We start from the raw sequence: 72089 nt of genomic DNA, 5'->3' as shown, positions 1-72089 counted from the left end.
GAAATGGGACGAATGTAGTGCATTTTTGGTGGTACCAATTGGATGGGCTGAACAGCCTAAACTGTACCACATGACTCTTAGATTCGACGATTCTATAAATGCTCCCCTCCAAGACACATCCCACCCTGATGTGGAACGATATTGCCGTTCCTGCAGTGTCGCTGTTTCAAAATCCCTGGAGCTCAATTCCTGGCTGCAGTGTGGGTGCACTTGTATCTCAGGGACCAGTGGCTTCAAAAATGGAGCTCATCACCAGAGGCTTAGAGACATTTAGGGATGGGCAATACATTCTGTTTAGCCAACAATGCTAAAATGCTGTGATTTTTAAAAAGAAAATGTTGGGTGGATGTGTTTTGCTGGTAGAAGCTGATTGCGAGAGGACCTTAGTTTCCATTTGTTTGGAAGAAGGTCCATTTTCTCTTATGGCTCAGAGGAGGAGTTGACATTGACCTTGAGCTCAGTTTCTGACCAAGGACATACATAAACATCATTTCCATACTGAAAATCTGAGAGTAAAATTGGAGACATTTTGCTTTTGGATTGAAGGAGGCCTGGTTGTCTCCGGCTAAGTCAGCATTCATTGCCTATCAGTAATTGCCTAGAAGGTAGTTAATAGTCAACCCCATTGCTGTGGGTCTGGAGTCACGTGTAGGCCCAGACCAGATAAGGATGGCAGTTTCCTTCCCCAAAGGGCATTAGTGAATTAGATGAGTTTTTCCAACAGTGGATTCATGGTCATCATTAGACTCTTAATTCCAGACTTTTATTGAATTCAAATTCCACCATCTGCCTCAAGAGGATTCGAACACAGGACCCCAGAATATTACCTGGGTGTCTAGATTGACCATTCCTGATGAAGGGTTTTTGCCTGAAATGTTGATTCTCCTGCTCCTCAGATGCTGCCTGACCTGCTGTGCTTTTCCAGCACCACACTCTCAACTCTAGATTGACAGTCTAGTGATAAGGTAAAAACAAGGGCTGCAGATGCTGGAAACCTGAGTCTAGATTAGAGTGGTGCTGGAAAAGCACAGCAGGTCAGGCAGCATCCGAGGAGCAGGAGAATCGACTATTCCTGATGAATGACTTTTGCCCGAAACATTGATTCTCCTGCTCCTCGGATGCTGCCTGACCTGCTGTGCTTTTCCAGCACCACTCTAATCTAGTTTAGTGATACTCCTACTCGGCCATCACCACTGAGGGATAGCCAAGTGCAACCATAATCAAGGTATATTGAATGTGATGCATTTGCTTATAATATAGTTGTAATGTGCCATATGGGATACTTACATGGGATATGGTTGTTTGATGAGACTGAGATATGTTGGCATGTGATAAAATGGACTCACATTTGTACGGAAAGCATTTGCATGTGTATGTACAATTGAATCTCTGAATCCAATTGCATGACACACATCTGGGATAAAATTATTTGGGATACATTCAAACTTTGGTCATAGTTTCTTCCCTGGGGTGGGGAGTCCAGAACTAGAGGGCATAGGTTTAGGGTGAGAGGGGAAAGATATAAAAGAGACCTAAGGTGCAACTTTTTCACGCAGAGGGTGGTGTGTGAATGGAATGAACTGCCAGAGGAAGTGGTGGAGGCTGGTACAATTGCAACACTTAAGAGGCATTTGGATGGGTATATGAATAGGAAGGGTTTGGAGGGATATGGGCCGGGTGCTGGAAGGTGGGACTAGATTGGGATATCCGTTTGGCATGGGCGGGTTGGACCGAAGGGTATGTTTTACATGCTGTACATCTCTATGACTCTATATGACATAGAGCTCATAGCTTATTGACAAAAGAAAATTAAAACTCAGTAAGTAAAACTCTATTCAATGAATCACGTTAAAATAATAGTGACATACAAATAAATGTACAGAAAAGAAGAGGAGAAGTAATAAAGAGAAAGGAAAGAAGTTGTGGAAGGGAGAGAAAGGAGAAAATAAGAGGCAGAAGGAGACATGAAGCAAAGGAAATAAATAAGTCGCTTGAATTAAGTGAAAAAACTTTAATACTTTAGAGCTCAGGGTGTGAATTGCTTGTAAAGTTGTGTACTTTTATGAGATGCTCTGCTTTGATACCTGTTTAGTAGAATATTGTTGAATCTCTCATAATAACCGACCTCATTAGTTAAAAGCTGAATTTCAGTACACCATGTCCTCCTACCCACTGAGTGATTAAAGAAACTTCAAACAGCAGCCAGTTTTCACACCTTTAATCTGAGGCTTGAGAAATGTGATAATTTTGTTGTAATGAGAATAGGTTGTATCTGAATGTGTCATTGACTCACACAGAGACACTACTGCAATGTTCCCAATTGGAGCTCTGCTGTAATTTCACCTCCCATTAACATTTAAAGCTAATCTGGAAAAGGAAGCAGTTTGGTTTTTTATTACTGGTGCAATCAATCTAAATGAAACTGCAATTTAAGTAACTTGTTAGAGTCAACTACAAGAAATGTGTTGTAGCAGTTTGACATTAATAATGGGTTAATTTATTGACAAGACAATTTTTTGACTTCCCCATAAAACCTTGCCCTGTCATATCGGTGTTTTGAAAAGGATGTGGAAACTGTGAGTCATAGCTATTGAGTTATGGGTATGACAATAAGAAGGTTTAATCATCTCTTGCATATTTGTTAATTCGCTCACCAAAGTCCAGAAACTTAACTGGATCAGCCAAATTCATTTCATTTCATCACTTCATCCACATGAGATTTCATAGGAAGTAACTCACCTTCTGTCTCCTGTGACAACGCGGTCACTTTAAAAAAAGGTGATTTTGTCCTTGGTTTATTTGAAGCGAGGTTGTAAAGGCAGAGGTCCTGAAGAGTCTGGGATTTAAGGGGCCTTTGAGTTTTTTAAAAACAGTTGAACAATGGATGGGAAGTGGCCAATTCTGGTTTGTTTTTAACTGTAGCAGTGGCACGAGGTGTGAGTCCAGAAGAGTTGCAAGCTTCAGTAGAGGACTCCTGACAGACTTTCTCTGAAATCTCTTTCTGGATGCTGTTCCCTCTTGCCTGTAAGAATTTGTGTTTGAATTTTTGCCAAGGGGTGTGTCCATGCAATATCACTGTATTGGAACAGTTAATTAGTAATTGTTACTGTATTGGGTTGGTTAAGTTTTCCAATTGTTAAGGTATTCTAAATTTCATTCTCTTTTGTTCAACTGTAGTGTTCAAATAAATGTTGTTTTGCTTAAAGCTGAGTGGTTTGACCAGCTGCATCACTCCTGGACTATCTACTTCACGTATATCTTTAAAATAAGGAAAGGTTAAGGTCTAGGTTACTGTCTTGAAAATTTTGAAGTAGGGTCTGGCTGGTCCATAACACTCCTCAGTACCTGTTCAGCATCGATAGGTCTAAGCTAAGACTGTGTCTGAATACCCTCACATTGCATTTTGTGCAAATCCAAGACCACAGAAGAAGCTTGACATATTCAAGACAGAGTAACCCATTTCACCATAATTTTTAACATTCATAATGTCCATCATCAGTGCACAGCAACAGCACAGCATGCCATCTACAAGATGCACCATGGTAACTCACTCCAGGTTGTTTTGACAGCACCTTCTAAACCCGTGACCTCTGCCATTTCAAGAAACAAGGATACAGGTACACGGTAACACCTGCACATTTCCCTCCATGTCACAGAGCATCCTTACTTGCAACTATTTGCTGTTACTTCACTGTCACTGGGTCAAAGTCCCAGAACTCTCTCAACAGCAGTTGTGTGGGGTGACCTACACTGGTTTAAAAAGGTACCTACTGTCACCTTCTCAGGACAATTAGAAATGGGCTTTAAATGCTGGGCTTGCCAACAAATATTTCATGAACAATTTTTTAAAAAAATTGCTTTGATACGCGGAAACCAAACTAATTGGCAATATTGCTGGGAAATAGGGGAAGATTGTTGGCTCTGAGGATTTTGTACTGAAGCTGCTAAAGCAGGAAATGTGGGATAGGAGGACTATTCAACTATAGTATACCGCTTCTGAAGTGCACTTAGATCAGAGAACCATAGAGTTCACGCAGTATGGAAGCAGACCATTCAGCCCATCACATTCACACAAACTCTCGAAAGAGTATCCCACCCAGACCCAGATCCTCACCCTCCCATACCCTATCCCCTGGAACCCTGCATTTCCCATGGCTAACCCACCTGGCCTCTATATCCCTGGATGAAAGTGGGAGCTGCAAATTCAAAGTTTGGGTGAAGATTTGTAGCTCGGGTGCTCGTTGTTGTGGTTCTGTTCGCCGAGCTGTGAGTTTTTGTTGCAGATGCTGGTGAAGGGCTTTTGCCTGTAACATTGATTTTCCTGCTCCTCGGATGCCACCTGACCTGCTGAGATTTTCCAGCACAGCTCTAATTTTGACTCTACATCCCTGGTCACTAGTTAACATGGTCAATCCACCTAATCAATAACCACTGTGCTTGTCTAGACATAAATAGCAACTCCCACCAAGTGTGGACCCTCACAAGTAGAAACACCAGTAACACCCTTGGCTTGAATCTGTCACATGATTTGGTTTCCTGGACTTGGCTCAGTGGAATGTAGCTTTACCAGGGCAGTGTACATGCTCCTGGTTAAATAGCACAGTGTTTAATACCCGGCTTTGGAAAGTGTTAAACAAGAACTGGAGTTGTGTCTGTTAGGGACCTACTGACAGTTTACAATCTAGAGACAGGCAAGCAAGAAAGTGACTCGATTCAAAAAAGCCTCAGTACTGTACCAAGCTTATGTGTCTGACATAAGCATTACCAATAATTTTAACTGATTAACGCCGTCAGAAACAACATATTCACAGCAGAAGTGACAAACTGAAAAAAACAGTACATCGAACATCCTCTAACTAAACATGAAACATAAAACGTTTATTCCATATACAAGGGATATTAATTGTGTGACCGCGTGATTTCTTCTGGTCGGTAGACTGTAGGTAACTTCCTGATTATTTTCTCTGCGAGAGAGAGCAGGTTTGCGGTCCAGGGGGTCAGTTTCTGAGGCAGTCTCTGGGACTGAAGGTAGACAGCATTGTGAATGTGTCACAGTCCGTGTGGGTCCTGATCACTGACCGCTGGGAAATTCTCCCAACCCCAGGCAGCCGAATAATTATCCAGAAGGCGGGATCAGTGTCCCACCTGATCTCAACCAGATCGAATTGATCCTTATGATCAATCGTGGTTTTCCGGAACCAATGATGGATTAGTAAATGTACATCTTGCCGATTGCCTGTTTGTTGCTGGTACAGTTTGAAATGTTACCATTCTGGGATTTATTCCAGATACAGCAGTTGTGTTGTCAGTGATGTAGTTAATTTCTTTCACACTTCCGTCCTCTCTGTTTCTGTTCTAAATCCCATATTATTTGCATTCCGCCTGTCTCTGTATTTTGTTATTTTCTGTTCTCCCATCTGTACCGTTTTTCCTTTTCATTACTTTTTTGATGTCGTCCCATTATATTTCACGTTTAATTTCACACTTTATTTCTCACCTTCCCTCTTTCTCGCTGTCTTAATTTTTCAGCCATTTGTTTCGGGTTCTCTCGGCTCTTTCTTTGATTATCCTTGCTTTGTGCATTTGCTTTTTTTTGCGAATGTTCTGTGGTTTTTCTTCAACAACTCGCGTTCTCAGCCGTTTTACCTCCCTCTCCTCCCGTCAGACTCTCCTCCAGGGACATGACAATCCAGCCTGTTTTTGGCGAAAGGACCTTGACCTGAAATGTTAATGCTGTTTCTCTCTCCACAGATATTCCCAGACCTGCTGAGTTTCTCCAGCATTATCCGCCCTCCCCTGCTACCTAACAGGTCTTTCTTTCAGCAGAAAGTGAGGACTGCAGATGCTGGAGATCAGAGTCAAAAAGTGTGGTGCAGACCTTCCCCTCACTGAGGAAGAACATGAGTCCTCAGCAAAGGACTCACCTTCATCCCCCTCAGTCCACGCATCAATGAATTTAATACACGCTGACGTCCAACACTTCTTCCCTGCCTCCCAGCTGACTTCCTTCCTCCACCTCCAACGCACTGCATCCACCTGGACACCCCGCGCTGGCCTATTACCTGCCCTCCACCTCTTCATTCCCAACTGCGGCTGGGACATTAACCGCCTCAATCTGTCTACTCCCCTCCCCCACTCCAACCTCTCACCCTCACAGCGCAGCCCTCCAATCCCTCTGCTCCAATCCCAACCTCACCATCAAGCCAGCAGATAAAGGGGGCGCAGTGGTAGTCTGGCGCACTGACCTCTACACCGCTGAAGCCAAACACCAACTCGAGGACACCTCCTCCTACTGCCCCCTCGACCATGACCCCACCCCCCTATCACCAAACCACCATCTCCCAGACCATACAGAACCTCATCACCTCAGCAGATCTCCCACCCACAGCTTCCAACCTCATAGTCCGGGAACCCCGCACTGCCCGGTTCTACCTCCTTCCCAAGATCCACAAGCCTGACCACCCTGGCCGACCCATTGTCTCAGCATGCTCCTGCCCCACTGAACTCATCTCTACCTACCTCGACACTGTCCTATCCCCCCAGTCCAGGAAGTCCCCACATACGTTCGAGACACCACCCACGCCCTCCACCTCCTCCAAGACTTCCGTTTCCCCGACCCCCAACGCCTCATCTTCACCATGGATATCCAATCCCTCTACACCTCCATCCGCAAAGACCAGGGCCTCCAAGCCCTCCATTTTTTCCTCTCCCGATGTCCCCAACAGTACCCACTCCCCACCTCTTCCTCCGCTACATTGATGACTGCATCGGCGCCTCCTCGTGCTCCCGCGAGGAGGTTGAGCAATTCATCAACTTCACTAACACATTCCATCCTGAACTTAAATTTACCTGGACCATCTCTGACACCTCCCTCCCCTTCCTGGACCTCTCCATCTCCATTAATGATGACCGGCTTGACACTGACATTTTTTACAAACCCACCGCCTCCCTCAGCTACCTGGATTACACCTCTTCCCACCTTATCTCTTGCAAAAATGCCATCCCGTATTCCCAATTCCTGCGCCTCTGCCGTATCTGCTCCCAGGAGGACCATTTCCACCACAGAACATACCAGATGGCCTCCTTCTTTAGAGACCGCAATTTCCCTTCTCACATGGTTAAAGATGCCCTCCAACGCATCTTTTCCACATCCCGCACCTCCGCCCTCAGACCTCACACCTCCAATCGTAACAAGGACAGAACGCCCTGGTGTTCACCTTTCACCCTATCAAACTTCGCATAAATCAAATTATCCGGCGACATTTCCGCCACCTCCAAAAAGACCCCACCCCCAGGGATATATTTCCTTCCCCACCCCTTTCCATCTTCCGCAAAGACCGCTCCCTCCGTGACTACCTGGTCAGGTCCACACCCCCTACAACCCACCCTCCCATCCTGGCACCTTCCCCTGCCACCACAGGAATTGCAAAATCTGTGCCCACACCTCCTCCCTCACCTCTATCCAAGGCCCAAAAGGAGCCTTCCACATCCATCAAAGTTTTACCTGCACATCTACCAATATCATTTATTGTATCCGTTGCTCCCGATGCGGTCTCCTCTATATTGAGGAGACTGGATGCCTCCTAGCAGAGTGCTTTAGAGAACATCTCCGGGACACCCGCACCAATCAACCGCACCGCCCCGTGGCCCAACATTTCAACTCCCCCTCCCACTCTGCCGGGGACATGGAGGTCCTGGGCCTCCTTCACCACCGTTCCCTCACCACCAGATGCCTGGAGGAAGAACGCCTCATCTTCCACCTCGGAACACTTCAACCCCAGGGCATCAATGTGGACTTCAATAGTTTCCTCATTTCCCTTTCCCCCACCTCACCCTAGTTCCAAACTTCCAGCTCAGCACTGTCCCCATGACTTGTCCTACCTGCCTATCTTCCTTTCCACCTATCCACTCCACCCTCCTCCCTGACCTATCACTTTCATCCCCTCCCCCACTCACCTATTGGACTCTATGCTATTTTCTCCCTACCCCCACCCTCCTCTAGCTTATCTCTCCACACTTCAGGCTCTCTGCCTTTATTCCTGATGAAGGGCTTTTGCCCAAAATGTCGATTTCACTGCTCCTCGGATGCTGCCTGAACTGCTGTGCTCTTCCAGCACCTTCCCCTGCCTCTGCAGGAATTGCAAAACCTGCCCCCACACCGCCCCCTGACCTCCATCCAAGGCCCCAAAGGATCTTTCCACATATGACAGAAATTTGCCTGTACTTCCACGTACATCGTCTACTGTATCTGTTGCACCCAATGTGGTCTCCTCTACATTGGGGAGATAGGACACCAACTTGCGAATCATTTCAGAGAACATCTCTGAGATATCCGCACCAACCAACCCTACTGCCCCATGGCTGAACACTTCAACTCCGCCTCCCACTCCACCAAGGGCATGCAGGTCCTGGGCCTCCTCCATCACCAGACAATAGTAGTTGGGACCAAATACTGGGGTTGTCCAGGATGTTGGTGAGGACTCTTCTGGATTACTCTCTCCAGTTCTGGCTGCCCAGTCATAGGAAGGATATTATTAAACTAGAAAGAGTTCAGAAGAGATTTACCAGTATGTTTGAGTTATCAGGAGAGGATGGATAAACTGAAACTTTTTTCACTGGACTTTAGGAGGTTGAGGAGTGCCCTTATAGAGGTTTATAAAATCATGAGGGGTATATATAAGATGCATGACAAGTGTCTTTTCCCTTGGAGGGCAGAGTTTAAAACTAGGCGGCATATTTTTAAGCTGAGAGGCGAAAGATTTGAAAAGTACATTTTTACACAGACAGTGTTTGGAATGAACTTCCAGAGTAAGATGTGGATGTGGGTGTAGTTACAACTTTTAAAAGGCATTTGGATAAGCATCTAAATAGGAAAGATTTGGAAGGATATGGACCATACACAGGCAGGTGGGATTAGTTTAGCCTGGGAACATGGTCAGCATGGACTGGTTGGACCAAAGACTCTGTTTCCGTGCTGTATGACTCTATGACTTCATGTTGTAACTGTACCTGCATCTATTCCTTCCTCTGGCATTTCATTCCACGCATGCACCACTATCTGTGTTCAGAAAGCTGCCCCTCAGGTCCTTCCCAAGTCTTTCTCCTCTCACCTTAAACCGTGCCCTCTAGGTTTGAACTCCCCTACCCTGGAGAACACAGCTCAGCTCCTCATGAATATAAACCTTGATAAGGTCACCCTTCAGCCTCTGACCCTCCATTGAAAAGAAGGCCCAGCCTACCAATCCTCTGCTTATAACTCAAAGCCTCCAATCCCGGTAGCAACTTTGTATATAATGTATTTTGGAAGCGTCATTGCTGTAATTTGAAAAAAACAAACAGGGAACCGCTTGCTCACAACATACAGAAAGTAATGTGCTAGCACCAGAGAATCTATTTTTGTGACTGTGGGATGAAATACAGGATACTGGTGAAAACTGCCCAGCTTCTCTTCCTGCTCTCGCTTTGGCATCGATCCGATCTGGCAATAAGGGGCCCTGCTTCCAGTCCCATTGGAAAGGCAGCACCCCTGCCACTGCAGCACCCCCTCAGTTCTGCACTGGCTGGTCAGCGGGGGATCTTGCAAAGGTTCAAGTCCTGGTCGGGTCATTGACCGAGCTTGGTTGGGAATGTCTGGTTTAGCTATTGGCCGACTGGAAGAGCAAGAACCCATGGTACTTTGGACGCTGCTTCGTGTCCCAGTGACTGACCACATTCCAGTTTGGATTCCACTCAGGAGTCTGTCCTTTTGGCTAAAACTCAACTTCTCGCCTGAACAGAATTCTCCAGTATTTCCAAAGTTTTTTTTGTGTGTGTGAGGTGTGTTTGAGGGAATCATCAGCCTGCTGTGTTACAATTCACCATGGGGATGGATTGGGACCGGGGAGGGCGCGGTCTAGCGGGATAGTCGCCCCAGGTAACGTTCTGGGGACCTGGGTTCGAATCCTGACAGGGTAGGTGGGAGTATTTGAATTCAATGAATGTCTGAGATTAAGGGTTTGTTGATGACCATGTTGGGGGCAAAACCCATCTGGTTCACTCATGCCCTTTAGGGAGGGAAACAGCGGGTCTGGCCTATATGTGACTCCAGACCCACAGCAATGGGGTTGATTCTGAACCTGCCTCTGGGTAATTAGCGAGCGAGGCCCTCATCCCGTGAATGTTTTTTTTAAAGAAACCCGGTGTTGGCTTGACGGTAGAATGAAAAGCTGGAATGATGTCAATCCGAATCAGATTGAGGGAGCTGTGGTCTCAGGCTCCCGATACTCAACAGAACCCACTTTGCAGCATTTCCCAACGCTGTCTGCGCCCTCCCGCCACTCCCACAAATTCCGAATGACTTTACCCGGTCAACGGGACCAATTGCATTGGTGTCCGGAGGGCTCCAATAGTCTCTGTGCACAGTGAACCCACACGCTGGTGTTCAGAGGATTAACAATAGAGAACCTGGCGAGGCGAAAGTGAGGGCTGCAGATGCTGGAGATTAGAGTCAAGATTAGTGTGGTGCTGGAAAAGCGCAGCACAACATCCGAGGAGCAGGAAAATCAACGTTTCAGGAATGATAAAGGGCTCATGCCTAAAACGTCGATTCTCCTGCTCCTAGGATGCTGCCTGACCTGCTGTGTTTTTCCAGCACCACTCTAATCTTGACTCAATTTGGCGGGGGCGATCAAATCCAGTTCCACAAACCTTTATAACTATTAGCATTGGCTGCATTAACTTTCGATAATGAGGAAACTGATATCGTGCAATAAGCAAATCTTGGACAAATCCTGTCTTCGGAGAAGACTCACAAATCTAGGCATTTTGCTCCTTTTACGCTAATCTTACATGATAGTAGTAAAAAAATTAATTTTATCTATGACTTCATCAGCCCTTTCACAATCGTTTCAAAACTCTGTCTCCACAATTTGCTCTGTGGAAGATCCTAATTATTGTATCCTGTCACCAAACTTATAGTATCACCAATAATCAGAGCTCTCGTGGTTAGAAACAAGTAATTAAAGCTAATCAGAATTCAATGCAACAACTGCGTTTTAAAAAGTACTGTCCTTTAAAGTTTAGTATAACATTTAAAAGGCATCAGGATGGGAATATGAATAGCAAGGGTTTAGAGGGATATGGGCCAGGTGCTGGCAAATGGGACTGGATTAGTTTAGGATGATTGGGCTGAACGGTCTGTTTCCGTGCTGTACATCTTTATGACTCTAAGCCTGGCGTGTCCTTTTGTTTGTGTAATCTAAAGAAAATTTTAGATGTTCATGTCTGTCAAGCCGGAGAACAAGAAATTGCAAAGCGAACACCGGAGAATCGAATTTGGTACCAAGCGGAGCTGGTGCTGTGGGGGTTAGAGCTGGTGCTGTGGGGGTTAGAGCTGGTGCTGTGGGGGTTTTTGTGAGGAATTCGATTAGACCGACTCGATAGGAAATAAGTCTATGATGAAACACTAGCTGTGACATGCTTTTATTTTGATTCTAGCAGTTATTTTAACCAACACCTTTCACATGACGGTAAAAACTCGCAAGTTGTGCCAACAACAATATTTATAACAATGTAATTAGATTGAAAGGGTGTTGCTTGAATTCATATAGTGCCTTCTGACCTCTGAACTCTTCAAAGGGTACGATAAACAACCAATTACCTTCAATTACCAACTCACAATTTGTACGTAGCAAGCAGGTAATTCGATTTTTGTGAATGTCAGTTCATTAATAAATATAAATATTTGTACCTTGAGTGATTCTAGAATTAATTTCCTGAAGTGTGATTTTTGTTTATTAATTTACTGACACAGAGTTGCAGAGAAAGCTTGCCATGAAGCAGTTCTGTGTCAAGTCAGATTAATTCTTAGACTGTGAGCCGACTTGAAGTGAAGCCGAACTAAACACGTTCCTACATAATCCACTTGCTATACCTAAACCTGAAGCGAAATAGTGACTTGCACGTTTCACATTGTCGGGTAGCCTGAATTAGTAATATTTTTTCAGGCTGTCAAGGCTGGAATACTCTGGCCGAGTGATAGCAGTGAAAAGTCCATCAGTGTACGGTAGGTAGAGCTGGGTGAGCAGACTTTCTCCTCTGATGTCCTCTCAGAATCTAACAGCTCGTTGAAAATCCCTAATTAGTTGCCGTTTGCCCAGAGACTGTACATTCGTTCTACATTGAAGAGTGGGTTTTTTTTGTTTCTGTGTGTAACCACTGCCCGCTGTTGAGAAAGCGCTGGATATTCACCCTGTCCGCCCCGCGTTAAAGCCCGCATTCTGATGGCCAGATTCCATTGATGAATCTCACTTTCCTGTTCCCTTCGACGGACGCCGCAAAATGTTCAATGGAACTTCACCGCCTCCATTATTAATTTGCATTTTTGTCAATCTATACGTTTTTAGAGACGGCTTTCTGACGAGAGAATAACAGATAACCGACTAAACTGAAACAACACACAGATAGGTCGGGTGGCGATGTGTCACAGATATTATTGCATCCACATTAATAGCCTGAACTCTGGGTGTCAGTGAAATGTGGATCGGTTAAAGATTTAACACTGTAACCACCGGATATTGAACATTACAGGTGAACACACATCGCAATCGGTTTCCAGTCGAGGTCTGACTGATGTGCTCTTTATGCGGGGATTTTCAGATGGGATTTGAATTATACAGACAGCAGTCTGCTTTTCTACAAATTCAGACGCGAAATATTGCTTTACCTTTCCCATTTTATTCCTCCGTGCAGTGAACGTGGCTATGTATTCACATAGCAATATCTACAACTAAAATCGACTGATTCTTATAGTACTTTGCTGATCAAACAGAAGGCGGTTCGAACCCCAGATAGATAGAGAGAGACGGGAGAGATCAGGATCACTGAGTCGTAGGGTGTGTAAGGTGAACGAAAATGGATTCGCTGTTAGACGAAAAGAAAGACAAGCCCCTGAGGAAACGTTTCGCTCAGGACAATACTTGCAGCTATGTTTGATTGATTAGGAAGTGTAGTCAGTTGTAGTAACATTGTAACGCTAAGTATTAATCTGTGGAGAGCCCCTGACATTTACCTGGAGTAACGTTATACTGAGAAATGAAATGCAGTTACCTGTCCAAATATTTGTGGCGAAAGTGCAGTTCCCTGCAGCAGCATTCCATTGAGAAAAGAAAACAATTCTAAGAATATATCCAGTAAATAAATGTTCTGCTTCTATTCACACACTGTACTTTTATGTGAGAATCTGAAATATTTGATGCCCCCTGAGTTCTTCGTTATTTAACATCCACATTCTCCATTAGAGTTAACTCCCCACACCTCACTCTTGTGAAAATGTCTGGAAAGAAATATGGTTTTATCCCGTGAGGTGAGCGGGCAGGAATCCAACGATGTCTCCGATGCTTTTTCGTTTTCTGTACAACCATGAACAAATCTAGTCCCACCTGGAATATTGCAGGGCAAACAGCAGAAGTTAGTTAGAAATTGCAGGCGGTTGGAGGGAGCCGACGTTCCCAGGCAGTGAGTGCGGTCTCACATTCCACATCAAAGGAGTTTGGTCATTATCACGAGAGCCGATTAAAATCATTAATAGACCATTAATAAGTCAGTCAAATTGCACAGAAAAATTAAGAAAGGCCTTTCTGAATAGACAGACGGTGAAACCCGCATGTTGAACTAATCCTGCAGTTTAACGCTGGGGGACTTTATATCTACACTTCTTATAAGTGGAGAAAGAATTCTTTATTTTCGTCATCTTTGAATTTCTTTTGGATCCTGGTAACTGAAAAGTGCAGCACACCTGTCTTTCTCCAGTAGGAGGAGGCAAAGGGTTAATTTTGTGTCTGTCTCTGTGAGTACAATGACCCCGGGGAGTTGTTGGGATGAGAGCCACTGTTTCTCCAAGACCTTGTTGTTGCTATTGTTGGGTTTACCTGTTTCTTACACCCGCGGGTGCTGATAGTGTTCTATTTTGGCTCCTTCCCACCTCGGTCCCGAAACCAACTTTTGTCTGAGTGAGATTCTGCAGCACCGCCTTCATAAGCCCAGCTCTGGTGTCACAGTCCCGGGGAAGGGAGCGAATGCAGAGGCGGGATAGGGAATGCGAGGGATCGGACACCAGGGTACGGGTCAACTCATCCACTATATGGATAGTCATGATATGGAGTTGCCGGTGTTGGACTGGGGTGTACAAAGTTAAGGAGCGCTCTGAGAGCTAGTGCTTCCAATTAAACCTGTTGGACTATAACCTGGTGTTGTGTGATTTTGAACTTTGTCCACCCCAGTCCAACACTGACATCTCCAAATCATAAAGGGATGTTTGCATGTTGTGGATTATATAAACAGGAGTTGGCAGGGTTTAATCGAGAAAAATTAGACAGATCAATAAATATAGCAAGACGGCAAATCCCTCTCCAGGTTGCTGTAAAGATGTTGTCCTGTGCAGACAGTTTCTCAAGTCGACAAGAATGTTGAACTTATTTCAAAAGGTGGAGGTTTTTAATCCTCAGAGTGCTGCAGAATGTGATAAGTTGCAGAATGTGATTGTAGCTGCAGAATGTGATGGTTCCATCAGGGCTTTTCTCCTCAATGATTACAGCCAGTTATTGTTGTTGGTTTGTATGTGTGCGTGTGGGTGAGAGAGAGAGTGTGTATGAGTGAGAGAGTGCGTGTGAGGGTGCGTATGTGTGAGAGTGAATGTGTGTGGCAGTGTGTGTAAGAGAGAGATATGGGTGAGAGAGAGTGCGTGTGTGTGAGAGAGTGAGATTGTGTGTAAGAGTGTGTATGTATGCGAGAGTGTGTGTGTATGAGAGAGTGAGCATATGTGACATGTGTGAGAGAATGTGGGTGAGAGGGTATATGTGAGAGCGTGTATGTGTGTGAGTGTATGTGTGAGAGAGTGTGTGTGAGATGTGTATGTGTATGTTTGTGTGAGTATGGGGGTGTGCGTGAGTGGGAGTGTGTGTGGGTGTGTATGGATGTATGTGTTTGAGGGAGGTGTGTAATGGGGGTGAGTGAGAGTTTGAGTGTGTGGGAGTGTGTGTTTGGGAGAGGTGTAGTGGGATGGTGTAATGGGGGTAGGGGATGAGTGAGAGTGTGTGGGAGTATGTGTGTGTGAGTGTGGGAGTATGTGTGTGTGGGAGTGTGTGTTTTGGAGAGGTGTAGTGGGGTGGTGTAATGGGGGTGAGTGTGAGTGTGTCGGAGTGTGTGTGAGTGTGGGAGTGTGTGCTTTGGAGAGGTGCAGTGGGGTGGTGTAATGGGGATGAATGAGAGTGTGTCAGAGTGTGTCGGAGTGTGTGTGAGTGTGGGAGTGTGTGTTTTGGAGAGGTGTAGTGGGGTGGTGTAATGGAGGTGAGTGAGAGTGTGTGTGTCAGAGTGTGTGTGGGAGTGGTTGTGTGTGTGGGAGTGTGTATTTGGGACAGTGTGAGTGTGTGAGTGTGGGAGTGTGTATGTCAGAGTGTGTGTGAGTGCGTGTGAGTGTGGGAGTATGTGTGAGTGTGTGTGTGGGAGTATGTATATGTGACAGTGTGAGTGTGTGTGTGAGTGTGTGTGTGTGTGAGTGTGGGAGTGTGTGAGTGTGTGTCAATTTTTGTGAATGTGTGTTTGGGAGAGGTGTAGTGGGGCGGTGTAATGGAGGTGAGTGAGAGTGTGAGTGTGTCAGAGAGCGTGTGTGTGTATGTCAGAGTGTGTGTAGTTGGGTGGTGTAATGGGGTGAGAGAGTCTGAGAGGGTGTGAGTGTGTGTAGTAGGGTGGTGTAATAGGGGTGAGAGAGTGTGAGTGTGTGTAGTGGGGTGGTGTAATGGGGGTGAGTGTGGGTGTGTGTGTGGGTGTGTGTGTGTGTGGGGGTGGGGGGGGGGGGGGTGGGGGAGGAGGGAGTGTTGAGGCACCCGGTCACTCTTCCCTGGGAAGAGGTTGGCCGCTTTGTGCGCATGTCCACCACGCCTGTGCCCGAGCCCAGTTACAGGACAGGTAATGGAGCCAATCGGGGAGAAACTGCTGGCAGTCACGGAGCTATGTTAGTGTTAGTGTCAACCCCCTTTTAATTAGATCATCCCGCTCGAAATCGTTAGCACAAGGGGTTTTTTTTAGACCGAATCAGACATTGCCCGGAACGCATATGGATTGTTGTGTGTCCTGCAGACCAACCCTGGATCTAGGGGATTGAGTTTCCTGGGGCGGGGGAGAGACCGAGACCTGCTGCCGGACTTTCTCAAGCGCTCCTTGATCTCTCGCACCAGTGTCCGGCGGGAGCCATGTTCCAGCCCACGGCCAAGAGATGCTTCACCATCGAGGCTCTGGTGGGTAAAGACAACACCTCGGCCCTAGGGGATGAGCCCCTGCGCCCCACCGCTCTCAGATACGCCGACTCGGTGCACGCCGCCCCCTTTGCAAGTGGTTTCCCGAACGCCGGCAGGACTCTCTACAGCAGCCCCGAGCTCCTGTTCCCTGAGCCGGTGACACATGCGGCCAGCCCCGCTCTGTCGATGCACCCGGGGAATCCGCACCATCTCCCTGCACAGTCTTTCTTTGCGCCGCAACAGAGAGAGGCGCTGAGCTTCTACCCCTGGGTGCTGAGGAACAGATACCTGGGTCACAGATTTCAAGGTAAATTTCAACATCTTACAGGTTAAGCCAACAAAGTTTCGGGCCAGCGACGTTGCAAAGAGGCGTAAAATGTTAAACTGCTTTCCAGAATCTTAGTCAAATCTCCGTCCCTCACTCCCTGTGTCTCGGAGTTTCAGTTTTAAATATCCGGTGTCAAAGTTTGAAAAAATCCAGCCAGTTTTGCAAGGTGGAACCTTCAACAATACATGCGCGTGCTTTTTTTGGGGGGAGGGAAGATTTCCTGATTTTAAAATATATATATTCAAAATGACAAATAATTAAAATACGAGGCAGGCTAAAATAGTGTTTAATATCTGTTTGACACAAGCAGAAATAGTATTTAATTTCTGCTCAATAGGATTGGACTAAAGGAAAGTGGGTGAAATCCCTGGTCCAGTTCAAACTGAAGCTGAGTTCAAAACGTAACGTTGCATCAAAGATTAAATGTTCTGGGGCTGGTTGAAAAAGCCCAGGTGGAGATGGTTTTGCAGGATTCAGGGACACGGCGGATGAAGCGGGAGAACTGCGGCGCCTCCCAGTTGTAGGTGCCCTCATTCCCAGCTGCCGCTGCTGCAGTGTCTCGGGAGCGGTTTGATGGTTTGAATCTGAGGGGATCAGGTCGGCAGGGCGCCTCTGATCCATCTCCCTCTCGGTAGGAAGGTGCCGGTCGGATGTAAAACGCCACAGAGCAACAAGCCAGCAGTGAAAACATAGAGAGTATAAAATGTTTCTAATATGGTTCTGTGGACAAAGTCAGAAATCACGGGACACCAGATTCCAGTCCCATCTGTTTATGTGAAATCCTTTGAAAGCAGGCTCCGAAAGCTTGTGATTTCAACTAAACCTGCTTGGTTTAGGCGATAACTTGTGACTTCTGAATTTGTCCACCCCAATCCAATACCGGCCCTTCCACATTCCGGGAAGGAATTCATCCTTTTTTTTATATATACAAAGTGACTACATTACAGCCTCGAATGATAAAGAGGCCCGTATTAATTATTAAAAGCAACGTCGACGGGTAAGTTTTTTGTTTTAGAAGTTTAGTTCTGTGCTGTTAATTGTAACCTGGATCACGGTTGGGCTACGATAAAAATGCTGTTTTAATATACATTCTTATTCCAGGGCTTGTTAGTGGCTTGGAATCTCCAGGTTCTGTAAGTCTGCCTTTTAGCCGATGCACATCAGATGGAGGTTAAATTCGAACCCTTTTTCTGTTGCATTGTCAAAGACTAGAACAGGGCAGAAGGGGGTTGTTAAACCGCCAACCCACTGAGATTATTTACCCAGTAGGCATGGTCTCAGTATCTTCACAATCAGTAACACGTTTATTTATATAAAAAAAACAAATCACATCAGCAATTACTGTGTAAGTGATCATAGCATAATGTTTTTCAACTGCAACCTTTTTAAACAGTTCCCGTCTAGAATTTATACACAAAAAATCTACTTAGCCTGGAAACAGTTTACACAGATGTACCCCTCTTAACAAAATACGCTGCTAATGCTTTGCTGTGAAAACAGTGATCTGCGGGACTTTAAACAACAAACTCTCTCTTAGTTCGATCAGGTTAAAACCACAATTTACTGAACTCCCCAAGTAACGCACACATCCACTCACCAAGTTGTATAAAGCCACTGCTGACATTTCACACCGAAAGATTGAATTCCTAGCTAACAGCTTGAATCCGCGGATATTTAAAATTGGCCTCTGTTTGTGTACTATAGCATTTGATTTCTATGAGAAGTAATACAGCAAGGTTTATATAATGCGGCGGTGCTGCCGTTTAACACTCTGATAGGGACAGGAATCAGAGAGATACGGGCCAAACGGGGCAAGTGGGACTTGTTTAATTTGGGATGGATGAGTTGGGCCGAAGGGTCTGTTTCCAGCTGTAGGACTCTATAATGTTAACATGTGGGACCTTTGTTGCTCCAAGTTTTTCCTTTATGGAATTTTGCATTTATATTTTGTGAATATACAGACATTAAAAAGGAATGGAAGGTGTAAAGCCTCCTTCCCCAATATGATAGTAACCGGTTCCTTAAGAGGTGTGAGTTCAAACTGAAGAAACCGTGCATTTGCAGGAGCGACGGTTGAAACGTGTAAACTTAGTCCGAAATTCTGGCTACTCTTTGGGCCATTAGGTTAGGTGTCAGGGCAAAATGGGGGGATAGAATGAGACGTGGTGGCTGGGTTCGAACGGGAACTGCGTGTAGGTGGGTCGTGGACAACGGAACCGGTTTTAAAAAATAGACAGTAAAAACCGAAAACAAAACCAGCGGATGCTGTAAATCAGAAGCAAAACAAAAACCCCAAATTGCTGGAAAAGTCCTGTAGGTGTGGCGGCATCTGTGGGGAGAAGTCAGATTTTTTGTTAAAGATTCGTTGACCCTGTTAATCTGTGTGGGAAGGTTTGAGATTATTGCAGTTCAAAACAAGATAAATCTTCGGTCACCCACTGGATTACTTTAATTGTACCGTAATAAATTAAAATGTTGACTCCGATTAAAATAGTAAATTCATCTCAAGCGTTACACAGAATAAAACAAAAACACGATCCTTTGTAGGGCCCTTGCTCATCGCAGACTGGGGACTGTATGGGGACTGAGTGTCCAGAAAGTGTATATTACAGGCCGTGTGTGCATGTTACAGTGTGCACTGCAGTCAATTGCATCTTAGACCATACATAATAGACTGATCGTGCCGAGTATATTTACACGTTGTATAGACCATGTTACCAAGAATACGACATATACATGCAAAGTTAGAAAGCGTGTCGCAAACATATCAGCCTCACTGATAGGAAGCTAGATTCATGGCGAACGTGACTATGACTTGAAAAAAAACTGCATTCCGCGTGTGGAAGGAATATTACAGATTATGTAAACACTTCCCTTGAAGCCTATACAGAGTGTCCTACAGACCTGTCAATGATTTTAAAATGGTGAGCGCGGCGGTGCGTGTACCTCGCTGACTATATCGTCTTCCAAAACTAAGCGCAATTACTGCATTCAAATCTATTGAAATATAACCTTATAGCTTCCGACATAAGACCAGCAGACATAGCAACAGGACTAGACCATTATCGAGCCTCCTCCACCATCCAGTAAGATTGTGATTGACCTGATAATCCTCAACTCCACTTTTCTGTGTTTTTTTACTCATTAAACTCGAGTCCCTTACTGATTAAAAATCTCTCTCTCTCAGCCTTGAATATACTTAATGTTCTTGAACGTACTCTGAGTTCTGTGGTCACGATCCAACTGGGCAGCTCTCTGCGGTAAAGAAATTGCACAGACTCACTCTCATCTCCGAGAATAAATGCTTCATCATCTCTTTCTTAAGTGTGAGACCCTTTGGTCTGACATAACTACAACATACATTTAGAGTGTTTGATAGATTTGTTGTAGTGCTTATATGAAGAAATAATTGTCCAATATTCATCTACATTTCCTGAAATTGCATTTACTGAACGCAGTCTATTAAACCAGTTAACAGTGCCAATTTAATCGGAGAAAATTCATCGCAAGTTACAGCATAGAGATCATTCTAACAACTCTTTAAAAAGGGCGCTGGAAGCTTGCTTTACATCATTAACCCCATGATTTGCACAAATATTTCACATTTGCAACATATGCAAATTGCTGATGTCTTATCGAAGGAAAAGCATCCTTATAAAAAAGATGACCTCATTGTTTTTGTAGGGCAGTTGATTAACCCAGACCGAGAGTACTTGGAGAACTACAGTTGGTGCATGTGTGATAGTTTATGTGATTTGCACAGGTCATGTATTTAAACACACACATGACACTGTAGGTAACTGTAGCAAACCATTGGTCATTAGTAGGCCATAAAACCGACCTTCTGTTACCGAGCACGCAGTGTGCCATCACATACCGTAAACTCTGCGAACTTCTTGTTATGAATAAGATGCAAACGACAGTCATGAAAGAACTTCCGCAATATAAATACTATGCAAAGATGGCTTTAAAAATATAACTGTAAAGTCATTTCTAAGAAATTATATTCCTACAATTTCATTTGATATTTATTTTTAACCCTTCTTGATTTTTTTCCCCTCCGTTATAAGATCTGAAAGTCTTTGTCTGAAATGTTTTGCAGATGATAATAACATTCGGGGAACATTTTCACTAAAACGATTATTGAAAGTTTCTTACACTTGTTCCTTTTAGTAACTCGATGGTTTCAAAATGTCTACGCTCTAAAAGTGAATCTGTATAATATGCTGATTAGTTGAGATGCAACAGGATAAGTTACATTATATAACTTCCAGTAGGGCTCTTGTGGTGCTGTGGTAGTATCCATATCTCTGGGCCAGAAGGTTTGGATTCAGTTTTGAAAGTGTGTCATAACTGGTTAATTGGAATTGTTTTTTCCAATGTTACTGCGTAAATATTTCTAATGGAAACAATAAATGTAGCGTTATTGATAACAATGTAGATGAGTAACCGCAATATCTTTTTTGTTACATTTTATCAGGATCGAGAACACAAAAAAGCTATTAATTTATAGAAGGCAATTGAGCTTATTTACAGGAATGTGTGCAATGACATATCTAGAAACTATAATCAAGACCAGTTGTTCAACATATCAAGAGTCTATCTATGAAGGGTATGGGGGTAATAATTTAATATGGCCAATCAGAGGCTGAGATAAAAAACTAGGAAAACGTATTCGTACAGACGTTTATTAGAGCATTGAGATACAAAGTCATTATTAATGGCTTATAGGAAAAGGAGAGAAATTTTTAAAAAAACCAAAAAGAGAGATCAGGACTGTGAGCTTGTTTTAGTAAAAGGTCAGTCACGACAGAGATTGCTGAATGGGCTCCTTCAGAAGTATATCCTTCAGTGTTTCTAAAAGCGCCGGGATGTTTTATCGTGGAATATGGTTTTGATGACTGCTTTGAGTTTCTTCCTTGATAATTTTCCTGAAGCTGTCGCTGTTTATAGAATGCATGTCTTGAGGCACTGCCCTGAGAATTTGGAACCTCTTTGTTTGAATTGGTGCCCCAATTGAGGAAAATGTTCATACTCCTGGGAGTAATGGTTCAAGCATGTGTTCACTTAAGAAATAACCATTTAGCCACACTTCCTCGGATTGTGAGGACATTAAAGAAATAATCCTAAACTACGAATTAAGAAAAAAAAAGCAGTTTCCACCATGAGGAATTTTTAAGCATGAATTTGAATGGAACGTAATGAGCACTGTTTAGTTAACTGTGGCACAGGTATGCATTTTGTTTATAAACAGGAATCAAGGTGTCAATTATGGCAGAACAAATTCACCTGTCTGCCTTCATTGAATAGTAATCTCTTATAAACAACTCTGTAATCCAGAGCAAAACAATTCTAGGTAGAGCAATAGTCACTTTATATAAAACTAGCAGCAGTACTGGATCATCATAGTTAATGAGCCCAGCATTTGGAGTCAGTCCTAACTTGTCCTAAAACCCCTGTCACAAAATATCTTAGCAAAACCATCAAAACCTAAAATGCCCATACAAACTGAAAATACAATCAAGGGAGAAATTAAAAATTTATGTCTTCTATTCGACCAAGTATTTCCAAGAAAACTATTATGGACCATTTACAGAATTAGACAACATATACCTTAAATCAGATAAATTGAAAACACACCACCTTTCCCAATCCTTTAATTGATGCAAAGCAAAGGTTCACACTGGATAAGAGTCAGATTTTTTTTCCAAAGTACTGTCAATGTGGAAACTTGATTTAACAACCGCACATTCTTTTTAATTCTCCTCTTCAACACATAACATACTGTTCATGCCTTCTACATCAAATCAAAAAAAGATTCCAAGTTGGTCTGGTCATTGCCTGACCTGCATCAGGTGTTTGGAGGTGAATAAGCTTCAGTTGCAATATTTAGATTAACAGCTGGGAAATTAGCTAGAGTTCACCTTCCTGAAGTTCGTGTGATTGGCTATCAGGTGGCATCAGAATTGGGCTTCACTGTTACGGTCTTCTGTAGTTGGAAAATGTGCAGATTCACTTCAAGGATCACACCGGATTAATGACTGCATGGGTGAGGCAGTGTACAGCATGATGTCCTAACAGAATGTTAACACTCAGGAGAGAACAGAAAAGAGAGTGGAACACTTATGAGAAAAAGAATGTTCAGCAAATAATTTTGGAAGCATGGCAAGATGATTGTTGATTTATGGTTCGTGTTCATTCGCTATTTGATTAAGTGGTATTGCTCAGTTTTATGGTTAACAACACAAATAAACTATATTTCAATTTTTATTCAAAGAATGATATCCTGTCACTACCTATACATGACTACATGGACACTAAAAGCAATATGCTGCACTCTTTTTTAATCACAGCAAAAAAATTAGTTAAGCAATATATAAAGTAAACAAATATGCTGTGGTTACTTGTCTGTTCAGTATTGCTCTTATGCTTGTATTTCCCCTGAGCCGTGTTAAGCAAAATACATTAGGATGGATACATCGGGGCCAGGAGCAGACAGGTGGGACTAGTTTAGTTTGTGATTATGGTTAGCATGGATTGGTTGGATTGAAGGGCCTGTTTTCATGCTGTATGACTTTATGACTCTGTAACAATTGAAAAGAATTGAAACCAAAATGCTGACTTTTGCATGTCAGCATTCTGTCAGTTTCATTAGCAATAAGTGCACGCAGAACTCTATAAAGTTTCTATACTCAAATTGAGAGGTGAATATTTTACTGCAACTCAGATCTGTGGTTACTGAACTTACTTAAGGAAAAATAATCAAATAATAGTGGCAGAAGTGAAAGGTAATCAGTGTGTTCTTTTGAATCAGAATCCCTACAGTGTGGAAACAAGCCCTTTGGCCCAACAATCCACACTGACCTTCCAAAGAGTAACCCACCCAGAGCCATTCCCATACCCTATATCTACCCTTGACTAATATAGCTAGCCTACACATCCATGAACACTATGGGCAATTTAGCATGGCCAATTCACCCAACTTGCACATCTTTAGACTATGGGAGGAAACCAGTACAAACGCAGGGAGAATGTGCAAACTCCACAGACAGTTGCCTGAGGCTGGAATCAACCTGGATCCCAGACACTGTGAGGCAGCAGTGCTCACCACTGAGCCACCATGCTTGACAGAAGAGCTGCATTTACCCAGAAGCAAATGACACCACGATGTTATAAAATAGAGAAGAGAAGTACATTTAGTATAAGAGCCTTAGAATTCACAAATTCACACAAAACTAGCCCAAGAAGTGTGTTGACAGCAAGTAGGGCAACCGTATAGTGAAGCTTAGAATATTCTGAGAAAGGATCAGCTGTCTGGAATGTCGGCCAACACCAATGGAGGTCTGCATTCCACCTGAAGAAATCTTCAGCAGCCAATAATTTACCTTTCAGCCCTCTAATGTTTTCTTTACAACACAGTTGAAGAATGTATAAACTGCTTAAAACTTAAGAATTTTATTCATGTATGGATGATTATGGTTGATATGTGTCTGTCTTTTATGTTCTCTGACATTTCCATGCTGGTTGTATAAATGTCGTAATTTTAAATAGTTGAAGGAGAGGCTTACCATGTGGAACATAGCCACTGTTGAAAATTAAAGGATGCAGAAAGTGTTCCACTTGTCCCTACAACCTGTTCTGAAACATCTGAACCAGAAATGATGCTTTTTATTTGTTAGAGTTGCTGCAATTTCAGTATCTTTAGAAGTTGTAGCTATGGTTATTTGAGCAGGACTATATTATACTTGTTTTTATTTCAAAAATAAACTTTATTCATAAAGAAAAGAGTCACATACACAGCTTGGTTCTGTACAGTAGCCTATCAAGGATACAAACAAACATTCAACCTGGCCGATCAAACAAGTCAAAGGCTTCCCTTACTTGAAGCAGACGATATATAGTTGTTGTTAATACCAACAGAACAGATAACTTTAAATTACTGGGCACAAGTATTGATATTGCTCTTCAATTGTTATCTGAAACCATTCTTCAAAGAAGTCATGACTGTATTTTGGTCTTCAATGAAAGCCTGCAAATAAATAAGCATGACAAATGTATCTCATGAGCTTTTGCCTTGTATAATTGAAGTCTCTACAGATATCACATGGCCAATGGCCGTTTACACTTCAGGCAATTATTATTCTTTATCATTATTCAGGGCAAGAAGTCTGTCTGCACATTGCACCCTCCCGCACTATCCAGACAACTTTCAGTGCAATATGGAAGGTGATACATGACTTCTCCATCGTAGATGCTGCATCAGTCTATGCTGGTTAAAACAATCTCACTTTGACTTGTTTTCCCAATCAACTTAAGATCAACAGACAATTAATTCTCAGCCACACCACTCCTATCCTTCCCTTACTTATCGTTAGTAGATCATCCCAATCTTCCTTCTCAATCATCAGCTCTTAGTAATGCACAGACCGTTGCTGTCTACTTTGCATAAGATCATTGTTGTGTTGTATTGTTCCAGAGTGACTGGAGAATAACTGGAAAGCAATACAGACAACATCGTGAATAAATAAGCACATTTATCTACATCCTGTTAAAAGTAGTTCTAAAATATAGTATCAAGAATCAGTGCATAATCCCTCTGTCCAATGATGTTTGATAATTAATATAACTGCTGAGGTCCTGAACAAAATTACAGGTACTTGTTGCTAAGGAATGTGTTGTTTTACTTTTCAGTATCGATGCTTTGTTTCAGTTCTACAACCTCTGTTTAAATGCAAGTTAAAGCATAAAGGCATCAAGAAACTGATGGAATCTTTTGGTGTATGGAAATTTATTCCTGCAGTATACTCTCTCCCTCTCTCACCATGACATGTATACTGTAATTTTCAAATTCTTGTGTTATTTAATTCTCGCATCCTTGCTAACACTTCATTTCTGTCAGTGCAGTGTTTTCCAAAGGTTTCAAACACCATACCTAGCTTGATGTTTGCCCGAGTCCACTCCTGTTATTTTGCTGTACCACGTCTTTATTCCAACCTTTTAAACCTCATTCCAGCCTCCAGCAGCTAATCGGTGCATTGACACCACTCCCTTCTGTCAATCAGGCATTTTCCTCAAAATCAGGGGAGAACACCTCCACCCAGCAGCTCACATTCCCCTCAGATCTAGGATTCCAGAATCGAGCTGATACAGTGGGGACTGCACTCGCTTCTCGGAAACGTCCACTGTCTAACTGAATCCCCGATGGGCCCATTCCGGGAAAGCGGGTCCGAGTTTTAAAGGTGTCTGATTGTGTCTGAGTGCCGCCCTTGACTGTTTTTGTCATCTTGCTGATGGGGAAATGGAAGTCTCAGATATAGTGACCAGCACACCTTCGTCAGGCAGGTTCTAATTATTGAGAAATTGCCACGCTTCCACCCGATGTCGAGAATGGAATGTACTATTGAAAGGCCAACGCACTCCTGCCGTGATTCCTTTTGCTGAGTCTATACTTGCCCTGGAAGCAGTTTGATTAAGTAAAAAAGAAGTAATGACTTGGCTGGTATATCCTACTTTAAAACAAAACACCCTAACAGAATCAAACTTTGCGCTACACTTCTGGTTTTGTTCACATCTTCTCTGTGTCTGCGATTGGTTTAAAACAAAAGGTGCTCTATCGAACAGGTGTTGGTTGTATACAGAATGTGATTGTGCGGAATAATGTGCAAATTAGAGTATAGATCAAAAATGAGAGCTCTGTAGGGTAACAAACACAACATTGCAAAAACAGACAGCAGAGATTATGATGTGTATAATAGTCACATCTAGCTCTAACCCCAGACCTAACCCCGAGACTAGAACCATCCCCATTCTCAGATACGAGAACCAATCCCAACCACGGATTCTAGAACCGCCCCCAATCATGGACAGTAGAATCAATCCCCTAACTTTAGACTCTACAACCACCCCCCACCACAAACACTAAAACCCATCCTGAACCCTTCTCTGTTTAAACCACTCTGTAAGCCCAAACTTTAAAGCCCAACCCTAAAATCAAAATCAACTGTTGAACACAACCCATTTCCTTACTGTGGCGCTAAACACCAGAGTTTCCGCTAACCGCAAATCAAGGCTAACAGAGTCTAGACAAGGATCTCGTTTTCCCGGTACCGTCACCACAATCTCAACGCAGCGCTGAGGACTTTAACCGAGATAGTTCTGAACTCAAAAACTGTCACGTAACTTAGAGGTCGAGCCATATCCATTACCCCTGAACATGAGAGTGTGGCTTGTATCAAACTTAGACCCAAAATAAGGTAACAGTTTCTGGTCCTCCTCACTGTGGCGGTGATGTTGTTGATTAAATGGGAACGCTGCCAATATCAGTGTTCTTTTTCCTTTCCCTTTCAGTGTGAATTTTGTTGGCACATTGCAGTTTAATCGTGTTTAATTACACTGCGCATATCTAATATATAACACCTATACCCGCACTGCAACGGCTCAGATATTAATAACTATACAAATAAACCCCATCTTCCCAGCCATTCTTATTTAATATTTAATTATTTTGCTGCAAGAAAAATACTAATGGTTGGAGCATATTCGTTTCTGTGTCATTGATCTGGTAACTGTAACAAAGTGCCTCGATAATAAAGTTAATGTTTTTTTATTGAAAGTTTGTCATAGCATTTTGAAATCAGGTATAACTTGGGGGAGGAGAAAGTGAGGACTGCAGGTCAGAAACTGAGATCAGAGTCGAGAGTGTGGTGCTGGAAAAGCACAGCAGGTCAGGCAGCATCCGAGGAGCAGGAGAGTCGACGTTTCGAGTAAGAGCCCTTCATCAGGAGATGCCCGACACGTCGATTTTACCTGCTCCTCAGATGCTGCCTGACCTGCTGTGCTTTTCCACCAGCACTCTCTCGACTCTAACTTGGGCGATTTAAGTCAGTGCTGTTCCTCAGCATTGAGCGAAGTGCAGACCCAAGGAAATTCGCGATCATATCCGCTTAGCTGCGCCAAATTGAGTCAGCGTTGTCATTATTCAGAGTGGAGTCGTACCTGAAAGGGACATTACTTTTTTCCATAGAACACTGGGGTGATGTACTCTTGTTGAAAATGTGTTGCTGGAAAAGCGCAGCAGGTCAGGCAGCATCCAAGGAACAGGAGATTCGATGTTTCAGGTTTCCTGAAGAAGGGCTTATGCCTGAAACATTGAATCTCCTGCTCCTTGGATGCTGCCTGACCTGCTGCGCTTTTCCAGCAACACATTTTCAGCTCTGATCTCCAGCATCTGCAGACCTCACTTTCTCCTGATGTACTCTTGTTAACAGGCCTGCCATTGATGATGGTGTGGAACGGTTTGAGGTAATACATTTAAAGGAACACACGCCTTGGCACAGAAATGAACCATATTGACTAAAGTGCGGTTTCTGTTCCAGTTTGTGAAGGTGCAGTGGGAGCAGCCCCAATATTCTTCAGAGGCAAAGGTTAAACAAAGACACTGAAGCAGTGATTGCAATTGCTCTTATCCCTGGTTACTTTTTGTTTGTTTCTGTTCCTAGGTAGTGAAGGGGGAGCCGAGGGTTTACTCCTCCACGGCCCGTTCACCAGAAAACCCAAACGGATTCGGACGGCCTTCTCTCCTTCCCAGCTCCTGAGGTTAGAGAGAGCCTTCGAGAAAAATCACTACGTGGTGGGAGCCGAGCGGAAACAATTAGCGAATAGCCTGTGCCTCACAGAAACCCAGGTAAGCATGTCGAATAGACAGCTGGGTAGAGAGCTGCAGAGATATGAGAGTTTGGCAGGAAGGAGCATGGGCCGCGGCTCTGACAGTCATGTTTTTATGCAGCGATTTGTGATTCAGCTAAAGGGGTTCTGCCAGCTCACTCACAAGGGAATGGATATTTAGTTGAAAATGAACACTTGGCGGGATGGAGGGCACGGAGCTGTGCCTGATTGGGTAATCCTCTGTCAGACCTATCACGACGGGCCGAACACTCCCTTTCTGGGGTGTAATTCTGCGCAAAACGAAACGTGAAACAGTTTCTCTCCGCGTGAGAGGACAGGAATAAGAAGCTGGGGTCTGTAAGCAGCTCAAAATCTGCTGTTGTTTAAACCAATCAAGTGACATGCAGCCGAATATAATAAAATCCAGATATATCGATGCGATTCGTTAATCGGGGGAGCTTGTTCGCGGCTAATTCAAGGGATATTTGTGTGAATACCCGAACCGTTCAGAAGCAATGTTCACGAGGAGAGAGAGAGGGGCGATACATAGACAAAGCTAACACGCAGAGAGAAGCGTGACAGCTCTCTGTCAACACGTCAGGCAGCGAGGTTTCTATTCCATCACTTTATTACCTGGGCAACTGAGGTCTTTAAAACTGCTGGATCTCCCGCCGAGAGAGAGAGAGAGAGAGAGAGAGAAATCAAAATCTGACTCAGAGGGGCAGCTCAGATGAAAGTTCGAGAAAGGAAGGTGTATCCTGTTTATTCAGAAACAGTGTGTCGCTATAAAAGACAAATGACATGCAAGCGGTAATAAATGGAACATTCTGTCGCCATGTGTGTCTGTTGCTGCAGACACACATCTTGCGATCATTGTGCCATCCCCATACTCAGTCTGGTGTAAAATGGAAACTATCACATTTTACTAATGTAGGAGGTGGCATACCCCAAAATAAGAACATTGCAACAAACAAAAAATGAACATACCTGAATTATTCGTTTCTCACTAAAGACCAAATATTAAAGAACGCATATTCTAAAAAGGTTAGAGTTAGATGTGGACCCCGAGAATTCCACAGCGCTGACAAAAGCGATGTCAATGTTTATCAGATGGGTTGGCGTCTGGACAGGCTGCATATGAACAAACCCATGTGTTAGAATGTACTCCTCAGTCTATTTAAACAGCGATTCCTCAACAAGGTCTGAGTCAAAACTGCAATGTGATAAAGTGATCCAAAAGGAGGAGAAGTTGCAGAAGGCGCTAATGTGTAAATAGACTGGGTACAGCATTGCAATACTTGAGTGAAGTGGGTGCTGGAATATTCAGTGTGTTGAGCACTGTAAACATGGGTAATCAGGAGGGTTGTCTTCAGACTGCTCGGTAAAATACTTAGTTTATATGTTCTCTGCACAGGGAGTGGGTGGGATGGGAAGGTTTACTTCATTTGAATCGAATACAGCCGTTGATTTGCACCTGGTATTCTGCTTAGTACAATGTGGTCTGACTCGTTAGGACTTTGTTTAGTGAAAGGGTTGGAGAACAGAGGGACCTAGGGGTGCAGGTACATAATTCTGTGAAGTTTGAATCACATGCAGACAGAGTGGATGAAGAGGCATTTGACACACGTCCTCATTGTTCAATCTTTTGAGTTGGGAAGTCATATTGAGGTTGTACAGGACATTGGTGAGGCCTGTTCTGGAATACTGTGCCCAGTTCTGGTCTCCCTGTTATAGGAAGGAAATCATTAACCTGGAGAGGGTTCAGAAGAGCTTTACCAGGATGTTGCTGGAATGGAAGGTTTGAGTAATGAAGGCTGGACAGGCTGGGACTTGTTTTCACTGAAGTGCAGGGGGTTGAGAGGTGACCTGAGAAATTTATAAAATAGATGAGTATAAATAGAGTTAACGGTAGTTGTCCTTTCCCTGGGGTGGAGGATTTAAAGACAAGGGGGCACATTTTTCAGACGAATGGTGAAAGATTTTTTAAAAAGACACGATGTGCAATTTCTTTTTACACAGAGGGTGGTTCGTGTGTGGAATGAACTTCCTGAGGAAGTGGTGGGTGTGGGTACAGTGACAATGTTGAAAAGACATTTGGGCAAGTACATGGATAGGAAAGGGTTGGAGGGATATGGGCCAGGAGCAGGGTAGGTGGGGCGAATCTAGTTTGGGATTATGGTCGGCATGGACTGGTTGGGCCGAAGGGTCTGTTGCCGTGCTATATGATTCTAAGCGACGATTGTTGATGAGATTACTACATTGGTCATTAACTAGTGACAGCTACCTGGTCAGATGTAAATATTGCTTTAAATAGGTAACTACCATAATTCTACAATTGTAATTGGATCGAATCGTGGCCGTGTATTTTGTCCCTTGCAACTCAAGGATATCAAATGAGCTAGTATATGGACCGACCGACATTGCTGTCAGTCCTAGGCAGGGAGCATCAACTGAGGTAAAAACCTTGATTCAGGCTGTGATTTTGAAAGCGATATCCCCTGCACAGTGAAAGGTAGCTGCACCAAAAACGTTGAAATCACGGCCCTTCAGTATTAAGATGCCAATATTCATTATTTACCCATTAACTTCTGTTGATAAACAGAGCCTGACATTAACGCAGCAAACCACCCTCACCCCCTAAAAGGAGGCACCACCAGGTTTAATGTTAAAAACCAAAGGGGAGTTGAAGTCAGTTTCAGGCGCTTTTGAGCGGTTTTACGGTCGTGATCGAATGGAAAGCAGAGGTTTGACCACGCAGTTCCGACACACACACTCACAATGGACTGTATTTCTCTATCGGGGTGGAATAGGTAAGGCGAGACCGTATATCAAAAGATACACCCCCCCCCCCCACCCCCATTACACACACACATACACACACACTCTTTTTCTCTCGGCGATTTGTTTACATTGTTGTCGGCTCCTGTAGTAATTTCATGGACACAATTTGCGCTATTGATCGCAGCTTTCTGATGCAAGGTCCACGATTAAATTAAACGCTACGCGCCTTGTCAAAAGGATGTAAGCTGGTTTTGACCAGTTTCTGTGGGCGAGTGGAATAATTCAGAAACTCCACATAAAGTTCTGTGCAAACAGTAACCAATCCCCACGACAGAATCCTGCTTCGACTGCACTTCCAGAAGCCTTACTGGGCAATAAAACCCAAAATGGTGCCAGGGTCTGAATTGGGAGGATTCGTTGTTTAGTTTAGCAAGAAAATATCATTCAAATGGAACACAAATTCATCGTTAAATGAATCGTTAATTCATCCACATGGATGTTGCCGTGTACAGAGATTTCCGAAAAGCCTTTCTCTCACATACAAAGCCAAAACGATTCCTATGGACAGCAACATGAAGCCAAGAGAGAACAGCAGGAATGTACAGATTCAAACATACAGACCGTAAGATGTAGAAGTGGAACTAAACTATCGGGCCCTTCGAAAGGGCCCTGGCATTTAAAGAGGTCTTGGTTGATCTGAGACACACACGTATACATATAAATACATTGACGCACACACATTGATATAAATTGACACACACAGACACAGAGACACACTGATATAAGTTGACACACACATAAACCCACAGACACACTGATATAAATACATTGACACACACCGACACACTGATATAAATACATTGACACACTCAGACCCACAGACACACTGATATAAATTGACACACACCGACACACTGATATAAATACATTGACACACACAGACACACTGATATAAATACATTTACACACACAGACCCACACTCTGATATAAATACATTGACACACTCAGACCCACAGACACACTGATATAAATACATTGACACACTCAGACCCACAGACACACTGATATAAATACATTTACACACACAGACCCACACTCTGATATAAATACATTGACACACTCAGACCCACAGACACACTGATATAAATACATTGACACACTCAGACCCATAAATGCAGATATAAATGACGCAGACACATAAGGGGAGGCAGTGGTCTAATGATATTGTCACTAAACTGTTATTCCAAAGATCCAGGGAATGTGCTGGTGTCTCCGGTTCAATTAAAGCAATACAAGAATTGGAAGTCGAATGATGACTGTGAATCCATTGTTGGTTGTCCGAAATCCATCTGGTTCACTCATGTCCTTTAGGGAGGGAATTTGCTCTCCATACCTGGTCTGAGCTACAGACCCACAGTAATGTGATTAATTGTTAACTGCCTTCTGGATGGTCTAGGCAGTGATACCCTCATCCAGATAAAAAACTAAATTAAATACATCAATATTCACAGACTTATACACACACAGAGAGACGTACATACATTGTAACAGACAAATATAAATACATTGAAGAAGTCAGACCCATTGACAGAAATGAGGTGCAGATGTAGCAACAGCTCACACAGGTAAAGAATCTCATTGACTCACACATCCCTCGATATAAACACAGGCACAGCATCCATTGACTCTCTCACACAGCGAGGTGAGATGGAACCACACCAAAGTCCCTCACATAAAGCCCACAGACAGCACAGATCCATATTCCGGATGGTAGAAACGCACGGTCTCAGAAATACAGACCCATAAACACAAGCACACACATACACAGGCTCAGGGAGAGAAATCTCTTCCAGGTCCAGAACCACAGCTGCACTCCATTTCATTCACATTACTCCCGAAACTGGAACCAGGTGAATTAACTGACATTTGGAGGATGTAAATGTGCAACGTACAAGTTGAAAAACAACGTATTTTGTTGTAATATTATGTCGGAAATAGACAATTTTGCGTTGAACGCTTGAATTGCAGAGCTGGAATTCGGATTGTTTAGGATTGACAGAGAAACCCAGGTTTAGCGGCAGTTTACTCCTTTCTATAAATATATTTATTCTGGATAGATCGTTTTTTTTCCAGTTGCATGATACTAACTGGAAATCAAATCAGTTCGCATGGTTGTGGAAGAGGCGAGATCGGTTCACTTCAGTCATTCCAACCCCAATGTTGCGTTTCCCCTTCAATCTCAATTCCAATTTTCAGTGGTTAGGACGGATCAAGCACGCTTCTGACAATAGATTTTACTTTGTGTCCACGTAATTCAAATCTAACCATTGGTCTATCAACATTTCCTTATAATTTATTTGTTAGTTAATTGTAGAATAGTTTTCCCTACATTAGAACCGGGGGAAACGAATCGTGACGGTTTATAATATTATGAGGTGAACATCCGCTTTAGGAAGGACAAGCAAAGATTGTACAAATTGTCCTGGAGGGAGGCATTGTTTTCTAATTACTAAGTCGAGTTAAGAATGATGAGAATAGAAAATATAACCCGGCTATACACACAGCAATGAAGAAAGACACCTTTTGCTCGATGCGGTTTCCGTGTTAGTGGGGATTGTACAAGTTTTGGTGAAATAGTATTATGGGCTATTCCTTTAATCGGTGCAGACTGTGAGTCCGCCCAGTAACAGACCAAAGTAACGTGGCGTCTCTCATGCGGCAGATTTGACATTAGGAATACAGATGATCGGGCAAGCTTGGGAAACGCTAGATTTAAAGAAGCGACTCCAGGGTGGGAGAGAAACAGCAACATATTGTCCTGGGCATGGCTGTGGATGAGCCACTTGTACAGACTACCCTGGTCTGTTGTTAGGATACCTCTGGTGACGGAAGATGCATGGTGCAAGTTTTGATTCCTTTTCTGCCCAGTTTGGTTAGGGAAGGTAAAGTGTTGTGAGTCTTTATTAAAACGCAAACAAACATTACAGGGTATATTATAATATCAATCTCTTGCAACGCAGCACAGTGGCTCAGTGGTTAGCACTGCTGCCTCAGCGCAGGGACCTGAGTTCAATTCCCGCCTCGGGCAGCTGTCTGTGTGGAGTTTGCACATTCTCCCCGTGTCTGTGTGGGTTTCCTCCGGGTGCTCCAGTTTCCTCCCACAGTCCAAAGATGGGCAGATTGGCCACGCCAAATTGCCCTTAGCGTAGGTGCATTAGTCAGGGGTAAATGTAGGGGATTTGGTCTGGGTTGATTGCTCTTCGGAGGGTCAGTGTGGGGCCGAAGGGCCTGTTTCCACACTGTAGGCAATGTAATCTAATCTTAAAGTCTGTATTGTTGAAGCATTTTGTGGCACAGATCTTGAATTAGCCTCTAAACAGACAGATTCATTCCAAACTCTGTGAAATTTACATGGTGTAGAATATAATGCAGTCAAATCACCACGGTCTGTCCCCAAACTGTAATGTTTTGTTGTAATATACTGAATTATACTGATTCTTTAGTTCAAGATTTCGACCAGTTAGTCAAATAATCACCATTCAGCTGACCTAAGGTCAATGCTGCATTACTTTGGGAACGAAAATAGTTCAAATACCACTTTGCACAGGATTCCTGCGTGACATCAGAGCAAAAGTGTACAAGGAGTTTATACAGTTCAGGAGCTCTCTCTCCACGCTGTCTTGCAGCGTTCATTTCAGGGTTTACAATCTTTAGCACTAATATTCGCTCCATATTTGTCAGACATTGTCCAGATAGAGTCCTCCCGCCGGGAGATTGGACGCGGGAAGCTGAATTGTCCAGATAATGTTTGCTTCTTGGACCGGGCCGTTAGAGCAATATTTCCGGGAGAACTGACTCTTTTTGAAGTTTTAAAATGATTTCATCCAGCTTTTTTCTTTCCTCTCTGAGGCAAGTCTAAATTAACAAAGGGATGAAATCCACCAGGATGTTCAAACAAGACCAGCAGATACAATGATGCAGAGCCAGGAAGTAAAATGTGGATGAATTTAGCCCCATTTGGGGGTGAGGAATGTAGATGCGTATCCGCGCGGAAAGGGTGAGTCCATTCACCTGGGCGCTAGCAGCCTCAGAGATCAGAGGCCCCGAGGATCGGTTCCCCTGTACACTGCTGTTACTCTGAGGTGTGGAATTTCAAAGCCACATCAGCTAAAGCGCTGAGCTGGTTCGGACTGGGTTAACTCTGGGGCTGGGGGCTGGGGGCTGGGGGCTGGGCCGGGGATTCAAAGAACTTCTCGGCGGAGTGTGTGAAATAAGGATCTATTCTGTAATGAAAGTAAGACGGAGATGTGGCTAATCCCCTTCTCTATTCACTTGAAGTAATGGTAATGTGCCCGTCTTCAAACAACGCGCTGGGTTCCCTACAATTCAATTTCTTTAGAAGGCGGACACTGTGGATTGGTGAGGGGGTGGGGGATGTGGATGAATAGAATAAAGCGGAGTTAAAAAGGCATAGAGGTGGGGGGAGTGGGTGGGGGGTGTAGTTTTGGTAGGGTTTGACGGAAAATCAACTAGGACATTCCGCGTGTCGGGAAAGAGTATTATTAATGAAGGTTGAACATAGACCAGGTTCCTTGTCAAAGCTCACTCTGAGCACTCGGTATTGCTTCACTGTTGGCCCTCGCTAATGCTTCCAATCTGGCCTTCTGTCTAACTGCAACCCAGTCCAGCCTCCCCTGGACTAAGGCAGCCTTTAGCAAATTGATGTGAATTCCGTCCAAGCGGCGTTCACCCTGAAGTCTCACCGCCACTCACCATCACAGAGGCTATATTCACTCACTCAATTGCCCCAAAGTGACCCCCAGCGACAAGGCACACGGCCATCCAACATTTCCCTCAGTGGAAAATAAAATGTTATTTACACGAGAATAGTGCAGCTATGTTCCAGATACCGTGCACCCGGGAAAGACTCACCACGTGCCTCAAGTATGTCTCAAATTGGTCACTCAATCCCTGATTAACATGTCATTATACATCAGACATACCGATCTGTCTTTAGTAATAAACGATAAATCCTTTCCAAATAATTAAGGCACACCGCGGCGTTTTGCTCTGATGTTTGGTCCCCATCATGCAGTTTGGGGAAATTGCGGTCGGTAATTTTGTTCCATTGTATTTGAGAAAGTCGGAAGCAGCAGAATTTATGAGAGGGGTGAGTCTCACTAACTGGTTCCTTTTGGGTATTTGAAAGGGTTAATCTCTTCAGGTAAACGACCAGGTAAAATACAGGATTAACTCGGCCCTGAATAGATTTGGAAACACTGTACTGAATGCATCCTGTCCCGAAGGTGCTCTTTGTTCATTGGTTAACGCTTGGGACAAACTGCTTCAACTCAAATCGTTCAAGTCAGCTGGAGAGGCCTTTAACTTCAACCTGACGCACGCACAAAGAATTCAAACCAAAAGTAGCGGCTGTTTGCAAGAGTTTCCAGCCCCGCTATAACACAGTCACCATTTTCCGATCATTCCCGATTGTTTATCTCAGTAAGGGCCCGCTACACCATCACCTCCCTCCTTGGGAAGTTGCTTTACTATGTCGCACGAAAGACATCGTGCGGGGGGTTTTTCGTTTTGGTAAGGATTTTGTTGGCGAGGTTTTAGGCAGCATTAAACGGTGACCAAGCATTTAGATTGAAACACCACTCAGTAGTGCGCTGATTTACTCCACAACCTGTGTTTACTTTAAAGCCAACAGGCAGGGCACTATCACACGGGTTATATACCCAGCAGGAAAACACAAACGGTCCAGGGTCGACCCTTCCAGGCTCAGTCAGGTCACGGGTGAGTCCAATACTCAGAGACAGGGGTTTGTCCTATTTAAAACTAAACTGGCCTGTGTTCATCATGTTGAATATTCCCCGGCTCACTATTTTCAGTGATGATCATAACCGGGTGTTGATGTGCAAATGAAGCAGAAAACATGTCTGTTTGCTATTAATTAAAATGTACTTGCGGGGCCTGAGTGAGGTGTTTGTACAGAAGGTAAATGATATTTCTGCTTCAAGAAAGCTGCTGAGTCTAGCGAGGCTCCGTTTGTTGTTGTCACAATTTAGCACCGAGTTTCCGGGAGGCCGGGACTGGAGGGCAGTCCAATTACTTCACAGAATCCAACACCCGGATTGATATGTGACACAAACAAGTCAATCTGGAATCATTTCTCAGTTGATTGGGAATGACGCCGAGGCTGTGGTTTTCAACTCTGAGGCGCGAGAGGAATTGCGAACGACTATCGGGAACGATGGGATCGATCGACAGGATTCATAATGGACAAGGAGGCAACTTTCTGAGGGAGGGTCAGTCCAGGGCCAGGTGGGCTGGAGCGAGGTGCGGGGTGGAAGAGGCGACTTTTTTAATAGATTTTTTTTATTGAAAAGATGATTTTTAAAAAAAATTACAGAAGTATTACAAGCAAGTATAAACACCAATATAAGATTAAATAAATACGAAAAAAATAATAACCGAAATGACAAACGAAAAAACATGTTTAGCTTCGTCTTACCCAGGATGCCCATGACTGTGTCAAAGACTGATTAACCTCCTCATAACCCTCTCCCTGAATCCTGGTCATCTCTTTTTACCCTCCTGATATTCCCAGCTCTTGTTCTAGTTGTTGGTTATGTATCTTGCCCTGATCTACTCCGTGTAGACAACCCAGGCAATCGCCATCAACTTGTAAATCTGAGGAAGGGTCACCGGATACGTTAAGTCTGATTCCTCCCCATTGATGCTGCCAGACCTGCTGAGCGTTTCCAGCAATTTCTAATCTCTGTAAATCTCTGTCCGCCGGCGATTCCCGCCTCGCCTCTCCCAGGTCACTGTGGCTCATCCGCCGACCTGTGGTTGCGGGCAGCGGGGTGGGCATGTTCCTGGGCACCGGGAATGAGAAATCGGTGAAAGCTTTCAGTCTCGGCAAGGACAGACAAGGATGTGAAATGAGGTGACGTGCCTGAAGACCAGGAGATGGAGTGAAAATCTTTCCAGTGGGGAGAGAGTGAACACGGGGATCTTAGAACATGTGTTCCCCCATTAGGGCAGCATCGCAAGTTTCCTGTTGTTGGACTTGGAGCGGAGAGGGATTTGCACTGGCGCTCAGTACATGATGGCTTGTCAGAGTGTGAGGGTGGAGGGTGAAGGACGGCAGGTTTCCTCTCCTGAACGAAAACTAGTTATTTAAAAATGTATATCTGTGACAATCCAGTTGCATCACTGGTCATTGTTACAGAGACCAGCACTGTGTTCCAGAACGGGCACTTTAATGTAAATCCCTCCAGCTGCTAAGGTAACTATTTAGAAACGTTTCTAGAAAGTGACAGTGAGGAGTGCAGATAATGGAGATCAGAGTCGAGTGTGGTGCTGGAAAAGCACAGCAGGTCAGGCAGCATCCGAGGAGCAGATTAATTTAGAAACATGACCGTCGTTCTAATTAACTTGGTCAATTCGAATTAATAATCGCACTTTTATCACAGAATCCCTACAGTGTGGGACGCAGGCCATTCGGCCCATCGAGTCCACACCAACCCTCCGAACAGCATCCCGCCTAGACCCACACTCCTACTGTATCATTCTGCATTTCTCATGAATGGTTGACCTAACCTGCGCTTCAAGGGACAACTTAGGATGGCCAATCCACCCAAGCAGCACACCCTCGTGGCTGTGGGGAGGGAATCCACACAGACACGGGCAGAATGTGCAAACTCCACGCAGTTAATCGCCTGAATGCGGAATCGAACCCAGGCCTGTACAGCAGTGCTAGCCAATGAGCCACCGTACTGCCTCTCGTTTCATTTCCTCTGATTGTCGAAACTCATTCAATAAAGTGAGCCATTTAGCTCCATATTTATAAGGGAAACAGGCGATTTCGGATCAATAGCAACATCGATGGTCCCGAATCGATTTGGATGTGTAAAGCAATTAACCTTAATACCGAATTACTGGCTGGTCACTTGAACAGTATCTAAGCACCGTCAGTAGAATCGATTTCATGATCATGTGAGAGATAGTGAAATAATTAGAACACATTTTAGTCCGATCAGGTATGAGATAGCCCACGGCTGCCGCAGATGGGACTCGAATCCTGGCCCTACCAGCGGGGACTCTACCGCAGCGCTACACGAAGATAATGATTGCTTAAAAAAATCACACAACACCAGGTTATAGTCCAACAGGTTGATTTGGAAGCACTAGCTTTTGAAGCGACGCTCTTTTATCCAGTAGTTGTAGGAATCACCTGGTGAAGGAGTGAAAGCGCTTCCAGTAAACCTGCTGGAATATAACTTGGTGTTGCGCGATTTTTAAAACTTTGTCCACCCCATTCCAACACTGGCACCTCCAAATCATCATCATTGCCGAGTGAGGCATTGTGCTTTAGTGATTAGCATCCCTCGACCTTCGTGTCCCACCTCACGGTCTAGAGTAGCCAATGGAGGTAACCAAATTCCTCCTGCTGGGTGTAGGGTGTGTGGCCGGAAAAAGGGGAGTCTTCAGGATAACCTGGTCAGCACGGGATCTTGACTCCCTCTGAGCACTCAGCGTGAGGAGAAAGGAAAACACGGACTGGTGTGGCCCTGAGACTGATTCACGAAAGGGAACTCCTGTCAGAACAAGAGGATTGACAGCTTGATATTGCAATTAAAATAAAACTGAGAACAAAAGTGTAGGTCGAAGGAATTGTCTGGATGTGGGAATGGAAGGTTTGAGTTCTAAAGATAGGCTGGAAGGTAGGAGGGTGAGAGGTGACCTGATCAAGTTTATAACATAATCAGGGGTATAGATAGAGTTAATGGTAGTTATCGTTTCCCTAGGATGGGGGATTTCAAGACGAGGGACGCATTTTTAAGGTGAGAGGAGAGGGATTTTGAAAAGATATGAGGGGCAATTATTTTACACAGAGGATGGTTCGTGTGTGGATGAACTTCCGGAGGAAGTGGGTACAATTACAAAGTTTAAAAGGCATTTGGAGAAGTCCGTGAATAGGAAAGGATATGGGCCAGGAGCAGGCAGGTGGGACTAATTTAGTTTAGGATTATGTTCAGCATGGACTGGTTGGGCCGAATGGTCTGTATCAGTGCTGAATGACTCTGTGACTCTGACTTTTTATGGTCTGTTTAGACCCTGATTGAGGAAGTGGTTTGAGACAAGGCATTCCCAGTAGCGTGATGAGATGGATTACTTCGTTCAGGGAAAGTGGAATTATTCCAGGAGTGAGGGATGTGGAGAGGAATCCCCGAGGCCTAGACGTTTAAACCTAAAACATTACCCTTCATTTTCATCAATGATTTGGGACAAGGCTATGTCCTAGCAGGTCTATCTGCTGCTCGATAGGTAACACTTACTGAGGTGACATTGAGGGCCCAGACGGTTAGCCAGAATAGAAACATGAGAGGGGGGTCAGATAAGACAGAGAGCATCAGAAAGGGCCGAGGAATGGTACAACACACCATCTCTGACAAATAACGGAGTGGAAATAAATGTTTCAGGGTGGCTCAGAGAGGCGGAGGACTGGGACAGGGGAAGATTGTGGCAGCAACAATGACATGGAAGCCATGTTGGGAAGGAGTCACAACGGGCAATCATTCCCCAGCCTCTCTGAGGTCAGAGGGAAGGGCTTGTCCTTGAAAAATGCTGTTTATCCATCAACCAGCAGAGTTACAAACCAGCTAAGGGGCTTAGTCAGCTGGCTGTGTCTGTCTGGGATCTGACTCCAGCTTCATTGGCTGGAAACACCGTTTGGGGCACCCTGCTGTAACAAACGCAGGAACCAACGTAAATCATTTCTAAAAAGCGCGGGAAACAACTGAGCAGAGGGGTTCAGGAAGGACCCCCCCCAGTCTGTAAATGTTGGTGGACGGGGAAAGGCTGTTCAGGGTGTGGGCGGCATGGTGGCTCAGTGGTTGGCACTGCTGCCTCACAGGGACCCGGGTTCGATTCCACCATCGGGTGTCTGTTGGAGTTTACACATTCTCCCCTTATCGGCGCGGGTTGCCTCCCACAGTCTAAAGATGCGCAGGTTAGGGTGGGTTGGGGAAAATTGCACCATTCTGTGCAGGTTACGTGCATTAGTCAGGGGTAAATAGGTCTGGGTGGGTTACTCTGAGGAGGGCCGCTGTGGGCTTGTTGGGCCGAATGGCCTGTTTCCCCACTGTAGGGATCCTATAGGGAGAGGGCGGACAGTGAAATCTCCATAAGGCACACGGGTCAAACTGGGGAGGTAATGAGGAAAATGGAATTCACCAACAACGTTTTGTGAAAGGGACAAGAGATCTGTTAGAATATCAACCCAAAGTCAGAAACAGCCAATGGGAGGCCGGGGGATCCTTTCAGTCTATAAAACAATGACCAGTTCATACTGAAAGGATTGCGTATCTTCCGGAACCCAGGCGCGGGGGAGGGGGTTTGTGATTGGATGGCAAGGAAACCTGAGAAGGTGAGGCTACCCGAGGAAAGTTGAGTCCTGATTGATGATAGGTTGGGAATGGACAGTTGTGACTGCTGTTTTCAAGAGAGTCAGGCTCGGCGCTGGCCAGCAGTCAGGTCGAGAGTGTGTTGCTGGAAAAGCACAGCAGGTCAGGCAGCATCCCAGCAGCAGCAGAGTCGACATAAACCTTCATCGGGATTCTCCTGCTCCTCGGACGCTGCCCGACCTGCCGCGTTTTTCCAGCAACACACTCTCGACTCTGACTTCCAGCATCTGCAGTCCTCACTCTCGCCCTGACAACAGCAGAGAGGTAATGGGGGGGGGGGGGGGGAGGGGAACCGATCCATCGTATGCAGAGTTTGAATGTTTCCAAAGAGTCACCGAATCAGTCCCGGGGTGAAGAGGCAACTTAGAGAGATCTCACCGCCAGGACAGGACAGCGATGACCATTAGAAACGGGCAAAGCCAGTCTCTGCAGAGGGGTCACTGGACTCGAAACATTAACTCTGACTCTCTTTGCACAGCCGCTGCCTGACCCGCTGAGTTTCTCCAGCAATTTCCGTTTTTGTGACAAACCAAGGAAGAATTGCTGGGGAATCAAGTCCGGCAGCATCTGTGGAGAGGGAAACCGAGTTAACGTTTCTAGAAGGAAAGGTTCTAGAAAGACTGGCAAACATAACTCTCTCTGTCTCTCTCCCCACAGTCCTACTGAGTTCCTCCACATTGGTCCCGAGGAGATCTTTAAGGGGGAGACCTCCTCAGTTGGGAACACAATTCAGGGGTCTGACCAGTTTTCCGTTTCTCTCGCCAGGTGAAAGTCTGGTTTCAGAACAGAAGGACAAAATACAAGCGGCAGAAACTGGAGGAGGAGAGCCCGGAAACACAGCAGAAACGGAAAGGCACACAGCACGTCAACAGATGGAGAATGGCCACCAGACAAACTAGCCCAGAGGACATTGATGTCATTTCAGAAGATTAGAGGCAGTTTGGACAGAGACAGCGACACACAGCCCTCAGTATAATTCGTGCAATGGCCACACCCTGCAGCTGAGTCCATGGACTGGATCATGGAACGGAAAATAAATCTATAAATATATTCAACACGTTTTATTCTAGTGGCCCACGGGTGGAGCTAAGGAACCCACTTCCAATCAACTCATAGGAGACAAGATGGACTTTTGACAAAATGCTTCAAACGTGTGATTATACTTTAATTAAAAGGAATATTTGTTTTTTTTTAAATGTTCGATTGCATCAATTTGAAGCCGGTCTGTCCTCACTGGAAATGACCTTCGGATTATGGGGGCGGGTGATAGAGCGAATCCCCCCGCCAGGCCGCTCGCTGTACCCAGGGAATTTCAATGCTTCTCAGACGGATTTGATTAAAGGTGACCAAGAGCAGCCAGCGTCCGCGGCCACAGCTACGGGGATGGTAACTTTTTTCACGTTTTAGGTCGGAGGATTTATAAAGGGAATCAAATAAAGTTGCCCCCGTTATACCCCCCCCACCCGCCGCGAGGCGTCCGGAGCACACGGAGAGTGTGAATGAGAAAGACTCATTGAAATAAAAATGTTTCTACGGGTTTGCGAACAGAGGAAAGGTCGGACGGTCGATAGGAGTTTAGCTCCAAGATCTTCGTGTAAATAAAAGACACCACGTGGATTCTGTTCCTTGACGTCTTGTTGTCCTCTCCCCACCCCCCCGATCCGTTTTATAATGGTCTTCGTTGTCGATTGTATATAAATGTCTCACCAATGGCGTGTCTGTACCACAGAATAATAAGGGAATATTTTTTCCACAATAAAATATATTAAAAAAAAGTTTTCTCGAGGTTAGGATTTGCGATCAAATCTTCTCAACGTCCGTGAAGCAAATGCTGGAAATCTGAAATAAACATAAGAACCTGCTGGAAATCCCCTCCGCCGTTGCTGCATCCTCCCCCAACCTCCCACCGCTTCCAGGCCTGGCACATTCACTCTCTTCCCACTCACTGATGCTGCTTGACCAGCTTTCTCTTCCATTATTTTTCTTTTATTCATTCACGGGATGAGGGCATCGCCAGGTAAACCAGCATTTACTGCGCATCTCCAATGGCCCTGAGCGTAGTTAAGAGTCAACCCCATTGCTGTGGGTCTGGAGTCACATGTAGGCCAGACCAGGTAAGGGTGACCGTTGCCTTCCCTAAAGGGCATTAGGGTTTGAGTGCCGCAGGTGAGAGGCGTGGGAACTCGCCTGAGTTTTAACACTGGGCCAATCCTCCCAGTGGTAGGTCTTGTTGGGATCACAGTGATTCTCCCCCTGCCCCAGGAGGACGCAGGAGCCCCATTCACCTGCCGCATAGACGGAGGTAAATGCCCCCTGACATCAGGCACAACACACACACACACACACACAAAGACAATGTCACATTACACCGACACAATAGTTCACAGAACGCCTGGTGACATGAAACAGACATAAGCACCAATTCTCACAAACCAATCTCACATAAAACACACGCACAGACACATACATACACACACAGACACACTCAGACACATAGATACACACACAGACACATACATACACACAGACACATAGATACACACACAGACACATAGACACATACATACACACACATAGGTACACATACACAGACACATAGACACACACACAGACACATACATACACACAGACACACTCAGACACATAGATACACACACAGACACATACATACACACACAGACACATAGATACACACACAGACACATAGACACATACATACACACACATAGGTACACATACACAGACACATAGACACACACAGACACATACATACACACAGACACACTCAGACACATAGATACACACACACAGACACATAGACACATACATACACACACATAGGTACACACACACAGACACATAGACACACACACACACAGACACACACACATGGACACAGAGATACACACATACATAGGTACATACACAGACACATAGATACACACACAGACACATAGACACACACACATAGATACACACACACAGACACATAGATACACACACACACCACTTAGAACAAAGCATATGGACACATACACAAGCAACCCAGGGCTGATGGCTGGGAGACCATGGGACTGCATTTTCCCCTGAAGAGGGTCTCAGGTGTGGATTGAGGGTAATAGGGGCCACAATGCGCTGCCTGAAATGTGGTGGAAGCAGGTTTTATTGAGGCATTCGGTACGGGCATTAGATGGCTATTCAGATAGAAGTGGGATATGGAAAAAAGACACTAGATTGGCACTAGATAAGAGAACCAGTACAGTCACAATAGCCTGAATGGCCTCCGCTTAAACCATAACAAACCTGTGACTCTGTGGAATGTGCAGAGCCTTGCGCTCAGTCCTGGGAGGAAGGTTTGCAGGATCTTCAGCCTCTCCGGGTCATGGACATTGATGGCCCTTATCCCTTGTCCCTACCTCCCAACTGAGGAGTTTACCACCCCGGGTTTACAGCCCGGATTTACCAGCCTGGGTTTACCACCCTGGGCTTACCAACCCAGGTTTGCTAAGCTGGGTTTACCACACTGGGTTTACTACGCTAGCTTTACCAACACGGGTTTCCTGATGAAGAGATTATGCCTGAAACATCAATTCTCCTGCTCCTCCGATGCTGCCTGACCTGCTGTGCTTTTCCAGCATCATACTCTCGACTCTAATCTCCAGCAGCTGCAGACCTCACTTTCTCCAACCCAACTAGTCTGAATTTACTAGTCTAGGTTTACCACCCTGGATTTGCTAACCTGGGGTTACTAACCGAAAAGGGTGGTGCTGGAAAAGCACAGCAGATCAGGCAGCATCCGAGAATCGATGTTTTGGGCATAAGCCCTTCATCAATTGGAAGAGGGGGTTGGGGAGAGGACAACAGAGCTGAGAGACAAATGGGGTGGGGGTGGGACTGGGGGCAAATAGCCATGAAGGCGATAGGTGGATATAGGTGGGAGATAATTGTGATAGGTCGGTGGGGAGGGTGGAACGGATAGGTGAGAAGGAAGATGGACAGTTAGAGGAGGGTTTACTGACCCCTGGGAGTTTGGTGCTCTTGGCCAATGAGAGGCTGACAGCTCCAGTACTGGGTTAAGCCCATAGAAGAGATCATGGGGAGTGGTACATTCGTGCGTATGTGTGATTGTGTGTGATTGTGTGTGAGTGTGTGTGAGTGTGAATGTGTGTGTGTGTATGCGTGTGAATGTGTACAAGTGTATGTGGGTATGTGTGCAAGTGTGAGAGTGTGTGTGTGAGAGAGAGTATGTGTATGTGAGTCTGTGTGTGTGAGTATGTGTGTGTGTAAGCAGGTGTGTGTCAGTCTGTGTGTGTGAGTGTGTGTGTGTGTAAGCAGGTGTGTGTCAGTCTGTGTGTGTGAGTGTGTGAATCTGTGAGAATCTCTGTGTGTGTATGTGTGTGTGTGTGTGTGTGTGTGAGTCTGTGAGAGTGTGTGAGTGTGTGTGAGAGTCTGTGTGTGGGTGTCTAGTGTGTGTTTTTGTGTGAGTCTGTGTGTGTGTGAGTCTGTGAGTGTGTGTGTGTGTGTGTGAGTCTGTGAGAGTGTGTGTGAGTGTGTGTATGTGAGTGTGTGAGAGTCTTTGTGTGTGTGAATGTGTGTGGGGGGTGGGGGTGGGAGGTGTCTTGCCAGATGGTTATAGAGAGATGGGGGATGCTGTTCAGAAGGAATGGACTATGAATGGCCCACCCCCTAGCATTCTTAAGGATTTCATGATGCTGGGGCCAGGAGACAGTGGGCAAGGTCCCAGCTGAATGCATGAGTGCCCTCCCACTATCCAAACCACCAGCAGAGGCTTGGAAGATTCAGCTCCTCTCAATTCAAGGTTTGTGAGAAGATTTGTAGCTCGGGTGCTCGTTGTTGTGAAGCAGACCATCACTCTGCAGGACCCACCCCAGCAGGCAGCCACAATGGCCATGAGGAACAGACTATACCACCTACACCGCTGCAGCAGCTCCCGAAACATCCATCCTCCACCGAACGGTGCAGAGAAGGTCAGATGAAGTTTGATGTTAAATAGAAATAAATGAGAAAAAAAAAGGATGCAGCAGGGCTGGTGATCAGAAGCAGACAAGCCATTCCCACCCACCCTGCTATTACTGTGACCCACGACAGAGACAGACCATTCTCAGGGTGCTAGTGGGAGTCTGGAATAATCAGCTCACAAACTACATCAACTTCAAGATGGCGGCGGAGTAGGACTCTTCAGCTGCAGTCTGTTCACTCTGTCCGTTCTTTCTCCCTTTTGTTTCTCTTCTCTTTCTCACTTTGTGTTTCTTTTCTCCTTTCTTCTCCTGGTCTCAGCACGGACCCGGCAAGGCGTCCTCTCAGCCCAGTGCGGGAATCTGTTAGTGGCCCATGGCTGTCTCTAGGCTCAGCGTCTGAGAAGGCCGATGGTGAGAGTGGGGCCCAGTGAGTGCCTGGCGATCAGAGACTGTGAGTGGGTCCTGCCCGGGAATGTTCCGGAAGCAGCTGGAGGAGATCAGAGGCGGCGGCAGCATCATAAGAAAGAGAAACCACCCCAACACACACAAAAGAAGCTGCATCAAGACACTGTTCAAAAGGGCCACAACACACTGCAGTACACCAGAACTGCATAAAGAGGAAGAAGAAAACCTATACAATGTATTGGCCAAAAATGGATACCCGCACAATTTCATCAACATTACATCCTAAGGGAAAGACAACGGAACGAGGACATGTCACAATCCAAAGGACTAGCCACGTTACCATACATCAAGAACATTTCTGAACTGACAGCCAGACTACTACGACCACTAGGACTCATAACAGCACACAAACCAACAGCCTCTCTCAGACAACAACTCACCAGGACAAAGGACCCAATACCCAGCATGAGCAAAACCAATGTAGTGTACAAAATCCCATGCAAGGACTGCACAAAACACTACATAGGACAAACAGGAAGACAGCTAACGATCTGCACCCATGAACACCAACTAGCCACGAGACGACACAACCAGCTATCCTTAGTAGCCACACACGCAGATGACAAGCAACATGAGTTCAACTGGGACAACACTACTATTATAGGACAAGCCAAACAGAGAACAGCCAGGGTATTCCTAGAGGCATGGCACTCATCCACAGATTCAATCAATAAACACATCGATCCGGACCCAATATATTGGCCACTGTAACGGACAGCTGGAACTGACAACCGGAAGCGGCCAATTCAAACCACTATAAATGCCGGAGGAAAGATCACAGAAGCGCTTCACAGGAGGCTCCCAAGCACTGAGGATGTCACCTAGAGAGGGGATGAAATGTCTGCAACACAAATTCCCAGCTCGGCGAACAGAACCACAACAGGTCCTCTCAATCTCAGGTGAAAGGTGCACAAGCACTGTCTTCCACACAAGAAAAAAAATACAATCTCACAGAAACAGGATATGATCACTCACAAATCTCTTGACTGTTAACCATTTGAAGAATCTCTAGCATTTGAAGAATCTCCATGATACAAAATCAGAAATTGATTGAATCTGTTTAAGATGTATGTCACCCACAGCTCTTTCATTTGCTTTTCTCCAACTTTTACAGTGGGGTTCACCTTCTGACAAGACATTAGAATCAGCAGGATGTCCAACTCTGGGTCACTAACAGGAAGGGACAATAACTTGGTAAATCTTGTACTGTGTCTTAAAATCAACATACAGCCACACAAGAACCCGGGTGTAATAGAGTAGAATAGTTCAGCTAATTACAGCAAACGAACCATTTCATTTAATTCATTCCAGAATGCCCCTGAAATCTTCCATTGCAGCATTGATGGTGAGCAGCCGGTGTTGGACTGGTGTGGACAAAGTTAAAAATCACCCAACACCAGGTTATAGTCCAACAGGTTTATTTGGAAGCACTAGCTCTCGGAGCGCCACTTCTTCATCAGGTGGCTGTGGACAACAACCACTTGATGAAGGAGCAGCGCTCCGAAAGCTAGTGCTTCCAAATAAACCTGTTGGACTATAACCTGGTGTTGGGTGATTTTTAACTTAGATGCCAGAGGAATTGGTGGAGGCTGGTATAATTCCCACATTTAAAGGGCATCTGGATGGGTACATGAATAGGAAGGGTTTAGAGGGATATGGGCCAAATGCTGGCAAATGGCACTAGATTAATTTAGGATATCTGGTCGGCATGAACTAATTGGACCGAAGGGCCTGTCTCCGTGCTGTACATCTCTGTGATTCTAAAAGCATCTTGCATTTATCTAGCATCTTTGACATCTCAAAGTTTAGCACAATCCACCAAAGTGGACACAAAGTAGGACGACTGGTCAAAAGCCTCATCAAGGAGGTAACTTTGAATCACATCTTAATACAGTGATACTTGGGAAAACAAAACAAAGAGGTTTGTGTAGGATTAGACAACTGATGCGACATATAGTTTAGATGTGGGGTTGTGTGACTGATGAAGCATGCAGAGATAAGGCCTTGTGCAGCCAGTGTGAGATTTGTAAGGAGCTGCCTCCTGTTAGTTATGCTAATTTGCCTACTACTTGTTTGAACTTGTGACAGCTTATTCTTCCCTTGCAGCCTGAAGTAATAATTGAGTGTTACAGTTCAGAAATTTGCAAAGCCCAAACATCTCCCAATTATTTCTTAAAATTCAGGTCTCTAACATGAGGTTGAATCTTGAGGTCTTTTCTTGAACCAAGTCAGAATGCCCTAATTTCCTCCCTTGTGTTTCAATGACCAGAAATTGGGATTACCGTAATCTGCCTTTGCAGTTGGATTATGATCTACCTTTGGAGCAGATAGATTTGAAGTTAGATTTTCTAGTTCAGTGGGTGGGGGACTCCCACTGCATCACAAGAACTTCGATGACCAGAACTGAATACAGGGTACTGTACTCAAAAGTGCGCTACACAGTTGAATCATGACATCGTCTCCTCTGACAGTATACCATCGTCCAGTCTTTGATTTGTTTTTTCACAAGGTTCAGTTGTCAACAAAAGAACATTCCCTTCTACACACATATACACAAATGTACATAACAAGTTCATACACATAAATATCCACAAAAACATGCCAGTGAAGAGATGCACGAGTAACTCAAGGATGCAGTCTGATGTAATCATATACCCCAGCCATTGCAAAATCAAAATTACTGTATCCAATACAAAGTCAAAGTGATGTTAGAATACCTTCAGATTGCCAGTAAAGTGAAACAGTTGTATGTATGAATTGATAAACAAACAGTAAGCAGGGAGCAAGTCCCTGATCAGCTAGAAACTTGAAGGTGTTCGAGGGATTCTATGATTCTACGTGTGATTTAATTTCAAGAAGACAGACTGGCATCACACTGGGTTACAGTGCTGCAGTGCCAATGTAAAATGGATTTTATTTTAATGTTTATAGGCAATGGCCTCCCACTTGTCACAGTATTGACAATTACTCACATGGAGAGGGTGCTGCTCCTGGGTGTGCAGAGAAGTTCTTTGTCACTGATTCTGGTGAACCATACAACCTACATTTTGTGTATCGTCCTGCTGCTTATCACAACCACCTGATGAAGGGGCAGCACTCCAAAAACTAGTGCTTCCAAATAAACCTGTTGGACTACAACCTGGTGTTGTGTGATTTTAAACTTTGTACACCCCAGTCCAACACCGGCATCTCCAAATCACAGAAAGACCAGGACCAATAGTCTGGCAGCACTGAGACTGCCTCCAGAAATGGACACACACATTCCAATCAACTGACTTTACACTTAAATACACTGCACAGTTAATGAAAAGCAAAGAGATGTTTGCCTTACCTATTAATGTTATTTTGAGTTTTCTTCTCTTTCGAATATTTTCCACTTGCTCACTACATCTCTTTTCAGTTGGCTTTTTATATATATTTTAAAATCCACTTCTTTCAGTGCAGAAAAATAGTAACTGTAATGGAACAGCCTGGTTGTGTGACGATCTTCCTGACTCTCAAATCAGTGAGTGAAATGTGGTCTCATATCGATAGCTTCATTGCATAAAGCTGCAAACAAATAAAATAATTGATGAGGAATGTCTTTCAATTAATACCCAAACTCTTGTTTTGTTACCCATGAATTACCTATGAAAGAAAATGGCGAATATTTCTCCTCTAAACATGTTAATATAAGGTCACTGTGTTCACTGTTTACTCCCAACTTGACAAACCTTTCATAAAAATTTTTTTTTTATGGTTCCCTTATACCCAATTTTATACATATTCCCCCATGTTCTTCACTTCTGGCTGAAGTACTTTGATTTGAACTGTAAATCATTCTCTTATCAGGCTTCACAATAATGTTGACAACGTTAATATAGAACACACAGCATAATTTTATCACGTTTCATTGTCAGTTATTTCAAAACTTGCATTTAATTCAAATGAGCTTTGGCAACAGAATATTCAATGAATTCAGCAAGCATTTAACTACTAGTAGTGCACATAATAATTTCCAGCTTTTACTGATTTTATATTTATTTTATTTTCTTCTCCATTATTAAGGCAGTAACAACAAGTATTTTGGAAAGTCAAAATGAAATCCATCAGTTTTACGAAGAGTGAATCATGTTTGACTAATTTGCTTTTGTTCTTTGAAGATGCTACAAGCAATGTGAATAATGGGGATCCTGCAGATGTTATACAGGTATATGGACATTAGATGGCATTTGATAAAGTGCTGCACAAAAGGTGAAGACACAAGGTAAGTTCACATATGGTTGGAGGTAATTTATTAGAGTCACAGAGTTATACAGCATAGAAACAGACCCTTCGATCCAACCCAGCCATGCTGACCAGATATCCCAACCCAATCTAGTCCCACCTGCCAGCACCTGGCCCATATCCCTCCAAACCCTTCCTATTCATATACCCATCCAAATGCCTCTTAAATTTTACAATTGTACCAGCCTCCACCACTTCCTCATTCCATGCATATACCACCCTCTGTGTGAAAATGTTGCCCCGTAGGTCTCTTTTATATCTTTCCCCTCTCACCCAAAACCTATGCCCTCTAGTTCTGGACTCCCTGACCCCAGAGAAAAGACTTTATATATTCACCCTATCCATGCCTCTCATAATTTTGTAAACCTCTATAAGGTCACACCTCAGCCTCCGATGCTCCAGAGAAAACAGCCTCAGCCTGTTCAGCCTCTCCCTATAGCTCAAATCTTTCAACCCTGGCAACATCTATATAAATCTTTTCTGCATCCTTTCAAGTTTCACAACATCTTTCCAATAGGAAGGAGACCAGAATTGCACGCAATATTCCAGCAGTGGCCTAACCAACGTCCTGTACAGCCGTAACATGACCTCCCAACTCCTGTACTCAATACTCTGACCAATAAAGGAAAGCATACCAAACGCCTTCTTCACTATCCTATCTACCTGCGACTCCACTTTCAAGGAGCTATGAACCTGCACTCCAAGGTCTCTTTATTCAGCAACACTCCCTAGGACCTTACCATTAAGTGGATACATCCTGCTAAGAATTACTTTCCTAAAATGCAGCATCTCACATTTATCTAAATTAAACTCCATTTGCTACTTCTCAGCTCATTGGCCCATCTGGTCAAGATCCTGTTGTAATCTGAGGTAACCCTCTTCCCTGTCCACTACACCTCCAATTTTGGTGTCACCTTCAAACTTACTAACTGTACCTCTGATGCTCGTATCCAAGTCATTTATGTAAATGACAAAAAGTAGAGGACCCAGCACTGACCCTTGTGGCATTCCACTGGTCACAAGCCTCCAGTTTGAAAAACAACCCTCCACCACCACCACCCTCTGTCTTCTACCTTTGAGCCAGTTCTGTATCCAAATGGCTAGTTCTCCCTGTATTCTGTGAGATCTAACATTGCTAATCAGTCTCCCATGGGGAACCTTGTTGAACGACTTACGGAAGTCTATATAGATCACATCTGCTGCTCTGCCCTCATCAATCCTCTTTGTTACTTCTTCAAAAAACTCAAACAAGTTTGTGAGTCATGATTTCCCACGCACAAGCCATGTTGACTATCCCGAATCAGTCCTTGCCTTTCCAAATACATGTACATCCTGTCCCTCAGGATTCCCTCAAACAACTTGCCTACCACCAACATCTGGCTCACTGGTGTATAGTTCCTTGTCCAGGCTCATGCCCGAAACGTCTATTCTCCTGTTCCTTGGATGCTGTCTGACCTGCTGGGCTTTTCCAGCAACACATTTTCAGTTCTGATCTCCAGCATCTGCAGTCCTCACTTTCCCCTCTTGTCCTTTCACCCTTCTTAAACTGTGGCACCACGTTAGCCAAACTTCAGTTTTCTGGCACCTTACCTGTGACTATCGATGATACTATCTCAGTAAGAAGCCCAGTGATCACTTCACTCGCTTCCCACAGAGTTCTAGGGTACACCTGATCAGGTCCTGGGGATTTATCCACCTTTATGCATTTCAAGACATCCAGCACTTCCTCCTCTGTAATATGGACATTTTGCAAGGTGTCACCATCTATTTCCCTACAGTCTGTATCTTCCATATCCTTTTCCACAGTAAATACTGATGCAAAATACTTGTTTAGTATCTCCCCCATTTTCTGCGGCTCCATACAAAGGCTGTCTTGCTGATCTTTGAGGGGCCCGATTCTCTCCCTAGTTACCCTTTTATCCTTAATATATTTGTAAAAACCCTTTGGATTCTCCTTAATTCTATTTGCCAAAGCTATCTCATGTTCCCGTTTTGCCCTCCTGATTTCCCTCTTAAGTATACTCCTACTTCCTTTATACTCTTCTAAGGATTCACTCGATCTATCCTGTCTATACCTGACATATGCTTCCTTTTTCTTAACCAAACCCTCAGTTTCTTTAGTCATTCAGCATTCCCTGTACCTAGCAGCCTTTCCTTTCACCCTGACAGGAATATACTTTCTCTGGATTCTTGTTATCTCATTTCTGAAGGCTTCCCATTTTCCAGCCGTTCCTTTACCTGCAAACATCTGCCCCCAATCAGCTTTTGAAAATTCTTGCCTAATACCGTCAAAGTTGACCTTTCTCCAATTTAGAACTTCAACTTTTAGATCTGGTTTATCCTTTTCCATCACAATATAAAATCTAATAGAATTATGGTCCCTGGCCCCAAAGTACTCCCCCACTGACACCTTAGTCACCTGCCCTGCCTTGTTTCCCAAGAGTAGGTCAAGGTTTGCACCTTCCCTAGTATGTACATCCACATACTGAATCAGACAATTTTCTTGTACACACTCAACAAATTCCTCTCCATCTAAACCGTTAACACTATGGCAGTCCCAGTCTATGTTTGGAAAGTTAAAATCTCCTACCATAATCACACTATTATTCTTACAGATAGCTGAGATCTCCTTACAAATTGTTTCTCAATTTCCATCTGACTATTAGGAGGTCTATAATATGATCCCAATAAGGTGATCATCCCTTCCTTATTTTTAAGTTCCACCCAAATAACTTTCCTGGATGTATTTCTGGGAATATCCTCTCTCAGTACAGCTGTAATGCTATCCCTTATCAAAAACACCATTCCCCCTCCTCTCTTGCCTCCCTTTCTATCCTTCCTATAGCATTTGTATCCTGGAACATTAAGCTGCCAGTCCTGCCCATCCCTGAGCCATGTTTCCATTAGCTTGGATAGCAGATTGGCTCATCAACAGAAAGCAGAGAGTCAAGGTAAACGGTTCTTTTCTTGATTGGCAAGAGGTAACTAAAGGGATGTCACAGAATTTGAAACGTGGCTCCAATTATTTACAATCCATATGAATAACTTGGATGCAGGAATACAAAGGACCTTAGCCAAACCTGTTAATGGTGCTAAAATAATTTGCAATGAAGAAATAAAAAATTTACAAATGGATATAGATCAGTAGGGTGAATGGGTCAAAGTTTGGAAGATGAATTTAAACATGACAAGAGTGAAGTTAGCCATTTAGTCAGAGAAATAAAAAAGCAAGTTATTATCTAAATAGGGAGAAACATCCGCGCACGTCGGTGCAGAGGGATTTGGGTGTTCTTGTGCATGAATTGCAGAAAACTAGTATGCAGGTACAGTAGGTAAAAAGGAAGGCAAATAGCATTATTGCATTTATTGTTAAAGGAATAGAATATAAAAATACTGAGGAATTGTTGCAACTGTATAAGGTGTTAAGTGAGATTGAACTTGGAGTATTGAGTACATTTTTGGTTCCCTTACCCGAGGAGTGATATAAGTGCATTACAGGGAATTCAGAGGGGGTTTACTAGATTGATTCCAGAGGTGAGGGGTTTGCCTTATGAAGAGAGATTGAGTAGCTTAAACCTGTACTCTCTGGAGCTTAGAAGAATAAGAGAAGATCCAGCTGAGGTATATAATATGCTAAAAGGGATTGACAAACTGGACACAGAGAGGAAGTTTCTCCTTGTGAAGCATCTAGAATGAAAGGTCTCAGTTTTAAGATAAGGAGTATCAAATATAAAACAGAAATAAGGAGAAATTATTTCTCTCAAAAGGATCACGAGTCTGTGGAATTCGTTACCTCACAGTGCAGTAGATACTGGAACATTGAGTAAATTTACGGAGATGGACAGATTTTCAATTAGTAATGAGCTGATGGGTTATAGACAGTGAGCAGGAGAGTGGAGTTGAGGCTGAGATACAAGTAGTCATGATTGTATTAAATATTGGAACATGTTTGAGGAGCTGAATTGCCTTCTTCTGATCATAAATCTTATGTTATCGACATGAACTTTAGTTCCTCTGTAACTCTTCATGATTCTGTTCCTATATAAATCTGCGGTAAATCCAAATGCTCACACTGGTCCTAGAAGATATTCTATCAGGAGGATAATAGCTGCCTTTGGGACCCAATGTTTGCTAGGTATGGTTGAACTAGTAGAATGCAAGAAAATGACATGCAAATAAATAAACCTAATTGGAGTAATGATCAATCTATCTTTCTATTCTTACTCAGGTTGCATATCCTGTAGATAGTTTGTTTCTTTTTATCCTGCTCTTCAATTATTATCATGGGCTGGCATCTGTGGAGACTCCCAAAATTTGTTATTTGTCATTTGACTTCAGAGGATTGTCCTGACATCCTCAAAGCCCCATGTCAATCACCCTGAGCATAGTTTACTCTCTTAAAGTGATTATGAAAATGCAATCATTGTTGTCTCATTTATAAAAAAAATCAATATCTTCCCATTTTTCTTGTTCTCTCCATCTCGTATGATATCTACTGTTTCTCTTTCAACCCCTAACAAATCTGGACAATATTATCAGTTTCTGGTTCTGATCTTAAGTCCTTGTACTCTTCCTCTCCTTAATGGGCTCTTTGGTGCTCATTGATTTCAGTCAACATCATTATCCTTTGTTGTGGTTTGTGATTGTGACTGGCGCTAAATAAATGCAAACTTCTTTAAAAAAAATGTTTTAGATGAAACCAGAGCAGGAATTGCTGCAAAATCTTAGCAGCATCAAAGGTGAGAAAGCAGAGTTAACATTTTGCATCCAGTGACCCTTCTTCAGTTTTTTCAACTTAGAACATAGAACATAGAACAATACAGCACAGAACAGGCCCTTTGATCTTGCACTGACCTGTGAACTATTCTCAGCTCGTCCCCCTACACTTTCCCATCATCATCCACGTGGTTATTCAAGGACTGTTTAAATCTCCCTAATATGGCTGAGTTAACTACATTGGCAGGTAGGACATTCCACGCCCTTACCACTCTCTGAGTAAAGAATCTGCCTCTGGCATCTGTCTTAAATCAATTACTCCCTCAATTTGTAGTTATGCCCCCTCGTATCATCCTAGGAAAAAGACTTTCACTGTCTACCCTATCTAATCCTCTGGTCATCTTGTATGGCTCTATCAAACCCCCCCTTAGCCTTCTTCTTTCCAGTGAAAATAAATGCAAGTCCCTCAGCTTTTCATCATAAGACCTTACCTCTAGACCAGGCAATATCCTGGTAAATCCCATCTGCACCTTTTCCAATGCTTCCACATCCTTCCCGAAATATGGGACCAGAACTGTACACAATATTCCATGTGCAGCTACACTAGCATTTTGTATAGTTGCAGCATGATATTATGGCTCCTGAACTCAATCCCTCTACCAATGAAACCTAACACACCGTGTGTCTTCTTAACATTTGGATGGCAACTTTCAGGGATCTATGCACATGGACTCCAACGGACCTCTGCACATCCATAATACCAAGAATCTTTCCATTGACCCAGAACTCTGCCTTCCTATTAGTCTTTGATAAGGTTCCCCATGGTAGGCTCATTCAGAAGGTCAGGAGGAATGGGATACAGGGGAACTTAGCTGTCTGGATACAGAATTGGCTGGCCAACAGAAGACAGCAAGTGGTAGTAGAAGGAAAATATTCTGCCTGGAAGTCTGTGGTGAGTGGTGTTCCACAGGCCTGTGTTTTTGGGCTTCTACTGTTTGTAATTTTTATTAATGACTTGGATGAGGGGGTTGAAGGATGGGTCAGCAAGTTTGCAGATGACACAAAGGTTGGAGGTGTCGTTGACAGTATAGAGGGCTGTTGTAGGCTGCAGCGGGACATTGACAGGATGCAGAGATGGGCTGAGAGGTGGCAGATGGAGTTCAACCTGGATAAATGCGAGGTGATGAATTTTGGAAAGTCGAATTTGAAAGCTGAGTACAGGATTAAGGATAGGATTCTTGGCAGTGTGGAGGAGCAGTGGGATCTTGGTGTGCAGGTACATAGATCCCTTAAAATGGCCACCCAAGTGGACAGGGTTGTTAAGAAAGCATATGGTGTTTTGGCTTTCATTAACAGGGGGATTGAGTTTAAGAGCCGTGAGATCTTGTTGCAGCTCTATAAAACTTTGGTTAGACCGCACTTGCAATACTGCGTCCAGTTCTGGTCCCCCTATTATAGGAAAGATGTGGATGCTTTGGAGAGGGTTCAGAGGAGGATTACCAGGATGCTGCCTGGACTGGAGGGCTTATCTTATGAAGAGAGGTTGACTGAGCTCGGACTTTTTTCTTTGGAGAAAAGGAGGAAGGGGGGGACCTAATTGAGGTGTACAAGATAATGAGAGGCATAGATAGAGTCGATAGCCAGAGACTATTTCCCAGGGCAGAAATGACTAACACGAGGGATCATAGTTTTAAGCTGGGTGGAGGAAAGTATAAAGGGGATGTCAGAGGCAGGTTCTTTACACAGAGAGTTGTGAGAGCATGGAATGGGTTGCCAGCAGCAGTTGTGGAGGCAGGGTCATTGGGGACATTTAAGAGACTCCTGGACATGCATATGGTCACAGAAATGTGAGGGTGCATTCATGAGGATCAGTGGTCGGCACAACATCGTGGGCTGAAGGGCCTTTTCTATGCTGTACTGTCCTATGTTCTATTCTTCCCAAAGTATATCATCTCACATTTAGCTGCATTGAACTCCATTTGCCACCTCTCAGCCCAATTCTGCAGTTTATCCAAGTTCCCCTGCAACCCGTAACATTCTTCCAAACTGTCCACTACTCCACCGATTTTAGTGTCATCTGCAAATTTAATAATCCATCCACCTATGCCTGTGTCTAAGTCATTTATAAAAATGACAAACAGCAGTGGCCCCCCAACAGATCCTTGTGGCATACCACTAGTAACCGGACTCCAGGCTGAATATTTTCCATCAACCACAACTCGCTGCCTTCTTTCAGAAAGCCAGTTTCTAATCAAAAGTGCTAAGTCACCCTCAATCCCATGCCTCTACAGTTTTTCCAGCAGCCTACAAGGTGGAACCTTATCAAAGGTTCTGAAGTCCATGTACACCACATCAGCTGCCCTACCCTTGTCAACACCCTTGGTCACCTTCTCAAACAACTCAATCAGGTTTGTGAGACACGACCTGCCCTTGACAAAACCATGTTGACTATCCCTCCTATTCCCCACCCCGCAGGAGCGAGTCCCCACATTCTCCCCCCTCTCCCTCTGCAGGAGCGAGTCCCCACGTTCTCCCCCCTCTCCCTCTGCAGGAGCGAGTCCCCGCGTTCTCCCCCCTCTCCCTCTGCAGGAGCGAGTCTCCCCGTTCTCCCCCACTCTCCCCCTGCAGGAGCGAGTCCCCGCGTTCTCCCCCCTCTCCCTCTGCAGGAGCGAGTCTCCCCGTTCTCCCCCACTCTCCCCCTGCAGGAGCGAGTCTCCCCGTTCTCCCCCACTCTCCCCCTGCAGGAGCGAGTCTCCCCATTCTCCCCCACTCTCCCCCTGCAGGAGCAAGCCCCTCCCGTTCTCCCCCCTCTCCATCTGCAAGAGTGAGTCCCCCTGTTCTTCCCCCTCTCCCCCTGCAGGAGCGAATCCCCCATTCTCCCCCCTCTCCCCCTGCAGGAGCGAATCCCCCATTCTCCCCCCTCTCCCCCTGCAGGAGCGAATCACCCCCTTCTCCCCCCTCTGCCCTTGCAGGAGCGAGTCCCCCCATTCTCCCCCTCTCCCCCTGCAGGAGTGAGTCTCCCCGTTCACCCCCCCCTCCCCCTGCGGGAACAAGTCCCCCTGTTCTTCCCCCTCTTAGACACAATATTCCCATGACGATAAGGAGACCAGAACTCTGTGCAGTATTCCTAGTGGGATAGCGAGACAGGACTTGTGCACAGCATTACCAGAGGAATGAGAAGATGGGAACTATCACAATATTCCCAGTGGGATTGGAGACTAGATCTGTGCACAGATCCCCTATGGGATACAGAGACAGTAACTGTACACAACATTCCCAGTGATGTAGGCAGGTGGGAATTATACATCGCTTTCTGGATAGGAATGGTAGATGGTAGCTGGATGCATTTATCCCAGTGTGGTAGGGAGAATGGGAACAGTGCACGGTATTCCCAGTGGGATAAGGACATAGGAGCTATGCAGATTATTCCCAGTGGGACATAGAGATGGGAGCTATGCATGATATTCCGAGTAGGATAGGGAGATGAGAGCTATGCAGATTATTCCCAGTGGGAGAAGGAGATGGGATCTTTGCACGGTATTTCCAGTAGGATAGGGAGACGGGAGATGTGCAGATTATTCCGAGTGGAATATGGAGTAAGAGCTGTGCACGGTACTCCCAGTGGGATAGGGAGATGGGATCTGTGCATGGTATTCCCAGTAGGATAGGGAGATGGGAGCTGTGTAGAGTATTCCCACTGGGATATGGAGTGGGAGCTGTGCACAGTATTCCTAGTGGGAGAGGGAGATGGGAGCTATGCAGATTATTCCCACTGGGATATGGAGTGGGAGCTGTGCATGGTATTCCCAGTAGGATAAGGAGATGGGAGCTGGATAGATTATTCCCACAGAGATATGGAGTGGGAGCTGTGCATGGTATTCCCATTAGGATAGGGAGACTGGAACCGTGCACAGTATTCCCAATGGGAGAAGGAGAGGGAAACCGTGCATGGTATTCCTAGTGGGAGAGGAAGATGGGAACCATGCACGTTATTCCCAGTGGGAGAAGGAGATGGGAACCGTGCATGGTATTCCTAGTGGGAGAGGAAGATGGGAACCATGCACGTTATTCCCAGTGGGATATGCTGCCAACTGACTACTCTTGCCCATCCCACTGGGGTGAGCCTTGGTCAGTGGGACAGGTCACACTTGGGAGCTGGGTTCGGAAGGAGTCAGGGGTCTTTACCGGTGACGGTGGCGCACTCTCACTGCTCACCAGCTGTCTCCCGCTCTCCTCTGTCACCATAGTCTTATTGGACCATAGGACTGCTCTCTTATTAGAGAGACATTTCTGATGGTGATTTAACCTGACATGCACCACCCCTCAGGTGAGGGGAGAGGTTGAGAAGGAGAGTCCTTTATAGTAACCTCAGTTGGGGTGGGCATTGAACACACACTGTTGGCATCACTCTACACTGCAAACCAGCCGTCCAGCCAACGGAGCTAACCAAACCCCCATTGCAAGCGTGACATGCAAATAAAAAAATGTAAGTATAAATGATTGCAGCTTTAAACCCATTATCATTGCGTGTAATATACAAATACACATTAGTGGAAATTATTTCTCATTAGGCTGTTTATGTAAAATATTTCCATTTTAATTTCCATTTGAACAACACTTAATTATAACATTCTAACCCTGTGTATGCTGAAGTTAGGGATTGTTTCCTGTATATTCTGTACTTTACGTGGTTTCCAGCCAGGTTTGTATATTATTAAATATTTTTGTTCAGATTCCAAGAGGCGCCACTGCTGGGAGGGAAAGTGTAGAGTTTTCGTTAATCTGTAGTACAGCTTCACTAGGAAATCTGGTTCAGAACAGCAAAGCTTTTCAATTCGTTCATAACAAAGTTCCTTATGCCCGTCTGATAACTTGAAAGAGGTACACAATTAGGAGGAAGTCACGTGATTTCACAACCTACATAACCAGGCTCTTCGTTTTTTCAACTCTGTTCCTCAGAACCTTCCTAAGCACTTCATGTGTGGTTGTGGAAGATGTGTCATTTGCTTGTATAGTGCACCTTTAATTATCTCAATTTAGGTCTAAACACTCAACAACCAAAAAAGAGCTGAGTTAGGGATTGATTGAGAGATGAATGTTGGCAAAGGCAACGGGAGAACAACATTGTCCTTTGGAATGTGCCATTAATTATTTGCCATGCAAATGAGAAGTTTGTCATTTATATAAATGATTTAGATGAGAATACAGAAGCCATGGATAGAAAGTCTGTGGATGACACCAAGATTGTTGCATAATAGACAGTGAAGAAGATTACAAAGCAATCTTGATCAATGAGCTGAAAAATGGCAGATAGAGTTCAATCTGGATAAGTGTGAGGTATTGAATTTGGGTATAATTCCTACAATTAAGGGTTGAGCCTAGGGTAGTGTTGTAGAACAGAGGTACATAGGAGTTCAGGTACATAATTCTTTGAAGTATAGACGGGGTAGCTAAAAAAGATGTTTAGCACGCTTACCCTCATTGCTCCTTTAAGTATACGAGTTGGGACATCATACTGATGTTGCATGTGACTTTGGTGAGCCTCTTCTGGAATACTGTGTCCAGTACTTGTCTCCCTGTTATAGGAAGGATATCATTAAGCTGAGAGGATTCAGAAGAGATTTACCGGGATATTGCTGGGTATGGAAGGTTTAAGTTATAGTCCCAGCTGGATAGGCTGGGACCTTTCTCACTGGAAGTTGAGAGGCAATGTTAGAGAAGTTTATAAAATCATGAGGGGTATAGATAGGGTTAATGGTAGTTGTCTTTCCTCAAGGGTGAGGGATTTCAAGACCAGGGAACATATTTTTAAAGTGAGAGAAGGGAGATTTAAAAAAGACATGACAGGCAAATTTTTTATACAGTGTGTGGAACGAACCTCCTGAGGAAGTGGTAGATGTGAAGACAATTTCAACATGTAAAAGCCATTTGGATAAGGGTTTGAATAGGAAAGGTTTGGAGGGATATAGGCCAGGACCAGGCCAATGGGACTAGTTTAGTTTGGGATTATGTCTGGCATGGACTGTTTGGACCAAAGGGTCTGTTTCCGTGCTGTATGATTCTCTGACTCTACACTTAATTTGTGTTTATAGTTTAGAGTTGCATTCAGATTAGATTCCCGACAGTGTGGAAACAGGCCCTTTGGCTCAACCAGTCCACATCAACCCTCTGAAGAGCAATCCACCCAGACCCGTTTCCCCTCTGACTAATGCACCTAACACTATGGGCAATTTAGCGTGGCCAATTCGCCTCTGACTAATGCACATCTTTGGATTGTGGGAAGAAACCGGAGCACCCAGAGGAAACCCACACAGACACAGGGAGAATGTGGAAACTCCACACAGTCACCCAAGGCTGGAATCGAACCTGGGATCCTGATGCTGTGAGGCAGCAGTGCTAACCACTGAGCCGCCGTGCCACCACCATGCTGCCCTATACCATAACTTTCTTACTGAACAGGTGAGTGCAACCAAGGAGTAAAGGTTGGCATCTTTGTCAGGAACCAACAAACAGATGGAAATAATACAATCACTAATGATATACTTGTGCTTTCTTACTCTAACCTAAAACAGTATATTCCACGGTTTCAACATATTCCTTTTACCATTGATTCCTTGCTAAGACAAAGTTCAATGCTGTCTGCTATCTCACCCTAGTGACTAATAATGGTGGATGAATTGTAAAGATCATAATGATCAGTCTACTTGAGGAATCTCAAAGACAAAGCTAAAGTTGAACTCTTTTCCTCCCTGCTGTTGTCTATTTCCATCAGAGGTGACTGTGTATGTATCAAACACAGGGAGCTGATTGCCTCTTCTCTAACTCTGCTCTGGCTAGAAGCATCTCATGATATAGATCAGAAATTAAATTGATGTCTTCATTAGTTTGAATGGAGCAGAATTACACAGCTTACATGAGGCGCTAGAAGAATCTTTGAACATTACACTTCACATTTTGTGTTAGTAGCAACCACTCCAAAAAGCTGAATAGTGTAATTTATTTGGACAAATTCCTGCGTTATATTGCATTAGACAAAACAGTTTATGCATCATCGCCACATTTCGAAGATCTTACATACAGGCCTATACAAAACAAAAGGTTGCTTATCACTCACTGTTCATGAAAAATGAAAAAATGTCATTGAGCCTTTTAGTGGAAAGTGACAATATGGTTCTGGAGTAGCAGAAAGGTTTAGAGCTTGTGCATCTCTCCATTGCACTTGTGTGCAGACTCCTAGACTCATCACTGATAACATTTACCAGTCAGAATCCAGGGTCAGTTTTCTTCTCCTTATGGCATCTCTGCTGTCCATGTTCCCAGCTCTGCTGAGGCAGTGCAGACTGGGATTCTACAAGCTGGAGTCCTACTAACCTTCACAATCCTAGTTAAAAATCACACAACACCAGGTTATAGTCCAACAGGTTTAATTGGAAGCACACTAGCTTTCGGAGCGACGCTCCTTCATCAGGTGATAGTGGGGGGCTCGATCGTAACACAGAATTTATAGCAAAAATTTACAGTGTGATGTAACTATCACTGTATTCTAACAGATGAAAGGCTGAACAGACAATCACTTTTTCAATGTATAATTTCAGTTACATCACACTGTAAATTTTTGCTATAAATTCTGTGTTACGATCGAGCCCTCCACTATCACCTGATGAAGGAGCCTCGCTCCGAAAGCTAGTCTGCTTCCAACTAAACCTGTTGGACTATAACCTGGTGTTGTGTGATTTTTAACTTTGTACACCCCAGTCCAACACTGGCATCTCCAAATCTTCACAATCCTAGTTATTCAGATAGAAGAAGCACAGAGTCCTAACTAGAATGTAAAACATTGCAAAACCCAGAGCAAGCAGTCATGGCTACAGAACGATGCAGGAAGGAATTAGAATGTTACTGCTGTTTGGAGCCACAGGAGATCTGGCTCAGGATATGTTTGTTTAACTTGTGCAATTGTCATCCATCCATTCATAGATGTTTGTCTGCATCTGCTGTGTGGCATCCCTCCCATCTAGATGACCCCTCTATCTGCTACTCTCCACTTTGACCTCTAGACGCTATTTCTTAAGCTTTCCATCCCTAAACAAATGGCCAAAATACTGACATTCACTTTTCTGGATGTCACTTTCCAGCACTGATCTTGGAATTTCAAGCACACCTTCATGTGTCTTCAACAAACACAGAAACTGCTGGAGAAACTCAGCAAGTCTGGCAGAATGCGTGGAGACAAAAGCAGAGTTACTGTTTCCACTCTAGTATGACTCTTGTTGCAAGTTCTGAAGAAGTGAAATTTTAACTTGGGTTTCCTCCCTCTACAGATGCTGTCAGACTTGCTGAGTTTCTCCAACACTCTCTTGTTTCAGATTTCCAACATCTACCCCACAATTTTGCTTTTATTCATTGGTTGTATGATTGCTTATAGAAGTTTTAGCATAAATCCCAGCATCCACCTTTCAAAGGCATTTATTTCCTTTCACAGATGATTTATTATTGTTCTGCTTTCTGAGGCACACAGGAAAGTGGGTAGGAGCAGCATCTTATGAATTCTTCCCTTGTGACAAGCTTAAGTTCTTGATTACATATCCTTAACATTCAAAAATGACTTCTGATTATCTTTAATTTCTGTATCACATCTGCCATCTTCTGTTGACATTTGTCCTAAATAAATCCACTTGTTCTACTGTGGCATCATTAGCTTGAATCTTCACTCAAGGGGCATACTATCATTTTGTTAAGGTGCTCATGTTCAGCCATATTCAAAATGTCTTGATTACTTGATCTCTATTTCTGCTTCCAATTTTGACCCTGGAAGTGCATCCACTTGTTTGAACAATTCTGGACATCATACCAAGCCTTGCCCTGCTGCTTTTCACTTGAACAGTGATTGATTGATCCTCTTCAGATGCTCATTGTAGTCTCTAGTTATGCACCTTTCCTGTCAATGCTACATTTTAGTAACATTTCTATTAGCTATAGATGTTTATTCACCACCCAACTCTTCTTCATAATCTATGAAGCAGGTGTACAAGTTCTTGCGTGCATCCAGATATTTATCACAGATTATTCTTAGGTTAAAAAACATTGAGACATAGCTGCAGGAGTAGGCCATTCAGTCCTTTGAGTCTGCCCCACATTCAATATGATCATGGCTGACCATGTAATCTCAGTATCCCATTCCCACCCTTTCCCATACCCCTAGGTCCCTTTAATCACAAGGGCCATGTCTGGTTCCCTCTTGAGTCTATCCAATGAACTGGCCCCAACAGCTTCCTGCGGAAGAGAATTCCACAGGTTCACAACTCTCTGAGTGAAGACATTCTTCCTCACCTCAGTCCTAAATGGCTTACCCCTTATTCTTAGACTGTGACCCCTAGTTCTAGACTTCCCTAAAATCAGAAACATTCTTCCCACATCTAGCCTGTCCAGTTCCATCAGGATTTTAGATATTACTTTGAGATTCCCCCCACTTCAGTCTCCTAAAATAAATATTCCCCCACTTCCTCCCACACCAAAGTCTAAATCCAGATTGTGTTTCACCAATTCCTGCTTTATTATTTTGCGATTATGATTTTTAAAATCAAGATTAGAATGAACCCAGACAGAATGGCAAAACCCTTTCCTTACACAATAAACTCATTACGAGTGACCCTGGATCCACACACAGAGTCCTGCTCCCACACAGACCCTCACTGAGAATGGTAGGGAGAGAATGTGAGGGAGCTGTTACTTTTTTTTCCCCAACAACATTGTAAACATATCTCTCGCCCAGGTGCCCGCCATGTTCTGCTCACCGGCTTGGAGTTATACTGCAACCAGGGCAGCGTGAAAGCCACTGTAAAGCTCTCGGAGTCAGATTGCCAACCTGACTTCAGTGTAATACTGTAACTTTCACAGTCAGAACCACTTTGTATTGAAAGTGACACTATAACTGCGCCCTAAATCGCTCATCATACACAACAGTTTCAAAAGTTGCAGCTACTTAGATTTTATGTTTGCATCAGCTTTTTTTTCAATTGATATAATTAGTTTTCTTTAATTAATACTTAGAATGTAATGAGAAAATCAGCCGTTTCCCGGACAACATTAACACTTTGATGCGGAGTGTTGTTCATATCATATTTTATACGCACTTGCTCTGTGTATTTTGCCAATATGTGTTAATTATAGGTACTATCTAAATATCTCTGAATATGTGCGTCCATGGGGTCTGTACTGATACCTCGCTGTATTTATGTATGTACATACACAGCTCTGTGCTAGAGTCTTAACTGCAGCAGATGATTATATACTCATATTACCCTATTCATGGGCAGGTCTCTTTTTTATATATGTAAAGAACACAAAGTGAAGGGTTTTTAAGAAGTGCCTTCTACAAGTTGTCAGTGCAGCAAATACAAAGTCCAAGAGATTTGTAAACAGAACAATTCCTAAAATATTTGATCTAATGCTGTGATATTTGACAAATTAATAAATCTAACTATGTACAAAATGGCTCAGACATTATGGCCTTCAAATATTCCCTGATTGGAATAAGCAAAGACACAATGGGTTGCAATGTCTTTTGAACAGTGTCGTCCTGAGTTTTAGTGTAACCAAAGAATATGAACCTTGCAGAGCCCTGAAACATTTAGTTTTGTTGGAGAGAGGTGGTTTGTTTTGACTTTTTATTCCTGATATATTTTAGACATTATTACATTGCTGCCAGTCTGACCTCTCTGATTGACTTCAAGCACTTCCAGCCTTGCCCTAGTTGTCCATGTTCAGAATGATGAGCTCTATCAAATCAAATCAAATGAGGGGTTGCAGAAGGAAGACATTGCAAGATTGGGATATCATGCTCCTCACTGTTCCCTTGGCAGAAAGTGAAAGCGCAGCGTAGGTCAGAGCCAACAACAAAAAACAAAGAGCTGCTGATGCTGACTTCACACAGCTTAGTCTACGGGCATTCGCTGCTCACAATGTGCTCTCCTCTACACTGAGGAGACGGAGTGTAGACTGGGTGACCACTCTGTAGAAATCCTACATGCTGTAAGCAAAAAAGATCGTAAGAATCCCGTTGCCTGCCACTTCATCACCCCACCCTGCTCCCTGGCCAACATCTCTGTCTCAGACTTACTGCAGTGCTCCAGGGAAGCTCAGCACAAGCTGGAAGAACAGAATCTCATTGTCCACTTGGGGACCCTGCAGCCTCTAGAACTCCATATCGACTTCAACATTTTTAGGTCTGAGTACTTTCTCACACACACCAGGCCTTATTATCACATAGGCTGCTATCACAAGCAACTCATTGTCAGCCATTAGCAGTCCTCATTACCAGCTGTTGATTTCCCCCAGACCTACCTTTACCCATTCCTTGTCTGTCCAACTGTGTTTTCTCTCTCTCTGGGCTCCATCACCTTCAGTCTTTTACTTCTCCTGTCCCCCCACCCCTCCCCTTCAGCATATTTAGCAGCCTTTTCCTATCAGTTCTGAAGAAGGGTCACAGGATCTGAAATGCTAACTCTGATCATTCTCCACAGGTGCTGAGCTTTTCCAGCAACTTCTGATAAATCCCACCTGGATCACTTAGCTGAGCAATTTGACAAGAGACTGGCATTTTCCAAAATAAAATCACGGGATCTTTCGACATTTTGGAAGAAATCCTCAACCATAAATCAACTGCCCGTAGAAAGTTACGTACGCACAAGAAGCTCCCAATATCGCTGGATCTTTATGGCATTTTTTATTCAATTCAGCCAATGTGTGTTAGGGACTGCAGGTGCCCGGTAACAGCTGTTCTTTTTTTCTGAAGGGCACACTTTACGTTCATCACCTACAAAAAGATCCATGCAGGACAAACAGAAACATTCAAGAATTCACACGGCTATGAGCTGCACCCTATAAATAGACCTGAAAGACTCAGACCAAAGTTCACTGAGACTTCACAATGGGCTGGAAGGCCTCCTACTCACTGAATGTGTAGATTAGTCTCTGAAGTCCAGCAATCACCATATCAATGCATAGAACGTGGAAAGCTGCCATGACTCAATCATCCTTTCACATTAACTTACAGAGAAGAGTTGTATTGATGGATGGATGCTGGGATCCACAGTCCAGTAGTGTCATTGATGGACACCATGAAAAATGTTAACGGTCATACAAGACCAGGAGAGTGAAGGTCGGAGAGATGGGCATCTAGAAAGTTGAGTTAGATACGTGGACAAAGCCATGGGTATGTTACATGTGTGGCCAGGAGAGTAGCAAGAATACTACTTTCCTTACGGATATAGCTCATGTCAACATGACTAGTGACAGCATCAGAAGATTCTGAGCAACAACCTCCATTATCTCAATGCTGATTCCTACTCAACTATATGGCTTCCCACTGCCAGGACAGTTTGAGTCACCTCCATTAATACAGCACAACTTTTTGACCTCCAGCCCTGCTCCCTCTCCACCCTGCTCCCTGCAGCCCCCCCCCCCCCCCACCCCACCCCCACCCCATCCCACTGCTTCCTGATAAGGATGGACTGAAAGAACAACTTACATCACCCCAACGCGATTCAGTGAATGACTGCACCAAACGAATGCTCCTGTTTTTGTGTGCCTGTGTTAGCCCAGATTAATCTCCACAAACAACAGAGCACCAAAATAAGTGCACATTCAACATTACATCAGTGGAAAAATATAAATACAGTCTCTATGACCACAATTGACCCTTAACCCAGAAACGGTCAACGATAAACAGACTTCCATCAATAAATCAGCAGAAAAAATGTGCAGTCAAACATCAGACAGGACTGGCAATGCAGAAAGCAGCCTCCAGGAAAAAATACATGCAAACAAATGGACTTTGAAATTACCAAGAGTCAATCTAATGCTGCCTGAGTTATTTCTGTGGTGCCTGGAGGGGTTGTTCTATCACCTGTTCTAGTGTTTTATTAAACAGTGCCCTGAGGACCAGAAGGAAGGGAGGTACATCTCTTGCTGGACTCCCCACACCTGTCTGCAGCATTGGCTGTGTATCTGTTGTGTGCTCTGACACAGCTTGCCAGAATTCTCTGGCATCATGCTGTCAGAGGATTGGCCAGAGCACTGTGAATCTTGGGAGGTAGCATCATTGGCCATTTGAGATGTGACTGCTGTCTTTACACTTCTCCCTCGATCAGTGACTATAGTCATCAGTAAGATATGATGAAAGCTCCTAAATCTTGGATACACTGCATTACTGAATTAGCCAACAATTGGCAAGTATAATTAAAAATGCCTGCTATTTTATGTTAGGACAGCTTTCAATCTATGCTCGCACGATGGTGAAGGTACTGACCAGTTGATAGCTGTATCTTATTTGATCTTAATATTGCTGCCTCCAGCTGCAATGTTTCCGATATCACTATTGTATTGCTGTAAATCAAAACTGTAGACTCTGCAGCTACCACCATGACTAGCTACAAACCAATGAAAGATGATCCCAAAAATACTCACACACCTTAAAGACAGGGAGTTCTGAAGGAGGGCAGAAGAAAAAGGTGCGGATGGTCTTTCCTCTTCATTATCCTCTTTATTTGGGCTTTCAGGATGATGAAGGGGAAGTTGGGGTGGGGTGAAACATGGGAATGTGAACCATCATTACAGCTTCTCAACCTCATCCTACAGATCACAAATCAGGAAGAAGTCTGGAATGATCCCTGCAGAGCTCTGATTGTGACAACACCAAGAGAGAGAACAACTGTGGGAATTACAGAGACATATCCTTGCTCTCTATTTGCAGGAAAGGGAGTCCTTTTGACAAAAAAACTGAATAGACTCGCTCAGCCATCTCTTTCTCCTTGAATCGCAATGTTAGTTTAGGCTGTTGAGACACTTTGCTGACATGACATTCACAGATTGCCTCCTCCATTGTCAACAATATCAACCCCTTAACACACCAATTCTTTGACTTGACAAAAGCTTTCAACTCTGTAAATCATGAAAAGGCTGGAATATTCTTCTAAAGTATAAATGTCCTCTAAAATTCGTTGCCATCTTTCACCTGCTTCATAATGTTAAGCAAGCAGTGATCCATAGTAATGGATCTATTACAGAGCCCTTTGTTGTTGAGACAGAAGCCAAGCAAGGTTGTGTCTTCTCGTTCCTCTGAGTTTTCATGCTGCACCTGACTAGAGATAGGGCTCCTGTTCAAGTTTCATTTCTCTCTATTCATTAGATGTGGCATCCTTAGCTGGACCAGCAATTATTACCCACCCCTAATTACACAGAGGGCATTTAAGAGTCAACCACATTGCTGTGACTCTGGTGTCACACGGCTGCTAGATGGCTAGAAGATTGGCGGGTTTCGCTCCCCAATGGGCGTTAGAGCCTATTTATTTAACCTCAGATGACTCCAATCAAAAAACCAAGACCATCCCGAATTCAGTCGTTGAGTTTCAGTGCTAAATGATGCTGCATCAGAAATGGATTCCAGAGAATTGTTGTTGTATTTACTGAGGTACACTAGAAAATGGGACTCACGTTCAACATTCCGAAGATTGAAGTCCTCCATCAGCAATTTCCAGTTGTACACCTTCTAGCCCCATTGATTGTACAAGACACTGGTTCGGCTGCATTTAGAATACTGTGTACCGTTCTGGTCACCACATTACCAAAAGGATGTGGACACTTTGCAGAGGGCGCAGAGAAGGTTTACGAGGATGTTGCCTGGTATGGAAGGTTTTAGCTATGAAGAGAGGTTGAGTAGGTTAGGATTGTTTTCATTAGTTAAAAAGGAGATTGAGGGGGGACTTGATTGAGGTCTACAAAATCATGAAGGGTATAGACAGGGTGGATAGAGATAAGCTTTTTCCCAGGGTGAAGGACTCAATAACGAGAGATCATGCTTTCAAGGTGAGAGGTGAGAAGTTTAAGGGGGATACACATGGCAAGAACTTCACGCAGAGGGTGGTGGGTGTCTGGAATGTGTTACCAGCAGAGGTGGTAGAGGCAGGCACAGTAGATTCATTTGAGATGCACATGGACAGATGCATGAGTAGGTGGGGAGCAGAGGGATACAGATGCTTAGGTATTGGGCAGCAGGTTTAGACAATGGATTTGGATCAGCTCAGGCTTGGAGGGCCAAAGGGCCTGTTCCTGGGCTGTAAATTTTCTTTGTTCTTTGTTCATTGGTTAAGACTCACTATGAGTGTTTTGGAAGTTCTCTTTGCTGTAGGCGGACAGTTACAAAGAGCTTCAGCATTGGTGACTGGAGGAAGGGGCTGTTAGTGATCATAACATCATAACAGTGAAATAAAATTCACTGCCTGCCATGATGTTTACCTTTAATCATGGGGTCAGATCTAAGACAGCAATCAGAAGGCTTCTCTGTCTGTAGAAGATGCTACATTTTCAGTGGGAAGTCGGATGAGTCAGCATTCTTTCACTCACAGCCATGCTCCACGAGCATAGAGTCTGCGAGCATCTTCCACCAACTTCACTGGGCTCACCAGATAGTTTCAATGACGGATACCAGGCTCCACAACTGGGCCTTTTCCTCCCAGATCTGTCTGGGCAGACACACCAGAGGAAAACAAAGGAAAGGCTTGAGGATGTGTGGAAAGCCAACATGAAGGAATGCAACACTGAGCTCAGCTCCTGAAAGACCATCATCCTGGCCTGAACCAGATGGATGTCAAGTCTGTGGGAAGGATCCCAGCATTTTGAGACCCAACTATGACAAAATGAAGAGGAAAAGTGAGACTCATAGTCAAAGAGTCATCCAGCATGGAAGCAGACACTTTGGTCCAACCAGTCCACACTGATCATGTTCCCAAACTAAACTAATCCCACTTCCCTACATTTGGCCCATCTAAACCTTTCCTATTCATGAATTTATCCAAATGTCTTTTAAATATTGTAACTGTACCTACATCCACCACTTCCTCTGCTAGTTCGTTCCACACGTGAACCACTCTCTGTGTAAAAACATTGTTCCTCATGTCCTTTCTCAATCTTTCTCCTCTCACCCTAAAAAGATGCTTCCTGGTTTTGAACTCCCCACCCAAGGGAAAGAGCCTTGACATTCACCTTATCTGTGTTCCACATGATTTTATAAACCTCTCTATCATTTGCCGACCATTGTCTCCTACACCATGGGACTCAGTGGCTCACACTACTGCCTCACAG

The 72089-nt window shown here is 44.2% G+C and overlaps 1 protein-coding gene across 1 annotated transcript; it reads left to right on the top strand.

Moving 5' to 3' along the window:
- The first annotated feature begins 15929 nt into the window (after positions 1-15929).
- Positions 15930-43255, top strand: emx3 (empty spiracles homeobox 3). The gene is made up of 3 exons (XM_060836665.1): positions 15930-16578; positions 28098-28282; positions 42289-43255. The coding sequence occupies exons 1-3, from the start codon at positions 16227-16229 to the stop codon at positions 42454-42456; spliced, it is 705 nt and encodes a 234-aa protein (XP_060692648.1). The 5' UTR covers positions 15930-16226; the 3' UTR covers positions 42457-43255.
- The last annotated feature ends 28834 nt before the right edge of the window (positions 43256-72089 follow it).

This window comes from Hemiscyllium ocellatum, chromosome 16 (assembly GCF_020745735.1).
Source record: "Hemiscyllium ocellatum isolate sHemOce1 chromosome 16, sHemOce1.pat.X.cur, whole genome shotgun sequence".
Lineage (NCBI taxonomy): Eukaryota > Metazoa > Chordata > Chondrichthyes > Orectolobiformes > Hemiscylliidae > Hemiscyllium > Hemiscyllium ocellatum.
Note: the sequence above shows the minus strand (reverse complement) of the source record. Positions and strands in the feature narration are given on the sequence as shown.

What these genes read in the sequence shown, in the direction of transcription:
- emx3 (XM_060836665.1), top strand. Translation starts at nt 16,227, where the DNA reads ATGTTCCAGCCCACGGCCAAGAGATGCTTCACCATCGAGGCTCTGGTG. An exon ending in CCTGGGTCACAGATTTCAAG is followed by an intron (nt 16,579 to 28,097) that starts GTAAATTTCAAC and finishes TTCTGTTCCTAG; the next exon opens with GTAGTGAAGGGGGAGCCGAG. An exon ending in TGTGCCTCACAGAAACCCAG is followed by an intron (nt 28,283 to 42,288) that starts GTAAGCATGTCG and finishes TTCTCTCGCCAG; the next exon opens with GTGAAAGTCTGGTTTCAGAA.